Source organism: Miscanthus floridulus, chromosome 7, assembly GCF_019320115.1.
Source record: "Miscanthus floridulus cultivar M001 chromosome 7, ASM1932011v1, whole genome shotgun sequence".
Taxonomy (NCBI): domain Eukaryota; kingdom Viridiplantae; phylum Streptophyta; class Magnoliopsida; order Poales; family Poaceae; genus Miscanthus; species Miscanthus floridulus.
In genome coordinates this window covers 16,254,216-16,325,157 of record NC_089586.1, presented here as the reverse complement: position 1 = coordinate 16,325,157, position 70,942 = coordinate 16,254,216, and the positions used below count along the sequence as shown (strand labels likewise).

The following is a 70,942-nucleotide window of genomic DNA, read 5'->3' as shown; positions in this document are numbered from 1 at the left end:
GCTAGACGGCTGCCTCATGATCTTCGGAGGATCAACGGCCAATGACTCCAAACGTCGTTAGAAGGTCGCATGCCGCCAAGTCTACATGGCCCAGCTAGCCACACCCCTTTTTCTTCGATGGTCGGAGTCCGCCATAACCATCGATCAGACCGACCATCCAGACACCATCCCACACCCGAGAAGGTATCCGCTTGTCGTCGACCCAATCATTGGCCCAAAGCGCCTCACCAAAGTTCTGATGGATGGAGGCAACAGCCTCAACATCATGTGCGTAAAGACGCTCGATGTAATGGGCGTCGACCGAACGCACCTCCACCCAATCCGAGCGCCTTTCCATGGCGTCGTCCCTGGAAAGCAGGCCATGCCACTCGGACAGATCGATCTTCTCATTACCTTTGGGGATCAGTTCAATTACAGGACTGAGACCCTCACCTTCGAGGTAGTAGGGTTCCCCGGAACCTTCCATGCCATCCTAGGACGTCCATGCTACGCGAAGTTCATGGCCATCCCCAACTACACATACCTCAAGCTGAAGATGCCAGACCCACACGGGGTCATCACCATTGGCACCTCCTTCCAGCGGGCCTACAAGTGCGAGGTCGAGTGCTGTGGCCACGCCATAGCAATCGTCGTATCTGGGGAACTCGTTGCCCTCAGGGAGGAGGTCGCCAAAGAAGCACCCGACGCGAAGAAATCAACCGGGTCGTTCGAATCGGTAGAGGGCTCCAAGGAGGTCCCCATAGACCCCAGCAGCTCCGAGGGTAAAATGGTACGCATTGGTACCGCACTCTCCTCTGAATAGGAAAGTACACTAGTCGACTTCTTCCGCGGCAACAAAGACATCTTTGCATGGAAACCCTCGGATATGCTAGGCATCCCGAGGCCGTTCTCCCAACGAACCTCGACTATGGAGCGCCAAGAATCAGAGCATACAACGAATAGGGAGCCGAGGCATCCCACCAAGACGCCATGGACCAACTAGACGAAGCCCGCGACATTGCCCTCTTCCGTTCGGCCAAGTACCAGTAGGCGTTGCGACTGTACCACAGCCGACGGGTGCGGGACCGAGCCTTCAACATCGGGGACCTTGTCCTCTGCCTCGTGTAGAGCAACAAGGACCACCACAAGCTCTCCCCACCCTAGGAGGGGCCGTATGTCATCGTGGAAGTACTCTGCCCAGGCGCCTACTTGTTCTTATAGTGACATCCGAGGTCTTCAGCTATGTTATGTTGTTTTTACATCTGAGGTCTTCACCAACGCCTAGAACATTGAGCAGCTATGTTGTTTTTACCCTTAAATAAATGCAAACTTGTTCTTATCAGTTTTTGTCTTTACAAATCCCCGATCTATAGTGACATCCGACCCCTGCAAATTGCGAGAGGTCGGACCTCACTCGGGGAGCTGATACAAATGATACAAGTACGTTTATCTTGCAAACACTTCCTATGTTACCTTTGCAAACATTCTCTAAGTTTTCCACTCTTCCCGTAACAAGTCCTAAGGGCTAGGATTTCGGGAACAAATTCTGAGTACAACTGGTAGGACTGTGGGAAATCCACGCCCCAGCGGCTACGACCTCCTTGCTCACTAGCGTGATCAGAACTGTTTCACCCACACTCCTAGCCTTTACAACCTGAGCCATGGGAAGGGTCAGAGGGCACCGAAACCTCTTCTACAAAGAGAGGAAGCTAAAAAGACTATTTGCCGTAACAAAAGATAAAAATTTGTTCATTATTCATTCTTTGCACAAATTCACCACTTACAAAGTGATTTCATCACGAAAATGACTAATGTACTCTTAAATTCAAAGGACTGTTCACTCGAGGGCTCCCCCACAAACTTATTCAATTACAGTCTCTGACCAGCCCTACTACGAGTATAGCTATGGTCGCCATGCCACGCTCCCCAGCAGCGATGCCCTATTGTTCCATGGGATCCTCGAAGGCACCGACCTCTACAAACGTCGAACACCACATCGGCGACTATGGTGCCTTCCGCCGGGGCGCCCGGGGACTACGCCATCGTCATCAGCCATGACCCTAACAACGGTGCCCCCACCAGGGCATCTAGGGACTACGCCATCATCATCAGCCGTGACCCTGATGACGGTGCCCCCACCAGGGCATCTAGGGACTACGCCATCGTTATCAGCCACGACCCTGACGACGGCGCCCCCTCCAGGGCGTCCAGGGACTATGCCATCGTCATCAGCCGCGACCCTAACAATGGTGCCCCTGCTAGGGTGACCAGGGACTATGCCATCGTCATCAGTCGTGACCCTAACAATGGCGCCCCCTCCAGGGCATCCAGGGACTACGCCATCGTCATCAGCCGCAACCCTAACAACGATGTCTAGGCAGGGGTGTCTCCCACCAAGGAAAGGCCATAATGGACGATGGCAAGGCCAACGATGCTTGGTACCCTCTAGTGCTCCTCCTCCTTCGGCAGCAGTGGCCCCTTCTCAGCAAAGGCGGCTTGCACCATCTCATCTACGTTGGATGACCCCTAGCTTGACATCGCGCTCTGGATTCACCGGTGGATCTATGAGCTTTTCTCTCCCTGGCATTACCCTCTCTCACTTAGGACCCACCATGATGCACGAACTCATTCGGTGGAAAGGGAGGAGAAGAGATAGCGGCTCTGAAGCAGGCGAAGGGGCGGGGCGAGAACTCCCCTCCCCCTCCCTATTTAAGGGAGAGGCATAGCAACTGGGGAAAGGCAAAAGGTTGGGAGGAAAAACTCTCTGCCTTCCCCTATTCATTACAGGTGAGAGATCAATGCTGATGGGAATCTGAGGGGACGCGCCTAGACCGACGGGACGCACTCTGACTGACAAGACGTTGCTTGGGAGTGGCTCGCCACTAATGCACGTTGGGCGTGGGAACCAGGGGACACCCGCGTGCAGATGACTCTCTGCTTCTCTAGGCAGGACCATGGAATGACCCGATGGGGGAGGTCCCATCGGGCCTCCTAGGTCAATCGAACGGCCTAGGCAAAATGACGAATGAACGGCCACAGAAAGATAAGCACCTCTGTTTCCTTGCTTTGCGCATTAATTTCATTACCAAGTTTCCAACCCCAGCAACGGCAGGGGCATGGGCATCGCTCGAGGGTTGCCGAGAGTGTCTACTTGTTTAGACATCCTACTCGCCCCCCTTACGTTTAAAACTGGAAGCACAGCGTGTGGGTATAAAACTTTGAGTACAACTAGACGAACTATCAGACCCTACGCCCCGACGGCTACGGTGTTTTTGTTCACCAGCATAATCGAATTCATAGTTCCCCACACCACAAGCTTCGGCTCCTAACTTCCCAAGAGGGGTTTGGGGGAGCCCTCCTGCAGAATCTCCTTTGAGGAGAAACTGTTAGGTTACTTAAAAATCAATCAAACGACTCGGATCTCCACCGAGAGACAAACAAAAAATGGCAGTGTTTATGCAGGTTACGCCGACCTCATCGTAGACGGCGGACCTGAACCCTGCACGGACAAATTTGATCAAAGCTTCCCATCGCTCACACCACTAGGGTAACATTATCGACCCCCCACTTTTGTTTCAATTAAATTATACGCTAAATCCATACATCCAAACATTGCATGTGCAAATCCCTGCATCCCAACGCTTCATGTCGCGTCACGAAGTGGCAACTGCCTCATTCAATATGAGCGGCGACCGACCGAGGTTCGAAGGCTGGCCCGTGAAGGGCTTGAGGCCGCCTCACGTCAAATAGAGCCAGGGGAGAAAAAACAGAGATGAGCCCCAGCGGCCTTGCCCAACCCCGCTTAGAAGCGGACAGGGACATCTCAACCTTTCTCATTTGATTCTAACCCCAAGCCAAACCCACAGAATCTCCGTCGAGGAGAGGCCAATGGGCCACCTAAGCCTATCGAATGGCTCGGGCATCTGCCGGGAGGTGGGTTAAGAAGTAGTGAAATGCCACATGAGGGCTCTACCGACCCCGTCAGCGAATGATGGACCCAGATTTCACACGAACATACCCGTTAGCGAGCTCATTGAGCATGACACTCGAGCCATCAAGGCAAGTATCGTCAACTCAGCCCCTCTGGTTGTGGAAACCGAGGACGGGGTAACGCACGAAACACGGCCATCCCCTATCAGACCCTAAGGGGCTTAGGGGCTCAAGCTACTCGATCCAAGATCAAGAGACTGAGGTTCGAAGGCTGACCTGCGAAGGGTCCAGGGCCGCCCCGCGTCGAACAAGAGCTAGGGGAGAAAATGCAGATGAGCCTCAGCGGCCTTTCCCCAACCTGCATTGAGGTAGATAGGGTCATCTCAACCTTCTAGTTCAATCCAGCCCCTAGCCGAGCCCATAGAAACCCCATTGAGGGGGAATCTATTGGAAGGCGGGGCATGGAGCAATAGAATGCCACCTGAGGGCTTTGCCAACTCTATCGCAAAGTGACAGGATTAGATTCTACCCGAACATCCCCGTTAGCAAGCTAATGAAGCATGTCACTCGAGCCATCGAGGCAAGTGACATCGCCTTAACCCCTCTAGCTGCGAAAAGCTGCGGATGGGGCGACAGTCACAAGACGAATCGACCCTTGACCGAATCCCTACCATGCGTGGGGGCTCGGGGAAGGCTGGACCAGCGATAAGACCAAACGCATGGTCACGCAGCGATCGCCAAAATCCTAAGTAAGGGGTACGAGCAAATACAAACGTAAGTTCATTTCCCTCGCTTCAGTCTCTAGTAACATCCGACCCCAGTAACCGCAAGGGGTCGGATCTCACTCGGGGGCTGATAAAGGTACGGGTACCTCCTTTCTTTTTTCGAAAAAGTCATTACATCAGACCTCTTCCTCGCATCAAGACTGGCGGCAAGGTTCGGGGGAACATATTGGCAAGACCGCAAAAGGCCCATGCCCAGACGACTACGGTAATTTTGCTCACCAGCATAATCAAAATTTCCCCTAAACACCTCGGGCCCTACGGTCTTAACAAATGGAAGGGTCGATCGCGTAAATCTTTTTTCATCGCAAAAAGGGAAGAAGGTAAGATCAAAACAATCAAAACAAAATTGCAAAACAAAGCCATGAATCTATTTTCAGACACAAAAGAACCGACACTTGTTCACATATTATGGATAAATGTTTATCGAACTGATTCAACTAACTACTTCCACGGAGGGAGAACCGTTTCTTTCAGCCTATTCGCCAGGTTCCGCGCAAGGGGAGTCACTGCCTTCTCCATCTCGTCTAGCTCAGCATCTTCATAGACAGGCGTGAAGCCTTGGCTCATTACCTCCAAGTTGATCTCCCGATCATAATGAGAATGGGCAATGGCGAAGGCCTGGGTAATCCCGGCGTGAAAGGCGTCCTCCTCAAGTTGGCCGACCCACACCATGATACCCACGACATGAGCCGCAAGCGAGCTAGTTCCCTCTGGCTACACCACCCTTAGGGCGTCGATGACCACCCCGACAGTGGCTTGTAGAAGGTCGTGCTCGTCACTCTCGGTCTGAAGGATCCCTCGCACTTCGGCGAGCTCCTTGCCTAGCCTAGCCGAGACACTCTCAGCGTCCAACCTCTAGCTCACCGCGGCTCCGAGATCCGCCCGGAGAGAGTTGACCACCTAACGCGCCTCATCGCACTCTCGAATGGCCCGGTCCTGCTCCTCGCGGGCCGTGCCATGCTCCGAGCAAAGTCTTTCTTCGGTTTGGCATAGCTCGTCCTGCTCCCCATGCAACCAGGTGATCACCTCAACGTCCCAGTCCACCCTCTGCTGCAGGGCCGTGGACCTATCCTCCGCCTTCCGCCTGAGATTCTGCTCCATCTCTAGCTCAGCCAGGACCTCGACGGCCCGCTCACTGGCTGTGGCATCCTTCTGGAGCAACTTGTCCTGCTCCTTTCGGATCCTGGCGGCCGCCACCTCATCCATCTTCACCCTCGCCAACAAGTCTTCGAACATCCCATGGATCTCCGCGTCCCGACGCGCCTCGGCCTCCCACTGTTGGGCGGCAGCAAGCTACGCGCCCACATCTCCCCGCAGCGAGGCCTCCTCAGTAAGGCAGTCCCATTCCACCTTTTGCTCATGGAGGAACCAGGACTTGTTCCGGCTATGAGCAATGATACACTGAAAAGAAGACCGGTATCAAAAACACGAAAACACAAAAATACATGAAGAAAGAAGAAAATGAGGGAGAAGATCAAGCAAATACCCGGCCAGTAGGAATGAGGATTTCGCACAGGGCACCACTGGCCTGGCTCAAGGCATCCATCATAGCCAAGAACCTGGTGTCAAGATTTTCCCGCTCCAAGCTATCGGCAGCATCGTCAAGCGAGAAAAAAGCCGATGTTGGGTCCTCGGCGGCCATCCACTGGAGCGGCGGCTCCCCCCGTGTGGGGGAGCAGCTGCCCCCCTGACAATAGGGCTAGCGGTGACCTCCTATAGGTCCTCTCCACCACCGCCACGATGCCCGGAGACCCTCCAGTCGTGTCCTCCTCCGTTCGGCCCGTCTCGGGCACCGCAGCCTGGGTCGCCTGTGGCGCGGATTGCGCCGCCCCTCAGACGCCACCATGGCTGCGTCTGACTGCGCCTGGCTCATTGGGGTTGGGGACCCTCCGTCTACGTCCTCCTCTGCCCGGCCCGCGTCAGGCGCCGTCGCTTGGGCCGTCGGAGGCACGGATTGCGCCGCCCCCTCAGACACCACCATGACCGCGTCTGGCTGCTCCTGGCTTGGCACGGTCGCAGCCACCTCCACCAGCGACACCAGACCCCCGGCTGGCGGTGCCGCACCTGCCACAGAAGACACCACCCGCTCGGCGACCACCGAGGGCGTAGGTGCCACCACGGGCGCCACCGGATCGACCGACGAGGCCACAACATCAGCGCCGCTCCTGCCTAAAATAGGGGCAATGTCGGGCAGCGCCGTCCATCCCGCCTGAAGGGTAAGGCTCTTCTTGGGCGCCAGCCCCAGAGAGTGGCCCCATCGCAAGAATCTGCAAGAGGAAAAAAGCATAAGGTCAAAACAGAAAAATAAAAGGGGGAAAACATGGGAGTTAGTGGCCTACTCTGACGCCTTTGCGCGGCAGGAATGTTTTGGGGATGAACCCCTAGACCCCAGCCCTGACTCATCTGGGCGGGACCGCTTCGAGCCTGCCCCCTGCTTCCGAGCAGGGGGCTCGTCTCCCTCGTCTCCAAGGGCGCGGCAACGAACCCGCCCGCCCTTGTCAGCTCATGGAGCGTGGCAGCAGAACTGCCCCCCTCCATCAGCACCATGGGGGCGGCGGGCGACCCGTCTCCCCCATCCAATGATCCTCCAGAGGCACCCTGGATAGGGCGGCAGATTCTCTGGCTCCCATCAGCCTCGAGGACTCATTTCCCTCCATGTGGAAGGGGAGGGGTCCCTGCATGGGTCGGTGGGCGACTGTCAGCATATCTTCATCCTCCAGGATGTCCCAATCCACGCCAGCGGCTACCTCGTCATCGTCATCGTCGTTGCCACTATCTATCTCCTCTCCTCAATCGCATGCTTGCTGCTTCCGTAGCCGCTCCTTCTTCTAGAGCTCCCTCGTCCTTTTGTCTCAGGCAGCCACGATACGATTCATGGCCGCCAGGATCCGGTCCTTCTGCAGCGGAGCTAGGCTATCCGTGAGGAAAAGACTCCTCGGCTGGTCCTGCTATCCCGAGGTCAGTGTCAAAGGGTCAGAAGTTCAAGTAAAGAAAAAGACATGGGAAAGGAGAACTTATGAAATCGATGAACCCTGGTTCCAGACGCATCGGAGGATGTCCTAGCACCGGATACACAAAGTCAAGGACAACGCCATCAGTGTCCTTCAAAGGCTCCATCGCCTCCTTGATCCGCTACACCACTTCAGTAGGAGGGAGCGCTCTGTTAGCGAGCATCGTCCCTTCAAGCAATGCCCTGGGCGCCATCAGGTACAGGGGGAGCGCGTGGCTCATCAGCGGCGCTACCCTCCATGCGTGGTAGGCGCCGATGATCCCCAACCCCTTCACGCCCCTATCCTTCAGAATTTGGAGGGCGACGAGGTGGTCCTTGATCCTCTTCTTATCTTTGTCCGGGACACCCCACCTCCACGACCCCGGAGCCTATTCAATGAGGCACCCGGTGTACACCGGCAAGAGGGTGGTCATGTCATTCTTGACGTAGAACCACTGCGAGTGCCACCCCTTGTTGGAGGTCGACAAGCGCATCAATGGGTAGTTGGTCGCCCGGTTGTTGCGCAGATGAATGCTGGCACAACCTATCAGCGTGCTCAGCTCCTGCTTCCTGACCCGCTTCTCCGATAGACTGACGACGAAGAAGTGTCGCCATAGATCGAAGTGGGGACTAATCCTCAGGAACCCCTCACACAGGGCAACGAATGCCACAATATGCTAGATCCCATTAGGATTAAGATGCTGCAACTCCACCTGGTAGTAATCCAATAGCCCCCGAAGAAACGTATGGGCGGGGACGACGAGTCCCCGCTCATGGAAGAGAGCAAAGGACATGACATATCCCTCGGGCGGTGATGGCTCGTCCTCATCACCAAGCAGCAGCCACTCCGTGAAGGTGGATAACGTGCGAAGGAGGCCGTGGCAGACGAGGCCCTCCAGGCGCTGAGAGGTAATGTTGGATCTGCACCACGGCTCCATTGAAACGACAGCTACGATGCGGATGCAAGCTCGATGGCGTGGAAAACGTTGTTCACCGAAAAAATGTTGTTCATAGTGGAAAACACTATTCACTATGGAAACACTGTTCATCCGCAGCAACACGCCGTGCACAGGCAGCGTTTTTACCTTTAAGCAAGCTAGTTAGCCACTAACCTTACGACGCGTCGCTATCGCGCCTTCGTGTCTCCTGCCTTTAAAAGGATACACCGAGCCGCCGAGACATTCTGTTCTGCTGCTCACTTGCTTATCTCAAATCAAGTTTCTCTATTCTTGCCCGTGAAAGCTGCGTCTATCGATTTCTCCTGAGCTGTAATAATCAGCTGAGGTAGCTAGTCTGCAATTGATCTTCTCATTCTCTAATGTTTCCTTGACCTGTGGTCTCCTCCCCCATTAATTCCTTGACCTGCATGAATGAACCATCACCCCACCACCAAGCACATTTAGCCCAAAGCACACTCCAATCCTGATGTGCTCATTAAGTCCAAAGACCACTCAAAGTCCATCATTTAAATTAATTCACTCATGACCAAAGACCCACTCCAAGTCCATCACGTGAAATCCAATTCACATGACCAGCTAGCCAAATGCTAGCTCCACCTCCAGCCCCGCATCTCCTGCCTATAAAGGACACGTCGAGCCCGTCGAGCCATCCCACTCCGCCACTCACCATCTTACTCTCTAAATTGAGTTCCTCTGTTCTTGCTTGGGAAGGCTACGCTCTGCCGATCTCCCTCTTCGAGCTGTAATCGACCAAGGTAGCTAACCTGCAAGGATTCCTTCATTCTCCTTCTTCATTATTTCTAGACTCACAGTCACATGCTGGTCAACAAGTCCAATAGCATGATTAGCCTCCTCCGATAATATCATTTTCTTCATCTTTAGAGCTCATTTGAATTTATTTATTTATGGTGAAATAAATTTTGTTAGATTCCTAAATTCATGATCTATCTGTTAGTGTAATTAGTTTGTATGGTTCTGCAATGTTTTAGGGTTACTTATTAATTCTGGGTTGCTTGTTAGTATTATGGTTATTTAGAGAATGAATTTTTTTGTGATGCATTGGTAGAAGTGCTAGCCCTAAAATTCTTTTACAGTAGGTTCATTGTATTATTATGTGCTCACTGTAATTTTTGTGGCCTTAGAATAGGTTGATAAATATGGTAGCTAGTGCACCTTGTTTTATCATATATATAGTAAATTGATATTAACAATAAGGATGCCTTTAGTTGCTAAGGTAATACATGAAATGTTTCATACCTGTTTAGTGGGGAATAATAGGTAACTTTGCATATTAGTCATTAGAGTTAGCTTAGTAGCCAGATAGATGTATTCTTATTTTAAGAGTTGTTGTTGCCGTATTACTAAGCGTTGCATCATCATTTCATGCATGTAGATAACGAGTTGGTAGAGTTCGTGACTGTGGGCGAGCAGGAGTACGACGAAGTTGTCGAAGAGTACGAGGAGGAGATCCTCATGCAGGAGGATGTTCGGAGCCGCTCGTCACTGACTTTGCTGACACCGTGCCCACTGAAGGCAAGCCCCGGTGCATAACCCCTATTTTGCTACAGTTTAAATTATATTTGTGCATTAAGTTTTAAGGGGTTGAATGAAACCCACTTGCATACATATTTTTATCCTATGAGTCTTACTAGTATGACAGGATCGTGTAGAATGCTATGCTATAGGACTCCGGTAGAAGTCGAGTGATTGCCTGTCACTCGTGAGAGATAGGAAATATATTACTGTATTATTATCACTTGGAAAATATAAATGGTGGAAAGGAAAAATGGTGACCGGGCAGGGATATGGTTTGGGTATTGGTGGGTGTAAGAGGTTGTGTCGCCGTGGATGTGGGGCATGGCTTGGTTACACTGTTTTCCTTGTCCGTGTCGATTAAGAACCGGTTGTTGCATAAGGCTCTAGGCAAGTCATAGACTTATTATCCTGAGCACATACTTGGGTATGGGCGCTTGGAAGACTTGTTGCTCTCTTGTCGTGGATCCGGCTCTTTCTGGACTGACTGTCAGGGTTTGTTTTTGGTGGAGGAGGTCCTTGCACTGCCCTGAGTCTGGGACTCAGGGGCGGGGGCTTGGAGTCCCAGTTTGGATGGGGACCTGGACACCTGGGACAGGAGGGTGATGGGTTGGTCCTGCTTGTGCCTTGGGTACAAGCGGGGCGTGTGTTTTTAGGGTACCCAGCTGGGGGCATTGATTCACGAATAGCCGAGAAATCCAGTATGGCTCGTTTGTGGCTTAGCACCATAGTAAGAACTGAAGATAAAAGATGGAAGATGGAAAAAGCAACTCTGATTGCATACCACCTGCTTGAAAGTAGCACAGGTGCTTACATAGAATGGTTAGTTAATGAACCAATGCGGCAGTTTATTAAAAATCGAATATAAGGACACGTGCTTAGTAATGCTTCCTGCAAATGCAATCAACCCACAAGCCAGACAGCCTTGCATATCCTTGGAGTCTTCTCTTTTCTCCTATAGGGTAAGTCTTGCTGAGTACAATTGAGTACTCAGAGTTTTATTCCCCCTATTGCAGGTGACAGGTGGAGGCTTAAGCTGACACTTGTGTGTGGATTCCTCCTGGTGGGCTCAGAGAGGATTTCCTTTACGCTGCGATCGTAATGTTTATTTATAACTCTCACCAAATGTTTTATAAATGAAAGCTTTATAATCTATTGTCATACCTTATATACCAATGCTTCATCATGCCATGAATACCTGTTTATTTCTGCTATAACTCTGTTCACATGTTTATATTCCGCTGTTCAATTAAAATGTTCATAACTCTGATAATATGATTACATTCCGCTGTTATAATAATAAATATTGTACTCTGATGTTGTATTAAGAATGATGTAAGCTTTATTCTCTCATTTATGATCCTGATGGCAAAAATGTGAATTTTCGGGTTCTCCCATGGGGTGTGCCCGATAGAACTGAGTAATTTAGTGTCCTCCCTTGAGTGCTTAGTGTCTAATTGAAGACGAGCACTCCTGGGAGGCATTAGATTAGGCGGTTCTGCTATAGCGAGGTGGGGCAGCAGCGCGACGGCCAGCAGCTGCACGACGACGATAGCAGCCCACTAGGCCGGCTGAAAGGTCCTTGTTTGGTTTTGGTAATTGAGTGACAACCTAGGTGGACTAATTGTGTTTATGTGAGATACACAGGTGATTAGTCCATAGGTACATGTGTGTGAGCAACATATGCCATGAAGGTGAAAATGGCTTGGAGATGTTGCAAAGCTCACACATGTGATGATGAAGGAGCTCATTGCACATGAGACATGACATTGAGTCATGTGATCAAGGTGGAGAAGATCAAGACAAGACTTGGCTTGATGGACCGGTTGCAAGCGTGAAGGGCAAGTCGAAGGCTTTGGAGTGATGGACCGCGTGGCGGTGAAGCTTGAGCAAGACTTGGCGCCGATGGACGATTGCAACGGTGAAGAGCAAGTGAAGTCAAGATCGATGAACCAATATGATCACGTGATGATATGAAGTGGATCATATCATTGTTGATCATGTTGGTGCATGTGTTGCATCAACATTGGAGGAGATGGAATGGAATGCGCAAGGCAAAGGTATAACCTAGGGCATTTCATTTCACTGGTCATAGGTGTGTAGAGAAGTTTATGACCGGGTTTAGGATAGATGGCTGTACTATTAAGAGGAGCAAACTTGTTTGCATATCGGTCATCTAGTGCCACTCGAGTGATCTAACTTTGCATCGTCGCTAGGATCGAGTGGCGTGGCAAGTTGAGTGGCTAATCCTTTGAAAAATGATTGTGAAAATGCTAACACACATACACATGATGGTGTACACTTGGTGGTGTTGGCACATTTGCAAAGGAGAAGAAGTTGGTGATGAAAACGAGTGAGTCACGCTGGTTACAAGAGTGACCGGACACGTCTGGTATTTGGCGACGTACTCAGCGACCGGACGCGTCCGGTCGCCACACCGGACACATCCGGTGTGAATCAGAAAAGGCAGTGATCAGTAGTGCAGTCGATCGGACATTGGCAGCGTCCAGTCCGGTGTGACCGGACGTGTCCGATCGTCAGTGGGTGCTTACTGTACTCGACCAGACACTGAGGCTCAGCGTCCGGTCAGTTTCTAACAGTCGCGTCCGGTCGGCCCTGGGGGCTTACTAGACTCGACCGGACGTAGCGGCTGAGCGTCCGGTCGTTTTAGACTATGCGTCCGGTCATCGTGTTAGAGAGCCATTGGAGGCAACGGTCGGACACGTGGCGGTCAGGTAGCTACCGGACACATCCAGTATAGCAACCGGACGCGTCTAGTATTCACGATCGGTGCGTCCGGTGCTGCGTCCGGTCGACCCGAAAAACGCCTAGTGAAGGGGTAATGACTCTATTTGTTCATGGGGTTATAAATAGAAGCCGTGGTCAGCCTTTGGCCGGGAGCTTGGAAGCGGAGCACCTCAGGGGACTTTGTGTCCATGATTGAGAGTGCTTAGGAGCCCTCCATCTCACACATACTTGATAGTGATCATTCGATTGTGTGAGTGAGCGATTCTAGTGCGATTGCATCATGAGGTTTCATCGAGTGGCACTAGGTGATCGAGTTGCAAGCCGGTGGTGCTTGTTACTCTTGGAGGTTGCCACCTCCTAGATGGCTTGGAGGTGGTCTCCATCAAAGCCCGTAAGAAGCTTGTGCGGTGCTCCGGAGAAGAGCTTGTGAGGGGCATTGTGCTCGCCCCGCGGGAGTCGCGAAGAGCAACTTTAGTAAAGTGTGTCATTGAGCTACCCTCACTCAAGGGGTAGGTTCTTGCGGTGCCCGACGTGCGGGCTTAGCGGGTGATGCTAATTAGCCGCCGAACCACCAAGTGAGCGGTCGACACAACGGGGACTAGCGTGTTGGCAAACATGTGAACCTCGGGAGAAAAATCATCGTGTCAACCTTGTTCTTCCCGTTGGTTTGCATCCCCATTACACAAGCTTGCAATTACTTTTATACATATTAAGCTTGTGTAGTTGCTCTTGTAATTAGTTAGCTTGTGTAGCTTACTAGTTACCTTCTTGCTTGTGTAGCATAGAAGTAGCTCCCTTGCGTGGCTAATTTGGTTTGTGTTACCTTGTTAGTCACATTACTTAGTTTGTGTAGCTAAGTAATTGCGCTCTCTAATTTGGCATTGGTTGCCTTATTATTGAGCATTGCTAGTGAGCTTAGGTGGCTTTGTGCTTTTGCTTACTAGCATGTGTAGGAGCTCCCTTGTTGCTTAAAGTACTAGTGGCATAGGTTTGTGTGACCTTGCTCCTAGAATTGGTTATGAGAGCTCTAAGCTAGCCCAGCACCTTTGTTGCCTAATTAGTATCTTTGGAAGGTGCTAGAGAATATAGATAGAGGGGTGTAGTCTTGGCTAGACTGATAGTTCTTAATTCTACACTTATTTCGGTTAGCCGACGTGATTAATTTTAAAAAGGACTATTCACCCCCCCTCTAGTCGCCATCTTGACCCTTTCAAGTGGTATCGGAGCCCGGTCTCTCATTTGTGGTCTTCAGTGACCCGAGAGGATGGCGTCTAAAGGGCTAGATGTTTGTGAGACACATTTTTTATGGCACAAACTTTGCACTTTGGAAAAATCACATGCTTGATCATTTTCGTGCAAAGGGACCTAAATTTTGGTGGGTTGTCACTAGTGGTCTCACCCGTGTCTTGGATCATAGAACTCTAACCAAAGCTCAAAGAATCATCTATGAATTTGATGCACATGCTTGTTGTTTTCTATTGGATGCTTTACATTTTGATTTGATGAAGCAAGTAAACTACAAGGGGACCGCTCGTGAGATATGGGAGTCCATCAAGGAAACCTTTGGTGATTCCTCCACATGGGATGATGGCAAATTCAAGAAGGAGGATGAGCCTAAAAAGGAGGTGCATGAGTGTGTTGAGCATAACCACAATTTGGTGATTGTGAAAGATTGCTCCACCTCATGGTCAAGTGATGATGATGATCGATCAACTACAAGTTTACTTGACAAGGTTGATGATGGTGCCACAAGTGTTGCAAGTGACAATGCTACCCCATGCACACTTGATGGTGATGATGGTTCATGCTCAAGCCATGATGATGCTACTACAAGCCCATCCACTACACCACATTGTCTCATGTCACAAGGTGACACCAAGGTATCAAATGATGATGTGGTTGATCATGTTGATTCATATGATGGGCTTGTTAGTAGACTTGCTAGCATGACCATGTCTTTAGAAAATGAGAAAGCTAAAACATTAAAATTAGAAAATGAAAACTCATTTCTAAAGAACACTTGTAAAGAACATAAGAAATTACATAATGCTTATAAATCTTCACTTGATGAGCTAAAATTGAATCATGAGACACTACTTGCATCTCATGATGAATTATTAGAACAACATGCTTCTCTCATTAAAGTGTTTACAAAGAAACTTAAAAATAATGAGAGCTCATCACATGGATCAAATGATAAATTGCAAATTATTGCTAATCCTTGTGATGTAGGGAAGAAGCATGTATCCACCTCTTGTGATGATTTATTAGAAATGCCATGCTCTTCACATATAGATGCTTGTTCTACTTCTATGTCTTGTGAGACTAACCTTTTGAAGGAGAACATTGAGCTCAAAAGTGAAGTGAAAAAATTGAGCAATAAGTTAGAGAGGTGCTACAACTCAAAAGTCACCTTTGAGCACATATTGAAGACTCAAAGAAACTATGGTGACAAGTGTGGCCTTGGCTTCAAGAAGAAGATGACAAAGGGCGAAAGAAAGAGAGAAAGGAAGATGAAGAAGCTACAACAAAGAAAGCTCTCTCATACCATGTGCTACCGGTGTCATGAAGCGGGACACCTTGCAAATGGTTGCCCAAACATTGAGAAGCTCAAGAATATAAAAGAAGAAGAGAGGCTAAAGCATGTCAAGTGCTTCAAGTGCCGCACTTGGGGTCATCTTACCTCAATGTGCCCAACCAAGCAATTGGTGAAGTCACAAGTGAAGCCTCAACCAAAGCCACAAGTTGAGCAAGAGAAGACACCCCAAGTTCAAATCAAGATCAACCATGAAGATGGTGGTGATTTGATGATAAAGAAGAAGAAAACAAGAAGGGGTGGAAAGGCAAGGCATCCAATGCAAACTCAAGATGCCAAGATAATGAGCAAGAATGAAGATGAAAAGAAAGATTATGCTCATATCAAATGCTTCAAGTGTGGAAGTATGGGACACTTTGCCTCTAAGTGTCCTACCAAGCTTGAGAAGAAGGCTCAAGCAATTCATGAGAGGCAAGGCAATGAGAAGCACCACATGAGCAAAGAAGAGAAGGCTCAAGCAAAGAGAAAGTGCTACTCATGCCGAGAAAGGGGACACATGGCACATTCATGTCCCCTAGGTAACACTCCTAAGCCTATTTAAATTGATGATGATTCTATGCTTAGGAAGAATGGCAATGGTACCTCATTGGTTGCAATTGCAAAACATCCTGCTATTCATAGTAAGGCTATGCCTAAGTATGTTGCTCCTAACTTGAGAGGACCCAAAGTTGTTTGGGTACCATCAAAAAGTGGATGATTGTTTGTAGGTACCATTGGCATTGGAGACTTTATTCAATTGATTTTATATTCATCATCATATGTTGAGTCAAGATATGAAGCTTAGTGCACATCCAAACCCAATGCCAAATGAAAATTGAGTGAAGTCCAAATGTGCTACAACATACAAGTGTCAATTTCAAGTTGTTGGTGATTCATTGGATATATTTGATGACTTGCAAATAATTAAGTTGAAGCTTGCTAGTTGGATGATCATGAGCTAACCAAGGTATATCTCTTGTTGATCATTTCATTTGGGTGCATATGAGTTGATTGAATTGGACAAATATGCAATGTTGCTTGCTATGAGATGATTGAATGGATAATTGCTTAGTAATCAAGTTTGGATTGATTCGTGTTGGATAAATTCATAAGATGACATTTAGTAAGTGATTTAAATGGATATATGTCTTATGGAAGTATTCAAACAAGTTAGTTTCAAGTTTGACTCATACATGATGAAGTATAGCTCAATTATTGAAATCTGTCCTATAATTGAGAATCTGAGCTAGCTGTAATCTTAGCCATGTTTGAGTGATCAAAACTTATTGGATTGGCATAAAAATTGGTGTACATGCTCTAGACTTATGGTATAAGATGATGTACAATTTTCATGAGAATTGGATAAGAAATGCTTCGGTTTTGGAGTGGATCTTGTCAGCTATAGTGCAGAAGTTTTCAGCATGTAGCAGTGGTGGAAGATTTGATATATGGCAGCAATCTAGAAGTCAAATGAAGCTCAAATTTTTACAGCTGCTAGATAACTTAGTAAAGAACACCTCCACCAAATTTAGTGGTATTTGGATTTGTACTTTGGGAGATATGCTTATTTCTTTCAAGGGTACAAAATCTGTCAGAAAAGTGACAAATGTTGGATTGATCTAGAGTCACTTTGATTGAAAGGTCCTCAAGTTAGAAACATGTTTACAAGTGTTTGAGGTACCTAAGTTTGGTTTTGAGATGATCTAGAAGCATGACAAGATATGAGTACAAGGCTATTTGACTGTGGAGTGTATTTTGCATACATTTGGTACTCAAGATGAAGATCAAGATCAAACTCAAGATGAAGTTGAAGGTTAAGTTCTAGTGGCTATTGGAGATCATTTGGTAGAAAGAAAAGAACTTAAACAAGAAGAAAGAAAAGGACTTAAAGAAGGAATCAAGGTTACTCATCAAGTTAAGTCCACCACTTGGATCAATCAATCAAGTTATTTCAAGTGAGTGTCAACAATGGTTCTTGGAGAGAGGTCACTTCTCCCTAGTGTAGGGGCTTGCCGCCTATGTGTAGGTGAACCAAGTGTAGTACTTGGAAGGCTAACATGGAAGTGGTGATCTGAGAAACATTTGAGATGCTTAGTTGAAGCAATCAAAAGGGTTGATCAAGAAAAGCAAGCAACACCCAAAAGAGAGCTAATCATGATATTTCAAGTGGTATTCTCAAATTAATACTCTCATGCAAGCAAAGATGAAAAGATAAAGCAAGTCAACCACAATAAGAAAATGCACTTGATCATAAGTGGTATTCATTTCATATGGGTGAAGAATGAAATTCAACATGGTATCTATTGGTCTTCACCAAGCTTATAATTGAACTTCACATTGCTATTGGAGTAATGAATTGAAATCTATGTGACTATCCTCTACTCCAACATAGCAAAGGTATCATTGTAATGTGCATGATCATTTCATCCCTTACCAGTATGCGATTAGTGCATATAGTACATGCTTCATAGGATCATGCATAACAAATGAAATGTTTAAATTCATAGCCTACCACTATTGTTTGAATGATTACTTGATCTAGTGGTTAGTACATGAATTTGTTCATGAGCTAGTGAACCCAAGTACTTGACTCAATTTGGATTGCTAACAAGTGACAAGTACAACATTGGCAAGATAACCCTTGCAAGAGGTGTGAAGAAGCTTGTCATTGGTTCAAACCGAACTTGAAAGCTTAGGCAAATCATTCTAGTTCAAGTCAATCATAGAAGCTCATGATAGTGATAAGAGTACAAGCACAAGACAACAATGCAAATGGATATCTAGTTTTTCAAATGGTATCTAGACTCAAGTATTTCATCAAGAATATACAAGTAATGTCTAGATCAACTCACAAGTGATATCCTATAAGTGGTACTCATGAAGATAGCAAATGTTCAAGAAATGGTTTTTATTGAAAAATCCAACAAGTGGTTCCATACTAGAAGATTCTTTCAAGTGATATCACATCTACACATAATATCAATCATGCAAGATGATGGTTCCACAAGTGATCCTCAACTTTAAGTGATCATCAAATGAAGAATGCATCCCTCAACTACAAGAGCTCAAGTGTATCAATTGGATGACCCATGCTATCACAAAGGGGAGTTGTCACACAAATTGATAACAAGATCAAAGAATCTAAGTGTGGTATCTCAAGAAGCCCTACACAAGATACAAGTGGTACAAGTTACAAGCGGTATCTACAAATGGTGTCATTCCAACAATCAAGTGATGTCCATCAAAAATACAAGACTCAAGCCTCAACCATCTACCTCAAAATGCATACCCTTGTATCAATGAGAAACTCACCTTTTATGGAAATTGATGACAAAGGGGGAGAGATTGTACAAAGATATGAAAGCGGGGAGAGATAAATTGTGTAAGGGGAGAGATAAGATATGAAAGCTTAAGAGGCTGGACATGAATATGGACAAAGAGGGAGCAACATTGAAGAAAAGAGATGGACCAAAATTCTTGGACAAGAGAAGCACACAAGTAGGGGGAGCAAGCTCATGAACTTGGATTGATTGCATTTGATATGTGCATATTCATGTGCTTGCTTGCATTGCATAAGTTTTCAAATTCAATATGCATGCTTGTGTGGTGTATGCTAGTTGTAGAACTTGAATGATGATTTGATAACTAGCATGCATAGGATGATAGCTAGACACTTGGTATGCTTTACAAGTAATGCTAGTACCTTGATTTTAATGTTGATCTCATGAGGTATCTAGTGCTTTTTATGTCCAAGTGATACCTAGCTAACCATGGTGCTAAGGATGAACTTAAAGGTGCAACTCTGATTGATACACGCTTCAAAGGTTTATTCTATACACCTTAGCATCATTTTGTAGTGATTACTCTCCCACAATTTTAATCTATGCATATGTGCGAGCTTCAAATCAAACATTCTAGCACATATGTAGGGGGAGCTAATACTACCATCTCGGGTTTGTGGTACTTGTCCAAAATTATTTTCACATCGTAAAATTGCTTGGGCAAGCAACATGAATCCAAAAGAGCTTAATTTCCATACCTTTGTAGAGTTGTCATCAATTACCAAAAAGGGGGAGATTGAAAGGTCCTTGTTTGGTTTTGGTAATTGAGTGACAACCTAGGTGGACTAATTGTATTTATGTGAGATACATAGGTGATTAGTCCATAGGTACATGTGTGTGAGCAACATATGCCATGAAGGTGAAAATGGCTTGGAGATGTTGCAAAGCTCACACATGTGATGATGAAGGAGCTCATTGCACATGAGACATGACATTGAGTCATGTGATCAAGGTGGAGAAGATTAAGACAAGACTTGGCTTGATGGACCGGTTGCAAGCGTGAAGGGCAAGTCGAAGGCTTTGGAGTGATGGACCGTGTGGCGGTGAAGCTTGAGCAAGACTTGGCGCCGATGGACGATGGCAACGGTGAAGAGCAAGTGAAGTCAAGATCGATGAACCAATATGATCACGTAATGATATGAAGTGGATCATATCATTGTTGATCATGTTGGTGCATGTGTTGCATCAACATTGGAGGAGATGGAATGGAATGCGCAAGGCAAATGTATAACCTAGGGTATTTTATTTCACCGGTCATAGGTGTGTAGAGAAGTTTATAACCGGGTTTAGGATAGATGGCCATACTATCAAGAGGAGCAAACTTGTTTGCATATCGGTCATCTAGTGCCACTCGAGTGATCTAACTTTGCATCGTCGCTAGGATCGAGTGGCGTGGCAAGTTGAGTGGCTAATCCTTTCAAAAATGATTGTGAAAATGCTAACACACATACACATGATGGTGTACACTTGGTGGTGTTGGCACATTTGCAAAGGAGAAGAAGTTGGTGATGAAAACAAGTGAGTCGCGCTGGTTATAGAGTGACCGGACGTGTCCTGTATGGTGACCAGACACGTCCGGTATTTGGCGGCGTACTCAGCAACCGGACGTGTCCGGTGCGAATCAGAAAAGGCAGTGATCGGCGGTGTAGTCGATCGGATGCTGGCAGCATCCGGTCCGGTGTGACCGGACACGTCCGGTCATCGGTGGGTGCTTACTGTACTCGACCGAACGCTGAGGCTCAGCGTCCGGTCAGTTTCTAACAGTCGCGTCCGGTCAGCCCTGGGGGCTTACTGGACTCAACCGGACGCAGCGGCTGAGCATCCGGTTGTTTTGGACTGTGCGTCCGGTCATCGTGTCAGAGAGCCGTTGGAGGCAATGGTCGGACACATGGTGGTCAGGCAGCTACTGGACACGTCCGGTATAGCAACCGGACGCGTCCGGTATTCGTGATCGGTGCGTCCGGTGCAGCGTCCGGTGCTGCGTCCAGTTGACCCGAAAAACACCCAGTGAAGGGGTAATGGCTCTATTTGTTCATGGGGTTATAAATAGAAGCCATGGTCGGCCTTTGGCCGGGAGCTTGGAAGCGGAGCACCTCAGGGGACTTTGTGTCCATGATTGAGAGTGCTTAGGAGCCCTCTATCTCACACATACTTGATAGTGATCATTCGATTGTGTGAGTGAGCGATTCTAGTGCGATTGCATCGTGAGATTTCATCGAGTGGCACTAGGTGATCGAGTTGCAAGCCGGTGGTGCTTATTACTCTTGGAGGTTGCCACCTCCTAGATGGCTTGGTGGTGGTCTCCGTCAAAGCCCGTAAGAAGCTTGTGCGGTGCTCCGGAGAAGAGCTTGTGAGGGGCATTGTGCTCGCCCCGCGGGAGTCACGAAGAGCAACTTTAGTAAAGCGTGTCATTGAGCTACCCTCACTCAAGGGGTAGGTTCTTGCGGTGCCCGACGTGCGGGCTTAGCGGGTGATGCTAATTAGCCGCCGAACCACCAAGTGAGCGGTCGACACAACGGGGACTAGTGTGTTGGCAAACATGTGAACCTCGGGAGAAAAATCATCGTGTCAACCTTGTTCTTCCCGTTGGTTTGCATCCCCATTACACAAGCTTGCAATTACTTTTATACATATTAAGCTTGTGTAGTTGCTCTTGTAATTAGTTAGCTTGTGTAGCTTACTAGTTACCTTCTTGCTTGTGTAGCATAGAAGTAGCTCCCTTGCGTGGCTAATTTGGTTTGTGTTACCTTGTTAGTCACATTACTTAGTTTGTGTAGCTAAGTAATTGCGCTCTCTAATTTGGCATTGGTTGCCTTGTTATTAAGCATTGCTAGTGAGCTTAGGTGGCTTTGTGCTTTTGCTTACTAGCATGTGTAGGAGCTCCCTTGTTGCTTAAAGTACTAGTGGCATAGGTTTGTGTGACCTTGCTCCTAGAATTGGTTAGGAGAGCTCTAAGCTAGCCCAGCACCTTTGTTGCCTAATTAGTATCTTTGGAAGGTGCTAGAGAATATAGATAGAGGGGTGTAGTCTTGGCTAGACCGATAGTTCTTAATTCTGCACTTGTTTCGGTTAGCCGACGCGATTAATTTTAAAAAGGACTATTCACCCCCCCTCTAGTCGCCATCTCGACCCTTTCACCGGCCATAGCCAACCCACAGCCGTACTGGCCGACAGGGCATTGGCACCACGGCGCGCGGAACATCGCCAGCCACACGACGCCAAGTGGGCGCGCGAGGTGACCGTGCGCACAGGCCAGGCACATGACATGCACGAATTTTAAAGCGAAGCAAAGGGTGCCGATCATCTCAACCAAAGTTCAACCAATCCTACTAACCTAAAGTTGACACTACCAGCTAGCTAGCGGAGCAATCGTCATGACCCGAGAGCAACCAGAGAGGGAGATAAAATGATGCCAACTTGGGTTCATCGCTGGAGTGCCGGTTCACGAACAGAGCGCCAACAACATGGTTTACAGCGTGTTCCAACGAAGTTTGGGCAATTTTTATGAGAGCAACATGACATCCAACACAACTTCGACCTATGTCATGCTCAAGCACTCACTTTGATGCAATCAACAATACCAAAACATGCAGCTAGTGTTTAAACATTTTTGTTAGAAATTAAATGTCAAAATATCATTGTCTTACTACTTTTCTATACTTAGAAAAGTTAAGGATTTTAGTTGGGGCTAACTAACCATTAACTCTTTTGTCATAATTTTTAATAGGTTTAAACCTTGTTACTTCAACCAACAAGTATTTCACACAATAGTCCATACCTTATACTAACCCATAGGAGCAAAACATTAGTTACCAATTTTGGATTCAATTTTTGAGCTCCCAAAACACTAGTTACCAATATTTATTTTCCAAAAGTTAAAGTTGCATTTCCATCTACTAAACTTGTACTTCAATTTTTATTTAAGTGCTAAATACAAGTTATGTTTTATTTTTGTTCATAGAAATTGTTTTTCGTGACAAACAATTAAAACGACTTATCCCATGTTTCTCGTTAGGATTTTCATTAGCACTTTTATGCACCAAGTGAGTTAACTTGGATATTTATTTGAGTCCACAAAAGTGAGTCACATAGAATTCACTTATCATTTCACGTGCAGTATAAATTTTTAAAACCCGAAAACTTGTTAGGCTAATCTCTCTCGGACCTAAATCTCGGTGCTAAGCAAGCTCGTAACACCAGGGGTGTTACAAAGCCTACAAGTGATCATCAAATACCTTCCCACTATACCTCTTCTTGAAATTTTGTACTATCTTATACATACACTTTCTATGTTCAACATTTGGAAAAACTTCACTAACCCCATTCATGACTGCCTGGCCACAATCAGTGCAGAATGTCAGGCCCTCTGGGGTGCCTATTGTTTCCTTCAACCTCTCCATGAACCACACCCAATTCTCATTGGTTTCTGAGTCAATTACACCAACAGCTACTGGATACATCCAGTTGTGCCCATCTACTGCACAAGCAATGCGCAACTGCCCCTAAGCCTTCTAGTTAAAAATGTGCTATCTACTGCAAGATATGGTCTACAACCTCTAAGAAATCCATCAACACATGGTTTCAGTGCAAAAAATAGCCTATTGAACCTGATCTTATTGTTGATGGTGTGATTATTAATGACAAGAAATGATCTAGGACTTGATTCTTCTAACTGGGCCTTAAGCCTATACATGTTATCAAAACTTTTGTCCCAAGGCCCATAAATCTTATCCATGGCAAGATTTTTACCTTTGTACACTCTCTTGTAGGGCACCACAATTTTGTGTGCACCTTCAACCTCCTTTGCAGTTCTGTTGCACCTAGAGTTCCATCTTCCTTCAGCCAATCAATCACCTGACTACACACCCAGAACTGTGTTACTCCTACACAGATTCCTTGCCTCCTAGTGCTCTAACACTCATGAGGGTAGGGGTTCCTTTTCACCTGCAAAACAGTCAAGTAATGCAAGAAAAATAGGGTGCAATCAATGAAACCAATGTACTAACACATTACCTTAATAGTGTGTCCATCCCTAAGAGTTGAGGCATGAAGTCTCCACCTACAGCCCCCACTCTGTTGTGAGCAGTTCACCCTATACCTCCCTACATCACTCTTCTCAATGTCATAGTTGAACTCATGTTTAACATCATGAGTAGCTAAAGCAATCTTAAAAGCATCCATGTCTGAATACACTATGCCTACTGACATAGGAGGGTCCTTCTTGTCATAATCAACATCAGGCATATGTCCAGGCTCCCTATCTTTAACCATATCATCTATGTCTTCTACTTCATCATCAGACGATTCATCAGCAACAGAACTCTCATCTTCCCTTTCTTTACTCCCACCTTAGCCATAAGGATTGGGAGGAGGTGGGGATGTTGGGGACTAAGGTTAATATACAACCATTTCTCATCAACACCCACATGCTCATTCATTGGGTTTGGGTTAGCCAGGTATTCAGGTTCAATAGATTGAGTGCGTGTGGCATGGCTTGGTTCTACTAAGCTTGGATAAGCAATTGAAAGGGTGAATGGGGTTCAACAGAGTTCACAGTGCTACCAAGATCCCAATTAGGAATCATAGGGGGATCACTACTTGGGCCATGATATGCAACAGTCAACAAGCAGCATTTGGAAGCCTTATGTTTTGCAAACATTTCAACCAAATCTTGGTCAGTGTAGACTTGGATGTTCACTTTACTATCCATGCAGAAATAAAACAATCTCACTATGTCACTGTAGTCATGAGGATACTTGTCGACAACTTTAGCAACCAGGTCTGTGAAGTTGGTGCGGTCAACATCCACCACTTTGTTCAACGAAAACCACCGCACACATGAATTGGGAGCAACAATCCGGATTTCTAAGTTAAAGCTACTTTCTGCGTCCATCCTATAGATGAACAAGGAGCACGCAATCAACACTACAAACATGGGGCACAAGTGTAGGGCACTAAATAGCAATACATCAATCAAAAATAGCCAAATTGAGACAGTCAAGGTGACCTAAGACCATGAAACCAAAGGGGGGAAGTAGTGAACTCACCCGTCCAGAAGCCAATCTGGTTGCTTGCCCACGCCCTTGTTCCCCACCATGCGACACCTATCCTCTAGATCCATGGTCAAATCCATGCTCCACTACCCCATGCGCTGCCACAAGCACGAGGGATTTGTCGTCTTCTCTCTTAGCTACCGCTACAGCCTCCGCCGCCGGATCTGCCACCATTAGGGTTTCGCCGCCGCTAGGGTTATGGAACGAGAGAGAGGAGTTGAGCGAGAAGAGAGAGTGAGAGACTGAGGGAGATGCCGGTCAATATTGGTCAACACAACCTCCACATATGCTTGTGACTGAAAGGGCAACATGGACATTTTTCCTGCCTGGTCCCACATGTAAGAGGAGGCTTTTCCCTGTGTGCCATTATGAAAGATGCTACATTCCTACATGCCACAAAAAAGTTCACATGGACCCTGGTGCCATGACGCTAAACTTTCTTGCCTTCACACCATTTCGTCCGCCTTCTGTCAGGTTTCCACCGTTTGGCAACCCTGACATATGGGCCCGACCAGTGATAATGTCCAGAATACCCTTCTCTATACGAGTGTCTACAATGTGGGTGTTTTCTCTCTCTTCCTTATCCCTTCCTCCATGCCTTTCTCCTTCGTTGTGAGCAAGCGGCCGGTGTGGGCGAGCTCGCGCGGCGCGAACGAGCGGCGGCCGGTCAGCGAGCATGCGGACGCATGCGGCGGCGCGGGTGAGCGCGTGGCTACCGGCGGGGCGAGCTCGTGTGGCGTGAACGAGCGCACGGCTATTGGCGGCGTGGGCAAGCGCGTGGCTGCTGGCGGGGCGAGCTCGCGTGGCGCGAACGAGCGCACGGCTATTGGCGGCGTGGGCAAGCGTGTGGCTGCTGGCGGGGCGAGCTCGCGTGGCACGAACGAGTGGCGGGAGCTCCGACGGGTGTCCACACGCATGCTAGGCCATGGAGCTCCGCCGCGCAAGTTCGTCAGGCGACTACGACCATCGATTGGCGGCCACGAGCTCCGATGAGTGAGTCCGTCAGGCGGCCGCGAGCTCCTCCGATGTGAGTTCATCAGGCACCTAAGCTCCGTCGGGTAGCTGGGAGCTCCGTCGAGCGGCTGCGCGTGGGGAGGCAAGCGTCGAGCAACCATGGCCGGAGTTCCACGATGTTGAGCGGCTGCGCGCGGGGAGGCGTCGAGGCCGCTGCCGAAGCTCCGCAGGCAGCGGCACCGTCGGACGGCCGCGCGCGACCCGATCAAACGCGTCGAGGTGGGGCGAACATGGCGAGCCGGGACAGGGCGGCTGCGAGCCCCTATACCTTTCTGACAAACGCCGGTTCGGTGATGGCGACGATGGCGCCTGAGGCCGCCGCCTGCTTGGTCGATGCGGCCGTCGCTCAACATCATCACGGAGCAGCGGATCTGTTGAGAAGAGGATGGAAACCAGCGACGAGCTCCCAACGCGGTGTCTGTCGTTTCTTGCTGTATTGATGCGCGTGAAGACGTGCGTGGGGAGGGATTGGGAGAGATGGGGGCATTTTGTACATTTTCCCTGGTCGGGCCCACATGTCGGGGCTAGTAAACGGTGGAAATCTAACAGAAGATGGACGGAATGGCGTGGAGGACAAAAAAGTTTAGCGTCATGGCCCCAGGGTTCGTGTGAACTTTTTAGTGGCATATAGAAATGGAGCATCTTTCATAATGGCACACAAGGAAAAGCCTCATGTAAGAGCTGTCAAACGGTCAAAACCTAAAAGAATGGGGACGGAATGGCGTGTTGGATAAAAGAGTTTAATATCATGGCACCCTGTTTGAATTTTTTAGTAGCATGTAGGAACGTAGGATCTTTCATAATGGCACACTGGGAAAAGGCTCAACTTTAATGCTTGGTTTCAGTTTATGGCCATCTTTGCGCCACCGGTGCTTTTACCAATCTTATTGTTCTTGTATTGGCACGCCTTGGTTCCAATGTAACTCAGTTTAGCCCAAATTGGTCACATTGTGCTGCCTTGTGTGTTGATTTCTGCTGATTCCAGTTTTCTGCTGGCTGCTGTTTTTGAGGGGGGGAAAGATCAATGGAGGCAACGTTAGCATTCTCCCAGGACCCCCTAGGACATCCCACCAATTTCGATCATTTGTGAGGCAAAGGTTGTGGGTCTACCCCTAACCGTTGATCCTAGTCTTGCTGCTGGCTCGGCACCCACCTTACGGTCTGCTTTTGGGTAAGTTCTTGCTCCTCTTCTCAGCAATATGGCTTTTTGTAGAGGCAACGGGAGGGAGAGGATCCCCACCTGGTTTACTTTCATTCAGTTCAAAAGAACCTATTATGTGTTTTACAATATTTGATCTCTGCAATATGTATTTTATGTCTTAAAAAATGTCTCTTTAGAACAGTTCGTATGGGTGGGGATGCTGCCAAAGGCAACCCCGAGTTGTTGCATGAAAATAAAGATGGTTGATTCACTATTGGTTGTATAGTAGCAACAGCTATCGTGTTTCCAACCAGATCGGGGTTGTTATCCTCAGGAGTATATCTAACTTGATTTCTAGTTTGATATTCTCAGTTTAAAAAAAAAAGGTTTCCTATTCTATGTACCCGTTTTATGTGAGTCTGCTGCAACTGTGTAATGTCAATCTCTGATAATGTATGTCTCAATATGTTATTAATTGAGCGCAATCTGTTTTATTTAATTCCATTTCATTTATTTATATTTGGTTTGAATCATCTGGGAGATTATATAATTTCTCTTTTTTTTTGGTGGTTGGGTACATAGAATCACTCCATGGTGTCAACCCAATCCTCCACGACATTGCCAGAACTGCATAGCCCCGTTCGCTGGTCTGAAACTTGGCTGAAACTGGCTGAAAAAACACTGTTCCGGCTGAATTGTTGTGAGAGAAAAACACTGTTCCGGCTGAAAAAAGAAGCCGAACAAGCCGAATATGGGGTAAGCCGAACAGTATGTTGTCATCAACTCCTTGTCAACAAGTTACTTATTGTCTTGATTGCTTCTAGTATATTCTAAATTCTTGCCGTTAATAAACTTGCAGGTTATTGAATGGCTTGAATATGCCCCCACCTTCCTTTCAGGCTCTGAGTTTGAAAATGCCTGCTCATTTGTTGATGGATACTTGGCCTCCCGGACCTTTCTGGTTGGTTATGGCCTGACAATTGCTGACATTGCAATTTGGTCAAATCTTGCTGGTAACTTGTGGGTTTTGATCACCATTCATCTTTCAGACTGGTTCCAGGCGTTGTAATGTTTAGCTTGTTGCGTCTTTTTTCTTCAGGGATTGGTCAACGGTGGGACAGTCTAAGGAAATCAGAGAAATACCAAAATCTCGTCCGCTGGTTCAACAGCATAGATGCAGAACACAGAGACAGACTGAACGAAGTTGTGTCTGCTTATGTTGGGAAACAAGGAATCGGAAAATCTCCTGCACCAAGCCTCAAGGAAAAGGTACATGATTCTATAGATCCATCAGCTCCAGAAGTCGATCTCCCGGGTGCAAAAGTTGGGCAAGTATGCCTTCGTTTAGCCGCAGAACCTAGCGGGTACTTCCATATTGGTCATGCAAAGGCTGCACTACTGAACAAGTACTTTGCTGAAAGATAAGGGTGCCTGATAGTTCGACCCCTCAAAAGAAAGCAATGAGTTGAGAACATTCTGAAAGATATTCAGACATTGGGGATCAAATATGATTATGTCACATACACATCTGATTATTTTCCAAAGCTAATGGAAATGGCTGAAAGTTTGATTAAGCAGGGCAAAGCATATGTTGATGACACACCTATGGTTCAAATGAAGAAAGATAGGAAGGCTCGTATTGAATCAAGGTGCAGAAATAATACAGTGGAGGAAAATCTTGTTAGCCCCTGAATCTCTGGCACGGGTGAGTCGACCACTCACCACCGTTGCCGACCACGCACTGTCGTTGCCGACCACACACTATAGCTAGAGGTAGAAGAAGTGTCGGTGTTTCGGACCGGGGGGTCGTCAACCAACCAGTGAATTTGTTCTGCGTGTTCCCAATCCCGGATGGTGATGCAAAGAGACACAAGGTTTATACTGGTTCGGGCAATCGGTGCCCTACGTCCAGTCTGAGAGATCGATCTTGTATTCCTTGCACCGAGGTGCTTGTAGTAGGGGGTTACAAGCTAGGTGAGAGAGGGAGCTGGTCCCAGGTCTCGGCGAGGTGTCGTATGGGTCACTTGAGACGCTGCTCTCAGGCCACTGGGAAATGTGTGTTACAAGGCGTTCTTCTCCGTTCGTCCCCCTCTAAGTGGCCCAAGTCCTCTTCTTTTATAGCTGAAGGGAGGACAAGGACAGTACATGTGTTAACTATGCGGCGTCGTGCCAACAGGGGCGGCATGTCCGAGCCCTGTGGCCTGTTCCTGTGGCGACGTGGCCGTCGGAGTGGTCCGTCCTTGGAGCACTGGGGCGGCGTGCTAGTCCCATCCGATCCTGTGCGTCGTGAAAGCCCTGGAACTGCCTCGGAGTGGGTGCGGCGGTGGACGTGCAAACCACTGTGGACGGACTGTGCGCGAGGCCGAGGCTTGATCGGCGCCGAGGCCGCACCGCAGTGGGGGGGTCTCGGCGGGCACGAACCCCAAGATAGCCGAGACCTTGGTGTATAGTGCCGAGGCCTCGAGTGGGCGGCTGATCTGGTGCGTCGGCTTGGAGGTGGTGATGACCCGGGCCAAGTTGTCCGTGCGACGTTGTTTCCGAGGCGGGGATCGCGGGACACAGTGTAGTGTGGGCGCTGATCGTGGGCACAGCGTTAGGACACAGTGGCCGGTAATCCCCGCCGTGCCCTGTCCCAGCCGGTATGGCGCTGATGCGACCTCGGGTCCCGTCGGCCATTCTGTGGCGTCGAGCCATCGTCCGGCTGAGATTGCGGGAGTGGTTGAAGTATTAATGAGACATGACGCACTGTCGGGAGCGTCAGTCGAGGCGGGGGGCGACGGGCTACGGACGAGCCGGCCTCGAGCGACGCGGAGAATGAGGCCTCGCGCGAGACGGAGATCGGACTCCTTGCCGAGGCATGCCGCGAGAGGCCTCGCGCGATACGGAGAATGCACCCCCTGCCGAGGCCTTCCACGGAGAGCCTCGCGCGAGGCGGAGTTCACGTCAGGATGCCGAGACCTCCTGCGCGAGGCTCGAGGCGAGGCGGAGGGCCCGGTGGGCTCGGTCGTGGCGGGTGAGGGGCCCACAGCTTACCTTCTGGCTTTATTTTTTTATGGGACTTTGGCGACCCCTTTGATGTTCGCTCGGGGTACCCCATTCTAAGGTACCCGACAGTAGCCCCTGAGCCTCGGGGGGAGTGCGTGCACTCTCCCTGAGGGTTTGCCGATGCTTGGTTTATACCCGCTCCGTAGGAATTGAGTTTTGTTTTTTGAGGTTCTGGTGGGTGCGCGCGAGCGCACCCGCCGGGTGTAGCCCCCGAGCCCCTGGAGGAGTGGAGTTACTCCTCCAGGGGCTTTTTCATTTTCGCGTTTAAGCGAGTAGTTCTTATCGCATTTGCCGAGCCCATAAGCGCAAGTTCGGGTTGCGGGGGTCTCGACGAGGCAGCAGGAAGAGCCCTCTAGCCTCCGCATGAAGCGAGAGGTTCGTCAGGGGTCCCCCTGACTTTGGGTACGACCCTCACGCTTCTTTTTCGCTCAGAATGAGGGGTGGAATGTGCCAGGCTACCCTCGATGGGCACGAGCGTGGACACTTCCGGTGAGCTGTTATCGGGTGAGTCCGAGTGGAGGCCCGTACCCCGTTCGCTAGGGGACGGCTAGTGGTCCAGAGACGCACTCCAAGAGTACCAGAGGGCTTCTCTAGTGGGTGTCGAGGCCGTTTGCTGGGCCTCGGTGGCTCGGTGCCTCCCTACGGTGGGATCCCATTCGGAGACTTCCCTACCGGTCTCGGACACGACTTAGGACGCCCCGAGCGACTGTTTGCTCGGGCCTCGGCCATTCGTAGGCTCGCCCCAAAGCCGTCCCTGACTCTATTGTCCTAGGGCGGCTGTCGAAACCTCTTGGAGGCCCAGCCTTCGAACCCCTAGACCGTAACGGGCTCGATGCCCTTTATCGTGTTTGTAACGAAACCTCTAGCGCGGATTTAGACCGTTTGTCTTTGTCTTGGGTGTCCTGGCCTTTTCATCTGACCCTCACATATCCTTTTCGTTCGGACGGAGGGTTTGTTTGCCAAGCCCATTCTGGTCTCGGCAAGGTTGCAGGAAGAGCCCCTAGCCTCTACGTGAGAGGGCCGTCGGGAGTTCCCCTAGCTTTTTATACGCCCCTCGCGCGTGAGGGTTTGTTTGCCGAGGCCCCTTTGGGCGTGAGCCCGGGTCGTGGGGTCTCGGCATATTTGCAGGAAGAGCCCCCTAGCCTCTACACAGGGTGAGAGGGCCGTCAGGAGCTCCCCTATCTTTTTGTACGACCCTCACGCTTCCTTTTCGCTCAGAAGGAGGGGTGGAATGTGCCTCGCTACCCTCGATGGGCACGAGCGGTGGCACTTCCAGTGAGCTGTTATCGGGTAGTCCGAGTGGAGGCCCGAACCCCGTTCGCTAGGGGACGGCTAGCGGTCCAGAGACACACTCCAAGAGTACCAGAGGATTTCTCTAGTGGGTGCCGAGGCCGTTCGCTGGGCCTCGGTGGCTCGGTGCCTCCCTACGGTGGGATCCCATTCGAAGACTTTCCTGCCGGTCTTGGACACAACTTTGGGCATCCCAAGCGTTTCGCTTGCTTGGGCCTCGGCCCAGTATAGGCTCGCCCGCGGTTGTCCCTGACTCTGTTATCCTAGGGCGGCTGTCGAAACCCTTTGGGGCCCAGCCTTCAAACCCCTGGATTGTAATAGGCTCAGAGCCTGGTTCCTTCATACGAAAGGAATAGGCCGCGGGGAATATCTTCCCTATTGGCTCGGCAACAGGTGGCGCGCCTTTTGAGGCAGTTTCATGGGGAGGCAAAACGACGCCTGCTGCCGTAGTGGCCGAGCGTGACATGGTGGATGGGACGTAACTATCCTCGCATTTAATGCGGGAGATGTGGGCGCGTGGGCCGGCGAAATCGGCTCGTGGTTAACTGCGCCAGACGGGGGGGAAAACCTCCCCGATTTCGTCGCCCGTTCATTTCGCCTCCTCCCTGCATAAATACTCGAAGAGTCTCGCCCCTCCTCGTCTTACCTTGCCTGCATTAGCACTGCCTCCGTCGAGCCGTCGCTAGAGCAGCGGGTGCCGGGAAGAAGAGGAGAGAAAAGCGAGCCTAGGGAGAAAGCAAGAAAAAAGCGAGAGCGTGGGAGGGAGAGAAAAAACTCACCGCCGCACCCGATTCCTCCATCGCACCCATGGCTAGCGACATCGTCGTTGTCAGGGCGGACTCCTGGGATCCGTCGGATGTCACCGAGGAGATGCTTCAGTCGCTTGTCGACGGTGGACTCCTTCGCCCGGTGACAGACCCCACCAGGCCAGAGTGGATTGCTCCGTACGGCGAGCCAAAGCCGAGGCCTCATGACGGCTACGTCGTGAGCTTCGTCTCCTTTCACGAGCGTGGCTTCCGCGTCCCAGCGGATCGGTTCATGCGGGCGCTCCCGCACTACTACGGCGTGGAGCTCCACAACTTCAATCCCAACTCCATCGCTCAGGCGGCTATCTTTGTTGCCATCTGCGAGGGGTATTTGGGGATTGCTCCCCATTGGGAGTTGTGGCTCCACCTATTCTGGGCGGGGCACACTACCAAGCCGACGGGTACGTTGGGTAAGAGGAAGGCGACGAGGGCCGGCAGCTGCACTCTCCAGGTGTGCCAGGACCGCCAGCACCTCTACATCCCGGCCCAGCTCCCGTCCTCCAACCGACAGTGGTACACGAACTGGTTCTACCTTCGTAATGATGACGGAGGACTTCCCCCTTACACTGGGCGGATTGTGGGGAGCTGCCCGGAGAGATGGAAGTACGGCGTCCCGAAGGACGACCAGCCCAAGCTGGAGCCGCTCCTGGAGGGGCTGGCGAGGCTGCGGGGCCATGGCCTCACCATGGCTGTGGTCGTGGCCACCTTCCACCGCCGGAGGGTGCTACCGCTGATGGCTCGGCGGCGGTGGCTGTTTGAGATGAAGCCGGGTGAACCCATAGAGGGCATCCGGATGTCCTCCTCCACCCTTTCCGACGAGGAAATTCTTCGTCGGGTGGGGGAGATGGTAGAGGCAAAGCTGAAGGGCAGCAACTTGACCCCCTTCGTGATGCGACCATCGTGGGGGTTCCTTTCACTGGTAAGTCATGTGCCGTTGTAGCCTCTAAGCCTCCTTAGTCTCCCCTTACCCCTTGTTCCCTTATGCGCGTTTGTCGTTCCTTTAGGGGATGAGGGACGTGCGCTCCTCTCCGCCGCCCATTCCCGAGGACACGAGGCGGCGGGCGATCAACCGGGCACACGCCGACGCGCAGAAGAAACGGAAGGACGCCAAGGCGGCAAAGCGCACGAGGCAAATCCTTGTGCGCGAAGGGCTGGATCAGCGCCGCCGTCAACAAAGGAAAGATGGCCTCCTGTTGGAGGAATCCCTGTCGCCATCGCTGTCGACGGAGGCCTCGGACGGGGATGACGAGGGCGAGGGGGGGGGGCGAGGTCCCCTGGACCACCTCCCTGACGTAGTGGAGGTGGTGCCTGGGGCGCTGGCAAGCAGCCCGGCACCCCCGGGAGGGGGAGGAGAAGCGGACCCGGGGCCGGCGGTTGCCCGCTCCGAGGCCGAGGCCGACACGCCTGAGGCGTGGGCGTTAGGCAAACGCGCCGTCAGCCCGGTAGGCTCGGTGGCCATGGTGGAGCAGGTGGCGGTGGAGGCGACGCCACCACCCCTACAGAGGACCGAAGGGGTGGCGGGGTCCGCTGAGGACCGACCGGCGCCGATGGATATGGAGGCAACGCCTCTATCGCCGCCTCCGCCGTTGCGGACGAGGTTTGTCGTGGCGAAGCGGTTGCCGCCCCGTTCAAGGTAAGTGTATTTTTGGCAGGGTCATAGTGCCTTCTGTTCGCTTTTTTGGTCTCGCGCTGACCCTGTAGGTTAATTTTCCTTAGTCGGAAGTGGCCTGTGGACGACCTTCCCTTGGCGCCCCTTAAGGCGCTTAAGGTGAGCCCTGGCTCCTCTGCCCACTGGGTGGCGGAGGCACAAGCCGCTATCCAACGCGGCGCGGCGTCGGCGAGGGTCGACCAAAAAGAGCCGGCCGCCCAAGGAGGGGCTGCCAAGGTGGCCCCTACACAGATGAGGGAGGGAGCGCTTCCGTCCCGTGGGGGCGAGGCTCACGAGTCGGATGGGGCCGACGTGCCCTTGGTTGCCGAGGCCCCCGGGGTCTCCGAGGCTGAGGCGATGGAGGACAGGGCACCCAAGACCGCCGAGACCGCAGTGGCCGTGGCCGGTGTTTCTGCGTCCTCCAAGGCCTCGATGGCGGAGGTTGGAGCCCCCAAGGCCGTTGAGGCCATAATTGCAGAGGCCGGAGCCCCCAAGATCACCAAGGCCGTCGTAATGGCGGCGGGGCCGTCCGTTCAGGAGGCGGAGATGAAGGCGGCGGAGGCCTCGGTGTCACCCTTGGTTCAGGGGTCGCCGTTGTTGCGAGAGAGTGCCCGGGAGGTGGAGGTCTATCCGATCTCCTCCGACAATACTTCCCTAAACCCTAAACCCTAAACCCTAAACCCTAAACCCTAAACCCTAAACCCTAAACCCTAAACCCTAAACCGCTCCGACAATACTTCCCGGGCGCCGGTCTTGGACGAGGGAAACTCGGCCCTTGTGCGGGCGCGACCCGAGCCTCGCGGGTGGGATCACCCGCGGGTACTGTGGCGGAGCCGGGACGACCCTGAGGGGGAGCCTCTGTTTGCCCTTGAGGACGCAGCTGAGGGCGGGCGCTGGGGCACCTTCGAGCAATACCGCTAGCTGGCGGAGCGGTCGCTGCAGACGGCGCTGTCCGTGGTGGCCGATGAACTACCCGGAGTCACCCAGGAGCTCGAGACCCGATCCCTTGGGAAGTCGGTCTTTCTCCGGTGGGAGAGGGGCATCTGGGACCAGCTTCAGTGGTAGAAGGGCCTTCTTGCCGATGCTAATGAGCTCCTATCGGCGCAAAGCGCGGAGGTGGAGGACCTCCGCCTTCGCTGTGCCGACACGAAGGTCGAGGCGGCCACGACCCAGACTCAGCTCGCCCCTCTGGCGGCGCGGGTCAAGGAGTTGGAGGAGGAGCTTACCCGTGCGGTCAGCGATCGGGATGCCTTTAGGTCCTAGGCCGAAGAAGCAACGGCCTCGGGCAAGGCCCTCGCCGGGCAGCTGGGGGCAGATGAGAGTGCGCACCAGTTGACAAAAGGCGCTCTGAACGAGGCCCTTGCTGTGGTTGAGGCCTCACAAATCGAGGCTGTGGTTTGGAAGGGGACGGTCGAGGGTGAGTTTCAGTCCCCTTGTTTTGTTTCCTTTTCCTTATGTTCGCTCCCTAACTTCCTTGTATGACACAGAGCTAGGAAGTGAAGCTTCCAGGGCGGCCGAGGCTTCTCGGGTCGAGGCCCAGCGGTTGAAGGAGAAGGCCAAGGCCCTGCGCTGGAAGGAGAAAGCCGAGGCCTATCAGGTCGAGACCCGACGCTGGGAGCAGAAGGCCAAGGGTGAGTTCCGTGGGCTTCCATCCCTAACTTAGGTTGTTTTTTCCCTCGCTCGACCTCATTCCATTTTCCGCGGTGCAGAGTCAGAGGTGGAGATCACTAGGGCCGCCGAGGCTTCCAGCACGGTGCAGACGGTGCTCGTGGTCGAGATCGGGGAGCACGAGGCACTGAAACGTGCTGCCCTTTCCACCTGCAAGGCCTTGGAGGTTGAAGGGGTTCAGTCAGGTAGCTCCCTGGGGAGCCATCTGATCGCGCTGAGCAACCAGATGAGCGCTACACACGGGTGTCAAGCGTGCGCTGGCCATCATCTCTTCTCACTACGTCGGTGTCGACCTCCCGGCCATCAGTGATGGGTATGTCCTGCCTGATGATGACGAGGAGGTGGACACGGTGGTCACGAAGCTGATGGAGGCGGCGGAAGGCCCTGGCACGGCGCTGGCGACGCTCTTCGAAGAGGAGGTGGTTCCTCCCCTACCATCTGCCGGTGCTGAAGGCCCTGAGCCTTGATCTGGGCCCCGAGGGCTATGTAAAAATAGAGTAGGGGTTATTTTTGTATCATAACGCTTGTGGCCGTCGAGGCCTTTATTTTTGAAGTATTTGTGTTTCTTAGTTGTTTTTCTTATGTTTCCGAGCCTCTGCCCTCTGTTGCTCCTGATCAGATTTCGTTTGCAAAACACCCCCTTGGGGCCTAAGCCGTCCCTTGAGCGAGAGGTAGTGAGGGAGTGCCGTAGCCCGAAGGCGTAGGCCATCTCGCGACTCTACCGGCCTCTTGCTTAGGAAATAGACCTTGGTCCGAGGAGTTTTTACAACTGATTCGTCAGAGCCTGCTAGAGTCTTGGCGTAGGAATTTTTGTGAAAAACAACTAAAGAATGGTGCGTGGGACCTAAGGGGGAGTCCCCCATCTAGCCCCCAAGGGAGGCTTGGTTCTGCCGAGGCAGAGCCGAGTCTCCCTTATCGTGTTACGGTATTGCCGAGACCTACGATGGGCTCGAGGGGTTGACCTGGGGGGGAGTCCCCCATCTAGCCCCCGAGGGAGGCTTGGTTCTGCCGAGGTAGAGCCGAGTCTCCCTTGTCGTGTTATTGTACTGCCGAGACCTACGATGGGCTCGGGGGGTTTCTCGAAAAATTAGACCAACTAAAGAACGCTTTGTAATTGTATTTCGAGAAATGACCTATACAATGCTTGGAAATTTAGGGATAAAAGCGACGTAGCTATTCTATGTTCCAAGCGTTGGTGAAGACTTCGCCCTTCTCGTTGGCCAGCTTGTAAGTCCCGGGCTTCAGTACTTGGGCGATGATGTACGGTCCTTCCCATGGTAGGGTCAGCTTGTGGCGACCCTTGTTGCTCTGTGCTAGCCTCAACACTAGGTCGCCTACCTTCAAGTCTCGGCCTCGGACGTGTCGGGCCTGATAGCGCCGTAGGCTCTGCTGGTATTTGGCCGAGTGTAGTAGCACGACGTCTCGGGCTTCCTCCAGTTGATCAAGGGCGTCCTCTCGGGTGGTGCGGTTACTTTGTTCGTTATAGGCTTGTAGCCTCGGCGAACCATATTCCAAATCGGTAGCGAGGATGGCCTCGGCCCCATAGACCAGGAAGAAAGGTGTGAACCCTGTGGCTTGGCTTGGAGTGTTCCCTAGGCTCCAGATGACCGACGGGAGTTCGGCGAGCCATTTCTTGCCAAACTTTTTCAACCAGTTGTGAATCCTTGGCTTGAGGCCTTGTAGGATCATGCCGTTGGCACGCTCTACTTGGCCGTTGGTCCTTGGGTGTCCTACGGCCGACCAGGCCACATGAATGTGGTGGTCGTCGCAAAATGTCAGGAACTTTTTGCCGGTGAACTGCGTCCCGTTGTCGGTGATGATGGTGTTGGGGACCCCAAACCTGTGGATAATGTCAGTGAAGAACAGCACCGCCTGCTCGGATTTGATTCGATTGATCAGACGAGCCTCGATCCATTTGGAGAACTTGTTGATTGATACCAGTAGATGGGTGTAGCCCCCAGGGGCCTTTTGCAGAGGCCCGACCATGTTGAGCCCCCACACGGCGAACGGCCATGTGATGGGGATGGTTTGCAGGGCTAGGGCCGGGAGATGTGTCTTCCGAGCATAGTACTGGCATCCTTCGCAGGAGCGTACTAGCTTGGTAGCGTCGGCAACCGCTGTCGGCCAGTAGAACCCTTGGCGGAAAGCGTTCCCTATGAGCGTCCAAGGCGCCGCATGGTGCCCGCAGGCGCCTGCATGTAAGTCCCAAAGCAGGGCTTGGCCCGCCTCGGCACTGATACATCATTGGAGGACACCTGAGGGACTTCGCCTGTACAATTCGTCATTGTAGAGGACGTAAGCCTTGGCTCGGCGCGCGAGCCATCGGGCTTCGGTCCTATCGCTAGGAAGTTCCCCCCGATCGAGCCAATCGAGGAACGGGATTCGCCAATCCGCATCCTGGTCGGTCTGCGGAGGCTTAGCGCTGACTTCCATGACTTCGGGCTCGGTTGAGGGGGTCTCGGTAGTAGAGGGGGTGTCGAGCCTGGCCGTGGTTTCCACAGACGGGCCCTCCTCTGTTACCAGGGTGTAGTCAATGGAAGGTTTGTGGAGGTCTCTGGCAAAGACGTTCAGGGGGACCGGGGCCCGTGCTGAGGCCATCTTTGCTAGTTTGTCGGCGGCCTCATTGTACTTCCACATGACGTGGTTTAGTTCGAGGCCGTCGAACTTGTCTTCTAGGCGACGTACCAATTTGCAGTAAGCCTCCATTTTGGGGTCGAGGCAATTTGACTCCTTCATCACTTGATCTACGACGAGCTGCGAGTCGCCCCAGACGTCGAGACGCTGTGCGCCAAGTTCGATGGCAACTTGTAAGCCGTTGATGAGGGCCTCATACTCGGCCATGTTGTTGGAGGCAGCGAAGTGGAGCCGCACCATGTAGCGCATGTGTACTCTGAGGGGTGAGATGAAGAGCAGACCCGCGCCTGCCCCGGTCTTCATCAGGGATCCGTCGAAGTACATGGTCCAGCACTCCATCTGAATTTGAGCAGGTGGCAGTTGGGTGTCTGTCCACTCAGCCACAAAATCGGCCAAGACCTGAGACTTGATTGCTTTCTGAGCCACAAAAGTCAAGGTTTCCCCCATAAGCTCGACGGCCCACTTGGCTATCCTGCCCGAGGCCTCCCGGTTTGAACTATCTCCCCCAGGGGAAAAGATGATACCACAGTCACTGGGTGAGACTCAAAGTAGTGACGCAGTTTGTGCCAGGCCAGGACCACGGCGTAGACCAGCTTCTAGATGTGGGGGTAGCGTGCTTTGGTCTCGGAGAGCACCTCGCCGATGAAATAAACAGGTTGTTGGGTGGGCAGAGTATGCCCCTCTTCCTGCCTCTCTACCACTACGGCAGCGCTAACCACTTGGGTCGTTGCGGCGACGTAGAGTAAGAGGGCCTCATCCCTAGCCGGGGGTACCAGGACGGGAGGATTTGTGAGCTACCTCTTGAGTCTGTCGAGGGCTTCTTCGGCCTCGGGGGTCCAGGAAAAATGCTCGGATTTTCTCAAGAGTCGGTATAGAGGCAAACCTTTTTTGCCGAGGCGCGAGATGAAGCGACTCAGGGCCGCAAGGCATCCCGTGACCCTCTGTACTCCCTTGAGGTCTCTGATTGGTCCTATGCTGGTTATGGCCGAGACCTTCTCTGGGTTGGCTTCAATGCCGTGTTCCGAGACTATGAATCCCAAGAGCATGCCTCGGGGGACCCCGAACACACACTTCTCGGGATTGAGCTTGATGCCCTTCTCTCTAAGGCATTTGAAGGTTATCCTCAAGTCGTCGACGAGACCCTCGGCCTTTCTGGTCTTGACCACGATGTCGTCTACGTAGGCCTCGATGGTCCACCCAATGTTGTCGCCAAAGACCTGGGTCATGCACCGCTGGTACGTGGCACCTGCGTTTCTGAGGCTGAAGGGCATCGTCACGTAGCAGTACATGCCAAATGGTGTGATGAAAGAAGTCACGAGCTGGTCGGACTCTTTCATCTTGATTTGATGGTAACCAGAATACACATCAAGGAAAGACAGGGTCTCGCACCCTGTAGTGGAATCAACGATTTGATCGATTCGAGGTAATAGGAAGGGGACCTTTGGACAGGCTTTGTTCAAACTGGTGTAGTCTACACACATCCTCCATTTCCCATTTTTCTTCTTGACTAACACGGGGTTAGCCAACCACTCTGGGTGGGACGCTTCCTTGATGAACCTGGCCGCCAAGAGTTTCTGTACCTCCTCTCCGATGGCCCTGCGCTTTTCCTCGTCGAAGCGGCGTAGGCGTTGCCTCGCCAGTCTAGACCCGGCCCGGATGTCCAGGGCATGCTCGGCGACCTCCCTCGGTATGCCCGGCATGTCCGAGGGACTCCATGCGAATATGTCAGCATTCGCACGGAGGAAGTCGACGAGCACGGCTTCCTATTTGATGTCGAGGGTGGCGCTGATCCTCAGCACTCGGTCGTCGGGGCAGGCGGGGTCGACCGAGATGAGTTTGATGGCCTCCGCGGGCTCAAACGCCCCTGTGCGACGCTTGGAGTCAGGCGCCTCGCCACTGAGTTGGTCGAGGTGGGCTATGAGGGTCTCGGCCTCCGCAAGAGCCTTGGTGTACTCGATGCACTCGACGTCGTAGTCATATGCATGTTCGTACGTGGACTCAATCGTGATGATACCGCTGGGGCCTGGCATCTTGAGCTTGAGGTAGGTATAGTTGGGGACTACCATGAACATGGCGTAGCACGGCCACCCTAGGATGGCGTGGTAGGCTCCCCCGAACCCGACTACCTCAAATGTAAGGACTTCCTTGCGGTAGTTGGAGGGGGTGCCGAAGCAGACGGGAAGGTCGATGCGCCCGATTGGTCGCGTGCGCTTCCCTAGCACGATGCCGTGGAAGGGTGCGACGTCGCCCTGGAGCCTCGACCGGTCGATCTCCAAGAGCTCCAGGGTGTTGGCGTAGAGGATATTGAGGCCGCTGCCTCCGTCCATCAACACCTTGGAGAGTCGAGTGTTGCCGATGATCGGGTCGACAACCAGTGGGTATTGCCCAGGATTCGGAACATGGTCAGGGTGGTCGTCTCGATCAAAGGTGATCGCCTCCCGAGACCAGTCGAGGTACTAGGGGGTGGCCACTTTGATCGAGAAGACCTCTCGGCGTTCCCTCTTGCATTGTCGCGTCGTAAGGCACGCCGAGGGTCCGCCGAAGATCATGAAGGCGTTGCGTACCTCGGGGAAACCGTCGTCCTTGTCCTCGTCCCGATTGCTGGCGCCCTTCTGCTTGGTGTCGTCATCGGGGAGCCTGAGCCTAGCGTAGTAATGCCGCAGCATGGAGCAATCCTCAAGAGCGTGCTTGACCGGGCCCTGGTGGTAAGGGCAGGGTTTCTTGAGCATGTCGTCGAAAGGCCTAGGGCCTTTGAAGCCTCGAGGGTTGTTGCGTTCTGCGGCCACGACCAAATAAAGCCTCTAGGACCTCCTGCTTCCCCAGGTGCCCCTTTTTCTTTCTCTTAGGGAGGTGGGAGGCTGAGGCCTCAGGGGCCTCGTCCCTCCGCTTACCCTTGGTGTCGCTGTCGGGGAAGATGGCTCCAACAACCTCTTCACCCGAGGCGAAGCTGGTGGCAATGTCGAGGAGCGTGGCAGCAGAGCGCGGCACATTCTGCCCTAACTCTCGAACCAGGTCTCGACAGGTAGTGCTGGAGAGGAAAGCCTGGACGATCTCTGAGTCGCCGACGCTGGGCAACTTGGTGCACTGTTTGGAGAAGCGTTGGATGAAGTCTCGGAGAGACTCATCCGACTTCTGGCGGCAGCTCTTAAGATCCTAGGAGTTCCTAGGGCGCACGTATGTGCCCTAGAAGTTCCCGACGAAGATCCTAACCAAGTCGCGCCAGTCGTGGATTTGTGAGGGAGGGAGGTGCTCGAGCCAGGCTCGCGCTGAGTCCGACAAGAGCAAGGGGAGGTTGCGGATGATGAGCAGGTCATCGTCCGCGCCACCTAGCTGGCAGGCCAGGCGGTAATTGGCAAGCCAGAGTTCAGGGTTAGTCTCACCACTGTACTTCGCGAGATTGGCTGGTTGCTGAAACCGGGCGGGGAAAAGAGTAGCGCGGATGGCACTGCTGAAGACCCGAGGGCCTGGCGGTTCAGGGGAAGGACTGCGGTCCTCCCCGCCATCGTAGCGACCACCTCGGTGTGGGTGGTAGCTCCGAGCGGGCCCCTCGTTGTTGTGGTGTCGTCGCCTGCTGACCACCTCATGGTCTCCCTGTACCTCGCGTCGATTGCCAAGGCGGTCCAGAAGCACGGGGACCCTGTGGGCTATCGGCGCTCGGTCGGGCTCAGGACGAGCCGAGGCTTCCCTGTCCTGTCAAGGCGGTGCCGTGGGCAGGTTCGAGGTGCCCCCGTGCCGTCGGGAGGCGGAACTCTCGGCCTGCTGAACCGCGGCGGTCTCTAGGAGATCCCGGAGCTCGCCGCGGACCCGCCGCCCCTCCGTGGTAGAAGGCTTAGGCATTGCGTGGACTAGCATTGCCGCAGCCGTGACATTCTGGCTAGCACGATTGAAGACTAGGGGTTGCTCACTCCCTTCGTCGTCATGGATGCGGTGATGCACATCGCGGGCCCTCCGTCGGGCTCCCCCGCCTTCGCCGCGACCTCGCTGTTCTTGTTCAAGAGAGTCTCGAAGCTGCTGCAGAAGGAGTTGGTCTTGTTCGACCTTGGCCTAGAGCTCACAGAGCTGTTCTAGGTCTGGGTGCTGAGGTCGCGCAAGAGCGACATTCTCATTTCGTGCGGCCCGTAGGACAGTGCATGGAGGTGTGGCGGCGCCCGCACCTGGGCGAAGCGGGGAACGGCTACCTGCCCCCTCGTCCTCTTCGCCCACCCTCGGCATCCCGAGCCCGACATGAAAACACTCGCGAGTGGGGTCATAGGTGCCTTCGTCATCGGAGTCGGAGTAGCCGAAGCAGTAGTCGCTTGTGGCCAAGAACTGGCGCAAAGCCCCAGGGTCGTGGAGTCTGGAGAAATCCACTCCGGGCCATGATTCGTCCTCATCCGAGGAGTCGGCGTGGGTGCTTAGGTTGAGAGCGAAGCGCTGGCGGCGTTCTGAGGGATCCTCGTGAGCGGCAGTGTAAGCGTAGGTGTAAGAGGCGGCGGCATTTCTCAACCCGAAGGGGTATGGGGATGGTGCCGTTGCCAGACTCTGCTTCGCCGGGATCGGTTCTTCAGGGAGTGGTGAGGCGGAGCTCAATGACTGGGCATCGCCATGTGCCACCGGCGATTTTCCTTTGTCTAAGCTCAGGCTAGACAGGTCCCCAGCCAGGGACCCTGTGCCAACAGCTGGTCGTAGGATATCGGCGGGGAGCGGCGTGCCGCCTCGGATTTGCGTAGCGTCGAGGTGGTCATGCTCGCGTCGTGCCTGGCGAGCGCGGTGGGAGCGGCCGCCCGGGTGCCGCCTGCGCCTGGGCTGCCGGTGCGTGACTTCATCGTCGGTTGGTGGGGCTCGAGGGGTGAGGAGTACCATGTCGTACTCATGCCCTAGAGACATGAACTCTAGGCTCCCAAACCAAACCAACATGCCGAGACGCAGTGGTCGTACGGGATCTGCCATCCAGAACTTGCTGGGATGACGAAACTGACACACAGAGGCCCCTACCTGGCGCGCCAACTGTCGGTGTTTCACACCGGGGGGTCCTCAACCAACCAGTGAATTTGTTCTGCGTGTTCCCAATCCCAGATGGTGATGCAAAGAGACACAAGGTTTATACTGGTTCGGGCAATCGGTGTCCTACGTCCAGTCTGAGAGATCAATCTTGTATTCCTTGCACCGAGGTGCTTGTAGTAGGGGGTTACAAGCTAGGTGAGAGAGGGAGCTAGTCCTAGGTCTCGGCGAGGTGTCGTATGGGTCACTTGAGACGCTGCTCTCAGGCCACTGGGAAATGTGTGTTACAAGGCGTTCTTCTCCGTTCATCCCCCTCTAAGTGGCCCAAGTCCTCTCCTTTTATAGCTGAAGGGAGGACAAGGACAGTACATGTGTTAACTATGCGGCATCATGCCAACAGGGGCGGCATGTCCGAGCCCTGTGGCCTGTTCCTGTGGCGGCGTGGCCGTCAGAGTGGTCCGTCCTTGGAGCACTGGGGCGGCGTGCTAGTCCCATCTGATCCTGTGCGTCGTGAAAGCCCTGGGACTGCCTCGGAGTGGGTGAGGCGGTGGATGTGCAAACCACTGTGGATGGACTGTGCGCGAGGCCGAGGCTTGATCGGCATCGAGGCTGCACCGCGGTGGGGGGGTCTCGGCGGGCACGAACCCCAAGATAGCCGAGACCTTGGTGTATAGTGCCGAGGCCTCGAGTGGGCGGCTGATCTGGTGCGTCGGCTTGGAGGCGATGATGACTCGGGCCAAGTTGTCCATGCGACGTTGTTTCCGAGGCGGGGATCGCGGGACACAGTGTAGTGTGGGCGCTGATCGTGGGCACAGCGTTAGGACACAGTGGCCGGTAATCCCTGCCGTGCCCTGTCCCAGCCGGTATGGCGCTGATGCGACCTCGGGTCCCGTTGGCCATTCTATGGCGTCGAGCCATCGTCCGGCTGAGATTGCTGGAGTGGTTGAAGTATTAATGAGACATGACACGCTGTCGGGAGCGTCGGTTGAGGCGGGGGCGATGGGCTGCGGATGAGCCGGCCTCGAGCGACGCGGAGAATGAGGCCTCGCGCGAGACGGAGATCGGACTCCTTGCCGAGGCATGCCGCGAGAGGCCTCGCGCGATACAGAGAATGCACCCCCTACCGAGGCCTTCCGCGGAGAGCCTCGCGTGAGGCGGAGTTCGCGTCAGGATGCCAAGACCTCCTGCGCGAGGCTCGAGGCGAGGCGGAGGGCCCGGTGGGCTCGGTCGTGGCAGGTGAGGGGCCCACGGCTTACCTTCTGGCTTTATTTTTTGATGGGACTTTGGCGACCCCTTTGATGTTCGCTCGGAGTACCCCGTTCTAAGGTACTCGACAAGAAGGAAGAAAGAACATAGCACACACACAACACAAGCACCAGGGTTGGTCGGAGCTCTGCAGAGGAGATGGCAAACTAAACTCGTTCTCTTTACTGAGTTGCAGTGGCAAACTATATATACAACTCTACCCATCTAATCCTAGTACACAGACATGTTAGGCTGTCATGCTGCTATAGTGACTAGATGTGATAGCAGGGCTGACTTTGGCGCCTGCCCCTACTGTGGCTACAGTGCGGCAGGAGAGCCATTCGGCGCCTACCCCTGCAGCTGCTACAGTGCAACAACAAGGAGCCCTTTTCGACGCCACCTGTCCCTGTCGACAACAGATTACTTAACAATTCTTCCCCTAATCCTGCTGCTAACCCTTGACCCCCCTCCATGTCAATCATCTTCAGCTCCATGAGCCGATGATGGCCGAGCGGCTTTGTGAGGACGTCCGTGAGTTGCCTACCAGTTTCAACGAACTCGATGACGATCTGCCCTCCATCGATACAGTCCCTAAGAAAGTGGAACTTGACGTCGATGTGCTTGCTCTGGTCGTGGAGAACCGGATTCTTCGTGAGGACGATGGCGGGCTGGTTGTCCACCATCAGTGCTAGTGGGTGAGCTTCCACACCGGTCAGCTCGTCTAGCAGCCGGCGCAGCCACACAGCTTGACATGCCGCTGTGGCCACCGCCACGTACTCTGCCTCACACGTGGACAGAGTTACCACCTTCTGTTTCAGTGACAACCATGAGATTAGAGCCGACCCTAGGAAGACGAGCACGCCAGAGGTGCTCCACCATCCGTCGATGTCCCCCGCCATGTCTGCATCGCTGAACACAGTGACCTGCAGCCTACTTCCACCGATCTTTGGGAAGATGATCCCCTGATCCACCGTCCCCTTGACGTAGCACAGCAGCCGTTTCATCGTAGTCCAGTGATCCTCTCGAGGATCCTCCAAGAAGCGGCTGCCGTAGCCCACGGCGAACGCAATGTCCGACCTCATGTGGACTAGGTAGCGCAGAACACCGACGATGCTCTGGTAGAGTGTTGCATCTACCTTCACCGCAGTACTGGCATTCGTTAGCTTCAGCTGCTCCTCTATCGGAATCACGCACGGCTTGCACTCAGCCATGCCGCTCCGCTTCAATAGCTTCGAGGCGTATGCGCTCTGACCAAGCGTGAGCACTTCCTTCCCCTGTTTCACCTCGATGCCGAGGTCGTAGGAGAGCGCGCCAAGATCGCTTATTAAAAAACAAGCCGTCATCTCGCGCTTGAAGTTGTCGATGTCCTCCGCACGTGCATCGGTGATGATCAAGTCATCCACATACATGCCGACGATGAGCTCCTCCTTCCCCCATCGCCGCGTGTAGAGCGCGTGCTCAGTTGTGCATCGCATGAACCCAAGTTCACCCAGCGTGGCGTCAAGCTTGGCGTTCCACGCCCATGGGGCCTACCGTAGCCTGTAGAGCGCCTTGCGTAATCGAAGCACCCTATGCTCTGCTCTCTTGACGGTGAAACCCAGAGGTTGCCTAACGAAGACCATCTCCGCCAGCTCGCCATTGAGGAAGGATGATTTTACGTCCAGGTGATGGACGCGCCAGTCCTTTGCTGCTGCCAAAGCCAGAAGCAGTCAGACAGACTCCATGCGCACTACCGGTGCAAATACTTCCTCAAAGTCGATGCCCTCATGCTGGACAAAGCCTCGGGCGACAAGGTGTGCCTTGTGCTTGATAATGGCGCTGTACTCGTCCCGCTTGACCTTGTACACCCACTTCAGGCCGATCGTATGACATCCTAGAGGTGGATCGACGAGCTCTCAAGTCTCGTTTTCCTTGATTGCCTTCATCTCCTCTAGCTTCCCCCATGCCTAGACTATTCTAGTCCCAGGCCGCCTTCTCATCGAACACGACGTCGCGTGAGACAAGCACCTTGCCTCTGCGTGGGTCGTAGAGCTGGTACGCCTTGGTACCTTCCATGTAGCCTAGGAGCACCATTGGTGTGCTCCTGTCCTCTAGCTTGGTGAGGACCGGCTTCATCTTCCTAACATGGCCGATGCAGCCAAATGTCTAGAGGAAAGACATGCTTGGCTTGCGCTCATACCAAGCTTCGAACGGCGTCTTGCCCTTCAGGGCCTTAGTGGGTGCGCGGTTGAGGATGAACACTACTGTGGTCCCTGCCTCACCCCAGAACATTGTCAGCATGCCCTTGGCCTTCATCATGGATCGAGCCATGCCGACCACCGTCTGGTTCCACTACTCTACCACGCCATTCTTCTATGGTGAGTACGGCGCGGTGTGGTGTCGCACCACACCCTGATCCACGTAGTATGCAGCGAACTCCATCGAAGTGAATTTGCCGCCATGATCAATCCTTAGCACGTGCAGCTTCTTGCCGCTCTCCGCCTTCGCGTGTGCCTTGAACTTCTTGATCACCTCCACCGCCTCATCCTTGCTCATCAGGAGTTGCAGCCACATATAACGACTGCAGTCATCCATGAGCAGGAGGAAGTACCGCTGACCACCATTTGTGGCTGGCGTGATTGGCCCGTAGAGATCGCCCTAGATGAGCTCGAGAGCATCCACCGTGCGATACTTGGCCGCCTTTAGGAACGACAACCTCCTCTGCTTCCTGGCCAGGCAGTTGTCACATAACTCACCTGCGTGCTTGATGTGAGGCAGCCCTCGGATCATCTTCTCTAGCCGACCGAGCGCGTCAAAGCTAAGATGGCTGAACCGAGCATGCCACAGCCATGGCTCCTCGTTGTGTCATGTTGCCAGGCACACCGGCTGCTCCACCTTCAAGTCGAGCAGGTACAGCTAGTTCTAGGACCTCTTCACCTTGGCAAGAAGGCGCTGCTCTCGATCCCTAATCCTGAGGACGCCGTCCTTGATCAGTACCTCCCTGTCGCGCTCATCCAACTAGGCAATGTTGATGATGCTTGATTGTAGCTGCGAGATGTAATATACATCCATTAGCGCGCGATGCTCGCCATTCTGGCACCTGAAGATGATGGTGTCGCACCCTCAGATCGCCACCCGTGAGCCATCATTGAACTTCACCATGCCGGTCACGTTGCCATCGAGCTCGGAGAAGGCTTCCTTGGAGCCCATCATGTGGTTGCTGGCGTCGGAGTCCAGGTACCACCGCTGCTCCTGTCCGCCGGCCACACGTCTGAGGTGGACTTGGGTGCACGGTTCGTTGAGGTGGACAGCCTTTAGAACCTTATCGTGCCCTTCCACCACTGTCATCTCTCGCTTCTCCTCGGCCTCAACGTCATGTAGTGCACAGAACATCATCATTAGGAGAGTGGCCTCATCATCATCATCAGCCTACGCTAGATGAGCCTCAGCCTTCTTCTCCTGCTTGCGATTTGGGCACTCCTTTGCCCAATGGCTCGTTTTCTCGCAGCGTCGACAAGCGTTGGGGTCAACCTTCTTCTTCTTCTTCTCCAATGAAGCCTTGCCGTGACGCTTGCCATCGCCACCGTGGATGGAGGAGGCTTCCCCGGAGTTCCTCCGGGCAGCCCACTCCTTCTCTGTCAGCAGTAGCTTGCCACTGTCCTTCGTTGTTGTGGCCTACTCCATGCGCTCATCCACCGCCTGTAGACGACCTGTCACATAATCAATGGTGAGGGTAGATAAGTCTAGCATTGTCTATATGGAGAGAGCAATCTGGATGTACTTTGCCGGCATGGAGTGGAGGTACTTGGAGACCGCCTCTTCTTCATCGATGGTGATGCCGTGGCTCCTCAGCTTGCTGATGAGCGTCTACAGGCAGAGGGAGAAATCCTCCACCGATTCACCATCCTTAAACTTGAGGTTGGTGTACTCCTACTTTAGTAGCTGGGTCGTCGCCTTCTTTGCGTGGTCGGAACTGACGTGCATCGCCGCAATGGCCTACCACGCCTCCTTAGCAGAGCTCTTCGCTAACAACGACTTCTTGTACTCCACTGGCACAGCAGCAAGGATAGCCTCCAACACTGACATGTTGTCTTCTTCATTGTTGGTGCCCTTATCAACAACATTCCAGAGCCGTCAGGCTCTGAGCTTGACCTTCATGGTCACCGACCACTCGCATAGTTGGTGCAAGTCAGCATCGGCCAACTAGTGCTGCTGACCTCCTGCACCATGCGCACAACAACCGCCTATCGTGGCTGGGCAGCCACAGCAGCACCGCTACTGTTGCCCATCTCTAAACCGTCCATCATCGCCAGCGGTTAGTCCGGCGACGGCGCTTGTATGGCTCCGATACCACTTGTTAGCCCCTGGATCTCCAGCACAGGTGAGTCGACCACTCACCACCGTTGCCGACCATGCACTATCATTGCTAACCACACACTATGGCTAGAGATAGAAGAAGGGAGAGAGAACAGAGCACACACACACCGCACAAGCACCAGCGTTGACCGAAGCTCTATAGAGGAGATGGCAAGCTGAACTCGCTCTCTTTACTGAGTTGTAGTGGCAAACTATATATACAACTCTACTCATCTAATTCTAGTATACAGACATGTTAGGCTGCCATGCTGCTATAGTGACTAGATGTGACAGCAGAGCTGACTTTGGCGCCTGCCCCTGCTGTGGCTACAGTACAGCAAGAGAGCCATTCGGCGCCTGCCCCTCCAGCTACTACAGTGCAACAGTAGGGAGCCCTTTTCGGCGCCGCATGTCCTTGCTATGCGTTCACACAAGGGGAGTAGCAGATTACTTAACAAATCTGTCATTATGGAAAGATATGGTTAATGGAACTGAAAGGGGCATGCAGTGCTATGTGAGGGGTAAACTTGACATGCAGGATCCTAACAAGACACTTAGGGACCCTACTTACTACCGCTGTAATATTGATCGTCACCATCGTGTTGGTTCAAAGTACAAGGTCTATCCAACATATGACTTTGCTTGCCCATTTTTTGATGCATTGGAAGGAGTGACACATGCTCTTCGTTCCCATGAATACCATGACAGGAAAGGCACAATATTATCGAATTCTTCAAGACATGGGGTTAAGGAGAGTAGAAAATTTTGAATTTAGTTGATTAAATATGGTTTACACTCTTCTCAGCAAGCGAAACCTTCTTTGGTTTGTACAAAACAAGAAGGTCGAAGGTTGGACCGACCCTCGGTTTCCAACTATTCAAGGCATAGTATGTAAGGGGTTAAAGGTTGAGAAGTAGATACAATTTATACTCTAGCAGGTACAGTAATATGCTCATGCTTTATGTTCCCATGTCGCTATATGGGGATCCCTCTCTCCATTTATAGGGTCAGAAGGGTGGATGAGCAAAGGTTGGTGGACTCAGTTGCTTCTAGGATTCCACAATGGAAGGGGAAATTATTGAACGTGGCTGGGAGGATAGCCTTGGTCAAGGTGACACTTTCGATGATTCCAGTCCACATGGCTATCGCGTTGTGTCTCTCGCCGAGGGCATTTGAGCAAATTGACAAGCGACGTCGTGCCTTCATTTGGTGTGGCGAGTAGACAGTTAGTGCGGGGAAATGTAAGGTGGCCTGGAAAACTGTGTGCAGACCACGCGACCTCGGGGGACTGGGCGCCGTTGATCTTTGGCGTGCGGGTGTCGCGCTGAGAGCTCGCTGGGAGTGGAAATGTCGGGTGGACCGCAACCTGTGTTGGAGCAGCCTGCACAAGAGCAAGGAGAAGATGGTGATCGCGGTTTTCAAGGCGGCGACGGTGTCTAACCTTGGCTCAGGAGAATCAACTTATTTATGGACAGACAATTAGCTTGATGGCACAAGCATTGAATCGTTGGCACCGGCACTCTTTTGGGCCGTGTCTGCCAGACGATGAAGGGCGTTTGTCAGTGAGGCTCTTCCGGGCAATGCATGGGTGCGCCATATCATAGGAGCGCACACGGTTCAGGTGATCAATGACTTCATGCTAGTATGGCAACGAGTGCAGCAGGTTCAGTTGGCGCCTGGTACTCTAGATATCTTTCGGTGGAGGTTCACGGCTGATGGTGCCTACTCCTCGGCGTCGGCTTATGGTGCTATGTTTATTGGTTCATCAAGGCCGCTTGGGGCTAAGGAGATTTAGAAAACCTTGGCACCACCGAAAGTTCGCCTCTTCTTTTGGTTGGTGATGCATGGGAGATGCTGGACTGCGGAACTACGGTTTCGCCACGGTCTTCCGGATTCAATTATTTGTGTTAATTGTGACCAGTTTCTGGAAAGTATGGACCACATCATATTGGGTTGCGTTTATAGCAGGGAGGTTTGGAGCATGCTGCTATCTAGGCTCCATCTTCAGGAGGTGGTGCTCGTGCATGAGGAGGATGTGATGGTCTGGTGGCTGCGTAACAGGAAGCTCGTTGCCAAGCAGGTGCACAAAGGCTTTGACTCACTCTTCTTCCTCGTCGGCTAAAGGCTATGGAAGGAGAGGAATGCACGGAACATTCAATGGAATTTCAATAGACGTGGGGGGTCTGGTGTCTGCGATTTTAGGCAAGGCAGAGGAGTGGTGTTTAGCAGGTTTCAAGCACCTGTTGTCTTTGCTTTCCCTGCTGTAGCTACGATAGTCGTTCTGTCGTTTGTTTCTTAGAGAGTAAATCACATTCGCTTGCTGCCCTTGGGCCATCGTGCTTTGTCAATGGATTACCATTGCCTTTGCTGTAATGACCTTTGAACTATCTACCCCTGCTTAATGAATCCCATGCAAAGTGCACGTTCGAGAAAAATATGTTTATTTAATCCTGATTTTGTATCTATTTTATTTGTTAAAGGGTGCTTCAAAAAATGTAAATCTTATGGAGTGGGATAAACTCTGGACAATCAACAAGAAAATAATTGATCCAGTATGTGCAAGGCATCTGTGCTAAAAGAGCAGCATGTCATCTTTACTCTTACTAATGGTCCAGAGAAGCCATTTGTTCGAATTTTACCAAGGCATAAGAATGTGACGGTGCTGGAAAGAAGGCTACAACCTTCACCAACAGAATTTGGCTAGATTATGGTGATGCAACAACCATTAACAAGGGTGAGGAAGTAACCCTAATGGATTGGGGGAATGCTATCATTTGTTAGATAATCTACTGCTTTCTTGTGTGAACACACAGCAAGGGAAGGCAACGCCAAAAAGGCTCCCTGTTGTGGTACTGTAGCACTGTAGAGGCAGGCGTCGAACAACTCACCTACCGCTCTGTAGCCACATGCAGGGATAGGCGCAGAAGTTAGTCCTGTTGTGTTATCTAGCCACTGTTGCAGCAGGACAGTTGTACTAGGACTAGATGGATAGAGTTCTATAAATAGTTTGCCACCGCAACTCAGTAAAGAGAGTTCAGATTTACCATCTCCTATATAGGGCTCCGGCCAACGCTGGTGCTTGTACTGTGTGTATGCTCTGTTCTCCTTCTTCTTCTACCTCTAGCCATAGTGTGTGTGGTCGGACAATGCTTGTTCGTGGTCGGCATAGCTAGTGGGTGCTCGGCAACACTAACGAGTGCTCGGCAAGACTGGTGAGTGGTCAACTCACCAGAGCCGGTGATCCTATGGGCTAACATCGTTAAAGAGATCAAGATGGACAGTGGAGTAATTACTAAATTAGTTGGAGAACTATGTCTTGAGGGCTCTGTGAAGACAACAAAATTGAAGATCACATGGCTAGCATATGTAGAGGAGCTAGTCCCCCTCACATTGGTTGAATGTGATTATCTTATCAACAAGAAAAAGGTAATTTCTGCTTTCTCAACCCGTTGCTTTTATATGTTCTGTACTGGCACTGTGATGCTCAAAGATATACATTTCGTGCATGATTGTCCATGTTTCATGACTGGTTTGTACAACATTATATATGAGACATTGACAAGTTATAACGTGATTTCTCTATTGTCTTATACAATGAAGACTGAACTGAATCAAATCGCATGTTGATTTTCCATGGAATTTTGTTTTCTATAGATATGCAGCAAAACTGCATTTTTGTTCACAAGTTCCTTTCCCCTCAATTCCTGCTTAATGTTGGAGTAATGCTGCAAGAAAATTTATGTTGATTGAGATGAATGCATTGTCTGCCTCCAGATTAAAGACTTAGGAAGAAGATTCCTTGTTAAATTTTTGGATCGTTTGTTATGTTTTTATTAGTTAGACAGACTCCCTGTTCTTTGACGAACTAATGTTGATTTTGGTGGCATCTGCCAGCTAAAGAAGGAAGGTTTAAACAAGAAAGGTGATGACTTCAAAGATCATCTCAACCCTTGCATTCGACGAGACACCCCAGTGCTTGGAGACGCGAGCATGAGGAACCTCAAGCAGGGGCGGAGCCAGCCCTGTTCTTGCAAATTGATGCTCATATGTGAACTTAAGTCATGACGTAGTACTTATGACATCAGTGGAATTTTGGCTGGATCCGCTACTGACCTCAAGCGTGGAGAGATCATACAGATCGAGAGGAAAGGATACTACTGCTGCAATGCCCCGTTTATGAGGCCGTCGAAACCGGTGGTCCTTTTTGCAACCCCAGATGGTCAAGCAGGCCTCGCTGAACCAGGCAGCAGCATGACCACTGGTGGCGGCACATGGAATTCCTGAGTGAGATAGAAAGACTCTTTTGCTTCGGATATTTAACATGTTTTATCTAAAGAATTAATAATAACTGAATGTATATATTATCGTGGACGGGTATATGTTGCTGTGATGAGTAAAAGTGTTCACCCCAAGGTTAGAACTTAGGAGTAGGATGACTGAGTTGGAGTTTTTTTTCCCTCGAACAAGTGGGAAAACTGTGTATGATTGTGTTTTTTGGAGGGGGTCTTGTTGAACATGTTTCTTCTGAAACTTTGTCTCGTCTGTGGTCGCTTGGCTCGTCCCCATACCCGCCAAATATTGAAGTCGAAGTTTTTGTAGTCTGAAATGAAATCTTCGGGTGCTTCTCAAGTTGCTAGAGCTGATCGCCACGATCCCCACTTTAAAATGGCAAATAACGAATGAGAGCTGTGAATCAGGCCTGAAAGCCGTCGTTGTTGTAAGGTCCTGTTAGATCAGCTAGAGTTTATTGAATACTACCAAAACAAGCTCTGTCTAATCCAAACAAATCAATTTATAGTCTACTTCATACTTTACACTAGTCCATTTTCGACTATCCAATCACTACTATTAGTTCACTCTTTCTAGTTATTACTACATCTTATAAGAAGTTTAGCCGATCTAAATGGGCTCTAAATTGATGCTTGGATATAAATGAGAGATTGGAAACAAGATAAATGATTCAATTCTTTTATTGATCTTATTTGTTACATATAATATACGGAAAATTTGCTGCGGGACACTCCACTTATGTGAAATTTGCTGTGGGACACTGGAATATTTTTTCTTTGCTGTGGGACACTAATTTCTTTGTTGTAGCACACCGCCCAGTGTGCCTAGAGCAAAGAAAAAAAGTATAGTGTCCCACAGTAATTTCACAAAATGTTAGTGTCCTGTACCAAAATCTCCCTATAATATACATAGTGAAATAGTGAATGGACACGAGAAACTAAGCTTAGCGTGTTTGTTCCCACAATCTCTAGGATTTCTTCCGTCCTAAATTATAAGTTGTTTTAGCTTTGTTTGTCTGTTCTCACAATCTCTACTACTCCCTCTGCTTTAAATTGTAAATCGTTTTAGCTTTCCTTATCTTTTCCCACAATCTCCAGTACTCCCTATGTTTGAAATTTTAATTCGTTTTAGCTTTGCTTTTAATCAAACTTCTGTAGTTTTTGACTGAGTTTATTGAAAATGTATAAACATCTATAACATCAAACTAGATTCATTAGGTACAACATGGCATATATTTCGATGGTGTATCTGTTTGACATTGTAGAATATTAGGGCAGCTCCAACAACCGTTCTAAGAGATAGCTCATAAATTATTTTATTCAATAAGGAGTGAGAATGATAAACTAGCCTTTTATAAAGAGCTAAGCTCATAAACTTTGGTATGATCAATGTGTCCATGCTTACACTTTTTCCATACTAGCATGTTATAGGTTACTTCATTTTTTTAGCATATATATAAGCTAGAAAGTTGATTTTATCGTTGAGGGTACCTTATATATGGTTAAATCCATTTTTTTAACCTTCAACTTGCGGCGGCCTGATTTTTAACATGAACTATGAAATCGGGTACCGGATGCTCTCCAATTTTTTTAAAACAAGCAAATTTGGTCCTCTAGGTGGTTTAATATTTTCTAAAAATAATTAAATCTAGCTTAATAGTTTGTATTAAATCAGATAATTATGAAACCAGTATCATTTTTTCTAATAGGAAAATATAAAACCAACTTTGAAATCGGCTAGAGGATCAAATTAGTTCGGTTTCAACGGTGAGGGTGTCCAGTCCCGTTTGTACTTCATGATTGAAAATCAGACTAACCTGCAGGTTCAAAAAAGTAGTTTCTATATACCTTGTTAAAGTCTAACTTTGATTTACGAAAAAATTAAGACGATTTATAATTTGAAACAAAGCGAGTACTCCCTCTGTTCTAAATTATAAGTCACTTTAACTTTTTTTTTTGTATATCCATTCAAAATGACTTATAATTTGGAATGGAGGGAGTACTAAATTGTAGGATAAAATCTTCCAAATTGACGTGTATATCCAATCCATCGATAGATTTCCTAGATTGATGATAACCGGATCCATGCAGTAGTAGAAGCAGCAGTACAAGTCTGCATCATCAGATTCAGATGAACGCCATCACATTATGAGATGTTGTTAATTACATAAGCAGCAGAACAGAAGCATGTTCTGTCAGAACAAAATTGGAACGGCGCAGCTGCGACTTTGCCAGAAATAGCTAGTGGGGAGAGGACGACACCTCACGACGGGGAGCTTGCAATCTCCTGAGACAGGCAGGCAGGCCCGCCATGCATGCGTCACCCGAGCAGCTTTGCAATCGTCAGCCACCCTTCTTCTTCCTCCCTCCTCCCCCGCCTTCTCTCCGCCCTCCTCCGCAATCTCCTGGTCGAGGCCGCCGTACGTGTCCGAGGTAATGAACTCGTCGCATCGATCTGGCTGCGATGTATATATTAATAGCTTCCTGTTCCGTTTGATAGTAAATGAAATTTCCTCGTTCATCTTTCCACCATGCGCATGCATGCGTACATTATGTTGTTTGGAATAATTCCTGAATAATCAGCACGTTGTTCTTGGACATCGGATAGAAGTCCTGCAATCGAATCGTTCAAGAAACTTCTGGCTTCGAGTTCTTGTCCGTCTCTCTAGCTAGGAACGAACTTATGAACACATATTGATTGATTGATTGATCACTCAATATGTATCTTGATCTCGCCGCGCGCCATTAATGGACGTGTGTTGATGATGAATCGCTCAGGCCGGTGGTGCTAGCAGGAGGGAGGCGCTCGGCCCGTCCATAGCAGCCGCGGCCGCCGCCGCAAGACGACAGCGCGCGAGGACGCCACGCCACCAGAGACTCCAAATAAATAAATGTCCTCCGCCGCAGCCGTGGTGCCCGGGGCCGCTGCCGCGACGGACGGCGGCGCCGAGGGCGCGGTAGCAGCGCTGTCGGCGTCGCGCACGTCGTCGCTGCGCCACCGCGCGATGAGCGCGTCGTCGAAGCTTCTCCGGAGCTCTCTGAGCCGCAAATCGATGGGCCGGCGCAGCAGCAAGGTGATGTCGGTGTCGATCGAGGACGTGCGCGACGCGGAGGAGATGAAGCAGGTGGACGCGTTTCGGCAGACGCTGGTGCTGGAGGAGCTCCTCCCCGCCCGGCACGACGACTACCACATGATGCTCCGGTTCCTCCGCGCGCGCAAGTTCGACATCGACAAGTCGAAGCAGATGTGGTCGGACATGCTGCAGTGGCGCAAGGAGTTCGGCGCCGACACCATCATCGACGACTTCGTGTTCGAGGAGATGGACCAGGTGCTGGAGCACTACCCGCAGGGCCACCACGGCGTGGACAAGGACGGCCGGCCCGTGTACATGGAGAAGCTCGGGCAGATCGACACCACCAAGCTGCTGCAGGTCACCAGCATGGACCGCTACGTGCAGTACCACGTGAGGGAGTTCGAGCGCGCCTTCGCCGTCAAGTTCCCCGCTTGCTCCATCTCCGCCAAGAAGCACATCGACCAGAGCACCACCATCCTCGACGTCTCCGGCGTGGTCAGTCCGAGTTCTCTGCCGTCCAATATAATCCTCCACCACCACACTACACCATCCATTGCTTGCTGCTTGCTGCTTGCTGCTTGCTGCTTGCTTCTTCTCATCCATGGCTTCTGCTGTCTCCAGGGCTACAAGAACTTCAACAAGGCCGCGAGGGACCTCATCGGACGCCTCCAGAAGATCGACGGAGACAACTACCCTGAGGTACAGTGCATCTCTTGTTCGATCGTTCAATGATTTTATATATATAACAAAAACTTGTTCGTCCAAGCAACTGCAACTGCAATATTGTGGTACATACTCTGTCTCTGTGCAGACGCTGTGCCGGATGTTCATCATCAACGCAGGGCAGGGGTTCAGGCTCCTCTGGAACACTGTCAAGTCATTCCTGGACCCAAAGACCACAGCCAAGATCCATGTAACCAACGGATCGCCTCATCGCAAACCTTGGTTTTCACGCACTTGATCAGGGGTTGCATTTGCAACCACATGTCATCATGGCCATGGCGTTTTATAACCCCTGCTCTGCTCTGATGGTGCAGGTCCTTGGCAACAAGTACCAGAGCAAGCTCCTGGAAGTGATTGATGCCAGGTTTGCTGAACAGACTGAACTCGCTCGCTGCTAAAGTTTCTGCCGCAGCCTTTAGTTTACACTTTACACCTCTCCCACTTGCAAATGGCTTGTGTTGCTGAGTTCAGCAAACAGACCAGCATGATGCACATATCACAGTTTTTTTGACGAAAATGCACATATCACAGTAATAGGCTCACTTGTGTTGCTGTGCTTGACTCTTGTGAAGTTGTGATATGTGTGCAGCGAATTGCCTGAGTTCCTCGGCGGCACTTGCAACTGCGAAGGCGGCTGTATGCGCTCCGACAAAGGGCCATGGAAGGACCCTGAAATCCTCAAGGTCCTATACTATTTTGCTGGATAAATGCACCTGATCTATCACCTGTCTAGAATTCTTAGCGCATTCATGCACTGCCTAGTTCTGAAACTACCTTGAAGTTGGAAAAAAAAAACAACCAGTAGACAGTAGTCTGAACATTGCTTATTTTGTACTCCCTCTGTAAAAAAAAAAAGAGTCATTCCCGCTTCCTAAAAAGTCAGCAACTTTTAACTTTGACCAAATATATTTAACAAAATATTAATATTTATGGTACATAATTAGTATCATTAGGTAGATCGTTGAATATACTTTCATAATAAACTTATTTGGAGATATAAATATTACACGTATTTTCTACAAACCTAGTCAAAATTGAGAAGGTTTGACCAGCATGATTCACGTAGCGACTCTATTTTTTAGACGGAGAGAGCACAGTATATGATGCTGTTTTATGTGGTTCTTTCAGATGGTCCAATGCGGCATGGGGAGATGCGGGATGAACAGCGCGGACCCTCGTGACGCCGACGAGAAGCTCATCACCGAGGACGAAATAGTGCCCGTTCCCAAGGTGGTTGTCATTGCACCAATTCACATGATCCGCGCAGGACGTTGTGGATTGCTGATTGACACCGCTTTGCTTTTTTTTCGTGTGTGCGCGTTTTCCGATCTACTGCAGAAGCAAGACTCCATGCGTCGCAGCGCCGTGGATTCTCCCAAGGTGGCGCGCGAGAAGATTGAGCACCCGCAGATGTCTCCCCTCCATGAGATGAAAACCGCCAACGACAGGGCTCTTCCCGCCAAGGATAGTTTCGACGGCGGCCTGTTCACGGGCGTGGACAAGGGGGGCATGGACTTCAACTGGAGCGGCGAGGTGAGCGAGGAGAAGCTGCAGATCGCGCGGGACATGTACGCGCAGCTGCCGGACGCGTACAAGCAGGGGCATGACGCGGGGGACCGGCAGGTGGTGTCGGGGTTCATGGCGCTCGTGATGGGCGTGGTGGCCATGTTCCGGGTGGGCAAGATCGCGCCGAAGCGGGCCATGGACGCCGCCATGGGCATCGCCACCATGGAGGCCATGGCCAAGAAGACGCGGCAGATGCAGATGCAGCAGCAGCTGGGCGGGCCCGACACCGTGGTGGTGTCGGCGGCGCAGTACCAGGCGCTGGTAAAGCGCCTGGACGACCTGGAAGGGAAGGTGGCGGCGCTGGCGGCCAAGCCGCCCGAGGTGCCGCCCGAGCTGGAGGAGTCGCTCAAGGCCGCCGCCGCCCGCGTCGAGGCCCTCGAGACGGAGCTCGACGCCACCAAGAAGCTCCTGGAGACGTCGAATGGCCAGCAGGAGGAGGTCCTGGCGTACATCGAGAAGAAGAAGAAGAAACGAGGGATGGTAAGTGATGCTCTTGCTTTGCTTGCTATCCAGTCCAGTCCAGTGTGTGTGTTTTTCTGATCTTGGCGTTGGCGGGCAGCGCCATGCCTGCCACGTACTCTGCGATTTGTCTGAGCTGATTTCATTAAAGTTTTGCCTCCAACAGCAGAACCCGTTCCGCTGGTGACGCCCCAGGGAAGAAGGCAAGGAAGAAGGGCGATGGCGCGGTGTATGATCCAGTGACCAGGCGGGCCTGGGCAGTGGATTGGAGCCCAATATGCATCCTCGTGTTCGTGTTCGTGTCCGTGTGACTTTGTTACCTGTGTGTGTCTGTCTGTGTTCCCCTCGTCGTACACTTATATACGGAGTATATAATACAAGAAATAGAATGGATATATAGTACAGTGAAAAAATTACACAAGAAACAGGGGACCTGTTCCTGAATATATGATCCCTCAGACATTGCAGGCAGCACATAAAAAAAAGATGTGTACTTTCTCCTTCCCAAAAAAGATGTACAAGCTTAAAAATTTTCACTTGTCGAGAAACGTGATTTGCACTTATTTTAAAGCGGGGGAAGTATATCACGTAGCTTTCTCTTTGGAATGCACAATTTCTAAAAACCCATGTAAAAAATAGAATAGTGTTGACACTCAAATTTGGCTCTGGCCAATTTTAAGAGGCCCATGATTAGCTTTGGCTCAATCTAAGAAAAAATATATAAAGCGATAACATAATAATACCACATTGGTTTTCCAACCAGATAAGACCACCCATACTCCCTATAAAATAGGGGATACATAGCCGATTGAGGGATCCAACAATCCAATCATCTTTTTACATGTATAATATATACTATAACTTCTATATGTCATCTTCCAACCCTACGTTGTTGTTCATCACATGATCCGACGACTAAGGATGGGCCCTAGGTTTCCCAGCCGACCTAGGGCAATCTGGTAACGTCCTTGCCTCCGTGGGTCCTTCGCTTCGACGGTTCCTTTGCTAGTTTGCTCGAAAACTAGCCGTGTTCTTCGTCACACAAGCAAGAATGACCCTTTGCTAGTTTGCTCGTAAACCAGACGTTCTTCGTCACGTAAGCGCAATACCTATCATTTGATGGTTTGCTCGTAAACCTCTCCGTTCTTCACCACGTAAATGTGGTCTCGCTGTGCTCTTCGGCCCAGACGATCTAGCCCTAGCTGGTGTGTGATTCAGGATCAATCCGGCGTCAACAAATAGAATGCTCTAACATTTTGTATCCTATATGGATTAAGAAAATAAAAGAAATTGCAAAATTGAGGGGGCCTTTGAAATGCAGGAATCGTATATCCAAGAAAACATAAAATTCCTGTACTGAAGCCTGAACATTTGGATGGAGCGAGAATAAAACACTGAAATTTGATGAGGGAGAGTGACCCTAAGAAAACTTTCAATGATGTTCATTCTCTTGGTAAAATTCCTCTAAATTTTTCTATGAAACAAACCATTCCATTGGAATTTCATAGGACTTGTAGGAACCCAATATAAAATTTTCCTATAAGATTTCAATCCTCTATAATTCCTCCATTTTTTTCCTTCGAACGAGCAGGAGCCTAAGCCACTAGCTGTCCTGCTATGACAAGCAAATAAATTGTATCTTGACTGGGCTATAATAACAAGCAAATGCAGACAAGAAACAGGGGGCCACTCGCTGTCCTGCTGTAATAACAAGCAAATAAATTGTATCTTGACTGGACTATAATAACAAGCAAACGCAGCCAAGAAACAGGCGATCGTGATTTGCCTCCATCACACCAACACTCTTCCAGCACAAGCCATGTCCCTGCTAGAGGCAACAGCTGGCCTGGTCAATAATTCACACAAAAGTCAGAACTGTCAATCACCGAGGTAATCAGGCCACTGCTTTACGATACGCATCAGCTAACCGTCCACCCACCATATCATCGGCCCGGCTAACCAACCAACCAACCAATTATGCTGCAACGAACAACCAGACTGCGAGACCGGAGGCAGCAGAGCTCAGGATGAAAAAAAAAATTTATTTATGTCAGAGTTTTCTCGATTTACAACGGAAACCTGTTGATTCACATGTGTCAGAAAAATGAAGGGATCGCTGGTTACATCTCAGACGCCATCTTTGGCATCTCCTCTCAGGAAGCAGCTGGACAAGGACAATTATCTCCCTCCTTGTCCTAGTAGCAAAACATTGTTTTCTTTTTTCTCTGCAACAGGAAGCAAGACCATTAGAGACTGAAAAGATGTCACAGGGATTATAACACGGATAGGATAACATCATGATATAGCGCTACGAACCTGAGCCTTGGCAATCTCCTTGCTGTCAATGTACGCCAGCAGTTCCTCTTGCCTGATAAGAGCCTCGTGCAAAGCCTAGAGAAATTTCACAAATGCATATGGTAAGCAGCTGGCCGATGAAACTGCTGAAGCTAATCAAACCACAAATAATCCTAAGTAAACTTTATATACAGGCACATGATGAGCTTTAGAGTAGTATGTTGGTATACAAAAGCAAGAAGCAAACCCATGTGCTACTATTGTGCAATTAATTAATAAAAGATTACCTTCTTTGTTACAATTAGTTCGGCTTCCAATGCATCCACACGACGCACGGCAGCGTTAAGCAACTCTTCTTTCTCGCAAGGCATTTCAGAAGGCTTTTCTTGAAGCATCTGAACCTTCTCTTCAAGCTCTCCCAGCCTTTGCAAGACTGCGGCGAATAGGTCAGCTTCAGCAAAACCAGGGATCGGCGAAGGAGGACGGAATTCCTCTTTCTGGTTGGAGTCTGGGTACAATGTAGAGTAGCTTTCTTCTGACCCGCCTTTATATGGCAATCTCCTTGTGGCAAGATCTTTGACTGATCGGACCAACATTACAATAGCCATAAGACAAGCCATCAGAGTTGCAGTGATCTTATCCCAGGAGCCATCAGATGGCTTGGACGCAGTTTTCAAAGAAGAGTCTGCATCTAACAAAATATCAAATGTCAGGTACTAGCAAAAACCCAAACAGTTCTTTGAGACGACAAATTAGATTGACAAGAACAAACCTTGGGGCACGAATGGTGTCTTTCGTGGTTGCTCTCTCTTCCATGTAGCATCCACAGCCTTGTCAACAACAGGTACATCATATTCAGGGAGACGAGTAGAAAAGCTTGTAGCCCTGACCATTTTGACCTAATAAAGAGACAAAGACAACATTAATTCCACCTGGCATAATCCATAGCCGTGACAAAGGGCAATGGAGAATGGGTTTTAGGTTGCAGTTCTAGTGACATAGACTGGCATTTGCTAGAAAATATGCGAAAAGATCAACTACTAACCTCTTCACGAACTGGGGTCAACTTAGGATGTGGTATGTAACTTCTGAGAGCTTTGGGGGAGATAGCATCGTCAGCTTCTGAGCCAGACTCAGCAGTTGATGTGTCACTCCCTCGCATCTGTCGTTCCACATTAAAGCTTGGTTTTAACAAAGCAGCAAATTACTGAACTTCTGGTTGAGAAAATTCTGGAAAATAAATCAATGAAAATTGATTCAAAACTTACTGCGTGGTGCTTCGGTTTGGCATAAGTAATAAATTTTTCCTCGCCATTGGAAATAGTTACAATTTGACGAGCACATTGAACCTCGCCACTTTGGACTATCTGGTATCAGTACAATAGGTAACAAATAATAAATATATGAGAATGAGAAAGTTATACTGTGTAGTTAGCAAAGAACAAATACTAGGAGGATCGATAACACTCTCTAATGATACATGCCTTAAGTATGTTTGGGTCCTTCCATGGTCCCTTTTCAGCCTTAAGGCAGCCTCCATATTCAGGACAGGTACAAGTGCCACCAAGGAATTCCGGCAATTCACTGAGCATTTTTTTTACAAATGAAACAATAATCATAAGTGACCAATTAAGAAAACAAATTCCCTGAGAGTAGATTGAAAATCACTTACCTAGCGTCAATTATTTCAAGCAGCTTACTTTGGTATTTGTTCCCAAGAACCTTAAAAACATAAGAATATCTTAGACATTAAGCAATGTTATCAAGCAAAAAAATAGTTCTGTAGTCTGCGCCTCAGTGGAAACTTAAACTTACATGTATCTTGGCGGTAGTTTTGGGATCAAGGAAGGACTTCACAGTGTTCCATAGTAGCCGGAAGCCCGGACCAGCATTGACAATAAACATTTGGTATAGAGTCTGGAGATGCAACAAATTAACCCAATATATTTCAACAACTATATTTCAAGCAAGAAAAAAAACAGCAACAAAGAGTGTAAAAAAGAATTGAGGATCATACCTCTGGGTAGTTATCATTGTCAATTTTCTGAAGTCGCTGAATTAATTCGCGTGCAGTTTTGCTGAAATTCTTCAACCCCTATAAAGCATAGATATCAAATTAGCTCTCATCAACTGTCAAGTTTCATGAAGAGAAGCATCATGAAAGACCAAATCTTCAGTGACATACCACGCCCTGGACATCTAGAATTGTCGTGCTGGAATCAATGTGCCTTTTTGCAGCAAGAGAGCAAGCTGGAAATTTAATCAAGAAGCTCCTCTCAAACTCCTTCACATGGTATCGCACATATCGATCCATCGTTGTGACATTCATAAGTTTGCTAGGGTCAACCTTTCCAAGCCTTTCAATATAAACGGGTCTTCCCTCTTTGTCAACTCCATGATAACCATGAGGATAATATTGCAAAACAGTGTCCAACTCAGTGTATTCGAAGTCCTATGGAAAATATAAAATAATTTCAGGTTGTTGCTTTAAGACAGGAGCCATATAAGCCAAACAAAATTAAAAACTGTCTTATGACTAAGCTCAGCCACTAACCTCCACAATCGTATCAGTGCCATACTCCCTCCGCCACTGAAGCATATCAATCCACATTTGCTTTGCTTTGTCAATATCAAATTTCCTTGCTTTCAAAAATCTAAAGACCAGATTTAGTTAGGTTGACCTGTGCACTTGTGTTTTGGAAAAATGAGAACTAACGCATCAAGATAAATAAAAGGCACATCATAATTTACTGGATATATACCTCAGCATCATATGATAGTCATCATGTCTTGCAGGCAACAGCTCATCCAAGAGTAGTGCTTGTCTAAATGCCTCAACAGCTCGCAGCTCCTCTAGATCGCGCACATCTTCAATAGACACAGAAAGAACCCGACTACCACTCTTCCTCCTGTTCTTTTTTAATGAATGTCTAATCTTAGTTGACGCATCTATTGCCTTTTTCTTCAAAGAGCCCATTCTGGTCTTCTTTTCATCTTCAGAGACTTCAAAGTCTGACTTATGGTCTCTACGTTCATCGTGGCTTGAGCACCCCTCAAAACCTGAAAGGTTGCAATGAAAAGAGCTAAATAAATAAAAATAAGCCGTGAAACTGAATTGAAAAGTGTTCCTTGTTCTGCCCACAAAATAAAACTTCCAAGTCAACTTGACAAAAGTTATGATGCTAAGTTACTTCAATAGAAAACTACAGCTCAAGAAAAACCGAACATACAACCTCCAGCTTCTCTGAAGCTCATCATGCTAGCCAGTGAAGCGACAGAACACGACAACTTCCCAACAAAGTGATTATTTGCAGCAATGAATCCAAGCATCCAGCTAAGGTTCCCAACTAAATGGTTCTGTGTTTACAACCTTACTGTTCGCAGTACCACTCAGGCCTCCATTTATTCCAAATTGTATGCAGGTTTCAGCATAAGTCCTATCCATACGTTGAAATTTGTTCAGATTTGCACTGGTTCAGTGCCTGTAACTATTGAACAGGTCAAGACAACATGGCGCTGTCAGATGAGGAACTCAGTTTGAAACCTAGCGGTTGACTACTTGCCTGGGGACAATTCCCACACAAACACAAAGCCGGCCAGAAGATTATTGTAAAACCGACAAATCCGGCTTAGCCAACCTCTCCACTCTCCCTCGTAGGAAGCTACGCGCCCATATGTCTGGCCACAGAAACTCCGACGAGACCTATACGACGCAGCACTGAACCGGTCAAAGCGCATGCGTCTCGCCCTTGCCGAACCACCAGAAATTTCATTGGCCAGACAAGCACGCCGCGTGAGAACCGCAGAAAAGGACCAAGGGCGAACCCGGCGAGCTCGCCAACGCCTCAATCAGCTAGCCGGATTACGAAAAATCAACGGAGGGGGGGAAACCGTATCAACGCCGCAGGTCGAATTCGCCCTACGCGTACGGCCGGCCTATGCGCCCGATCGACGAGAGAACGCGAACGCAGCAGCGGCCCACCGTGAATCCGCGAGAGAAAATCTAGGGGAGGAGAAGCCAAGCCCGTTGAGGTTCAGGGGAGGAGGAGCCTCGGAACTCACATGGCCGCGCGAGGCGATCGAGGTGGCCCGACATGGGCACGTCGTCGACGGGCACCGGATCCCGGTCCTCCGGGCGCGAACGGATCCTCCCGCTCCCTCCTTCCGCCTCCGAATCCTGGAACAGAACCACCTGCATTCATTCCAGCCCGTCAGAAACCCTAAAGGCACCCACTCCGAAGCGAATCCGAAAAACAAAGGGGAGCAAAGGGGTTCGGCGGCCCGCCTGAGATCCCCATCCGCCCGCGCTTCGCACCTCGCTGTTGCGTCGGCGGGCGCCGGCGACGCGGGGGCGCGTGGGAATCCGAGGCGAGGGGGATTTTTTTTTTTGGGGTGGGGTGGCGGCGTGGTGGCGTCGAGGAGGAAGAGGATGCTGGGATGGGGCCTGGGGGTGAGGGCGGGGGCGGAGGCGGAGGAAGAGTGGGTGGCTAGTGGGAGTAACTTTAAAGTAACGGAAAGAAGAGGAGGGGGAGGGAGGGAAGGAGCTGAGGAGGGAGAAAAAGGAGCGAGGACGGAGGAAGGTAGGGGACGAGGTGGGGCAGCGTCCTCCTCCGGAAATTGGGGGAAATTCGGTGCGGGTTATCTTTATTGCTGCTTCCGGCTCGTTTACGTTTTAGCCTCTGGGTTTCCGCAGAATCGGGATTCTACCTCGGCGGCTGCTGCTAATTATGATAATTAGGATAGAAGAAAAGGTCTAAGAAATACAATTTTAGACATTGTTTGGATTACTATAATCTGCATTGCGAATTGAAGTACCCCTCCGTTCCAAATTACAAGTCTCTTTGACTTTTATTTTATTTTTCAACACCAAAAATCTCCAAAAGCAGATGTCATATGGATTATATGATCATCGTAATCGGGTGATTTATAAGAATCTACAACATGAACTAGCATGTTTGATTAAAAATCAGATTAATTTAGCATATTACTCTCTCCATTCTAAAATATAAGCAAGGTATCGAAGGTTTTTAATTTGTCCTTAATTTAGCATAGTATTCTGGATTGCTCAACCCATCCATGCATGCAAACCTTTTAAATTTAATCCACGCATGCCTTTTAAACATCATCTTGCCCAAAATATCTCATGTCACTAGTAACCAAAATCACCGACATCTATACATGCCTTTTAAACATCATCCTGGCTACAATGACTCATGCAACTAGTAACTGAAATCAATGTTAACAACTAAATTAACTAATTAGTAAAAGGTGAGTTAGTATTTTGTTATACTCCTTATTTTATCCTAAAATTGTTTGAATGCCCTTGTATTTCAGGATGGAGAGAGTATTATAATCTCAGTAGATACAAATATGTCCCTTAGTTACATTTTATAATTCACTTTTTCTCGAGGGAAATAGAGCTTTGTTTAATACTTAGGAAACAAGAACTTTATCTTCTTTTGGTTTTCGAGGTAGTTTTTAATATCAACCCCATTTGTACAGAACATTAGAGGTTAAGTCTTGTCAAAAGTTAAATTATATAAGTTTTATTCTTAAAAAAGTTCAATAAGTTTGACCAACTTTATATATCAGTGGTTTGATGATATGCTTTGATTTAGGACAAAAATTAGAACCACCCCATTTTTGGAGCATAAGGATTACTACATTTCATCTTACATGTGAGATGTAAATGTCCAAGGCAAAGCATAGCTTGCAATAAACAGCGTAGAATTTGTACCGTTGGGATTCGTGATCTGGTGTGGACAAATAAGGAACACAAAAGTGCATTTCTTCTCTTTTTCCATGTACGAACAAATGCATTTCAGTAGCAGTGCTAAAACGTAGAATTAAAGCGCAAGCGGTATCCCATAAAGTTTGCAACAGATGCTTGAAACGACGACGGCATGCATTGTCGAGGATACTGCTTAGGCCGGTCTCGTTGAGATGTCACAATATTAATAAAAAAAAAAGAGGATCAAATTCAGTAAAGCATGTTTTATAGAGATGAAACTAATCAATCCGACACATGAAAGACTTGGAAACTGAACATAAAGCCTTCACTGGAACCAGGGCCGGACAAAATACTCACGGCCGTGGTCAGCTCAGCTCAGTTCGTTTTAACTTTTTCACGAGTTGAGCTAGAAGTCTAGCATGCTATTTTAACGAGCCAGCTCGCGAGCTGCTCATGAGCTGAGGTCTATCAACTCACGACCATGAATTCAGAAGATGATGATGTTGACATAGAAGTGTACACCTATTGGTATGTAATCCTTATTTAAGCTGTTTTATACACTGTTCGCCTAAACGGTCGTTTAGCCCGCTTAAACACCGTGTAAACGCTACACAATGGTGCTCCGTTTCCGTTTAATCGTCCGTTTACCCCGTTTAATTGTCCGTTTACCCCGTTTAATTGACTGTTTAGCCCAAATAATGGCTAAACGGTAGGTGACCGACTGTTTACTGTTTAGCGTTTAGGAAAACATTGGTTTTATATGAATTTTAATTTTATAATTGTTGTGGTACTTAAATGTTGATTTTATGGATTGTTTTCCAGGGAGAAGATGATGATGCCGACATTGAATATGTGGACTTTCCTAAGTTTGTGGTGGCAAGCAACTAGTTAGTATGCTGGAACTGCATGATCATATATAGATCAGCTATGTTGTATGGTTGATACTTTTGATAAACCTGATATGTATTAATCATGTATGGTTGCATAATGGTGGACGTCGCCTTCTAAAATTAATGTAGCATAAACATTATAACACATGTGTGTCCTTTTTTTAAGTAGCTCGAGAGCTAAATAAGTAAGCTCGAGTTCAGTAACGAGCCGAACCGAGCTATCATCTAGCTCGTAATATTAACGAGCCTAACGAACCAGCTCGAGCTGGACCAAGCTAAACCGAGCTGTCTCGATATCCGGCCCTTACTGAAGCTGACCTTACAGGTTCACAAAAGGAGGCCGTCATTTGGAAATTCGGGGACGGAATGATGCTTCTTGCGCCCTCTTGGAGTAGTCGTAGCAACCACTGTAGTAATCGCTTTTAAATATGCTATATGCCATAGAGCTTTAATTTAGTCCCTCTACTCCTAAATTATCTATCGTTTTTTTTCGTGTCACAAGTTTAACTCGATTTGTAGAAAATATGTGTAATATTTATATCTCCAAAAAAATTATTAAAAAACTAGATTCAAAAATCTTTCCAATAATACCAATTATGTATCCTAAACATTAATATTTTTTAATATATATTTTGTTAAAATTATTTATTGAAAAACGAAAACGATAGATATTTAGAGGCGGAGGGAGTACCTCCCCTATGTCAACTCAACCAGAAATCCGCACACTATAAAAGCTATAAAAAGCTGTTGGCGTTGGGGGTGAGAAGAACCGGGAACAAGATTCAAGGTGGCCGGCCGGGAAGGCGGTGTAAAGAGAAGAAGGAAGCGCATTCTTTCGAACAACCAAAAGTTTTACTCCATTTTTATAATGAAGAAACAAGGCATGCATGCTTGGGTGCAAAAAGGAAAGGAAGAAATGGCGTGCGGCATGCACTACACCATGCTTTTTGTTTTGTGTGTTTGGCAACGAGGCCGGCTGCTTTTAATTTGCTTGTATCGAACGCGCATTACCAGCAGTTTACTGGTATGGGAAAAAAGGTACGAGAGATTTGCGTGTGTGAAGAAAACACAGAAAGATTCCGTGTGGGTGTATATATCTTCCACATACCGGGATTGTTTTGAATCCCACTAGGATTAGCCTTAGGTTTTACTGTTAGCCTATGATGATTAGTGTATTATGACACGATGATCTGATTTTTAGTCTAGCTAGGACCAAACACACTTACCGTACGACGCAAATTTATTTTTTCCTAGCTAGATTATCGATTCTTTTTTCGGATGAAAATCAGTTAGATATACTTACTCCTTTTATCATAAAATAAATTAATTTTTGAGCTATATATATCTAGATAAAAACTTGTTTAGATATATACTCCTAGATAGGATTTGATTTATTTGAAACGGAGAGAGCAGTAGATTAGATTAGTTTCGTTGTCATACGTATTGGCATGTACGTAGCTCGTGTCCACTCTGTCCGGGATCCGGACGCATGCATCATCCATTCATCCGTGTACGTATACTGCTACCGTCGTACGTACACCTGCACGAGTTGTGTCCTGCGAATCGAACATTCCGCAGGGGGCTACGCGTAAACAAACACACATTCTGTCTGTCCCTCGAACGAATTTTTTGAAAATATCAGCGAGCTTTGACCCGGTGCGCGGGGGCGGGGGCCACCCGGTACCGCCGTTGCACGTGGCGCGCCCGCGGGGTGCGGCTCCCCTTTGCAGCCACCCCCCTGTAGCGGTGCCGGTTTTGCGCCTAGGCCCCTGGCATGTAGGGGCAGGCAGGCAGCGCGCGTAACGAAACGCAGCGCATGATGTGCGCGCGCGCTGGTGCGTCGGCGCTGGCACCGGAGAGGACAGGAGACGACGACGGAAACGGGCGGGCAGAGAAGTGGCAGCCGGCACTGCAGGAGGCTACGCAGTGCCGGCTCGCAGCTGGCCGAGGCACGAGGCCCGGCGACAAGCGAGCTTGGGATTCTCTGCGCCGGGACAGTGCCAGCCAGGCAGTCATAGGGGTCCGCCTGCCGAGACACAGGTGCACTCTTGGGTCTTGTTTAGATGTCATCCAAATTCTAAGTTTTTTTACTCTCTCTTCGTCACATCATTTTTTAGCCGTTTGCGTGGAGTATTAAATATAGGTAAAAAAATAACTAATTACACAGTTTACTCCTTGTTTAGTTGGAACCCAAATTCTAAAAAGTTGCTACAGTACCTGTCACATCAAATGTTTGCGGCCCGTGCATGGAGCATTAAATGTAGACAAAAAGAAAAACTAATTGCACAGTTTGGTGGGAAATTGCGAGACGAACGTTTTGAGCCTAATTAGGGCAGTCCCAATGAAAGAAACTAGTAGTTTCTATAACATAGGATACCGCACCAAAAAAGTACTGCTTTCCAACCCATGGTTTCTATGAGTAATAACTATTTTCTCTTTCTATCTCCCAACTCTATTTTTTCCTCCAATGGGAGTGCGACACGAGCTCCCTAGAAACTGGTGGTTTCTCTCCAATGGCGATTTCATGGTTTCTTGGTGCATTGGGTCAAGAGTAGACCTGGTTTCTTCACGAAGAAACCATTTCTATGATTTTTGCTCTCTTTCTTCATTAATTACGTTGCCATGTCAGCATTTTGCCTACGTGGCAAGTCATTTAATGAGGATAGAAACCATCATCAATGCACCATTGGGACTGCCCTTAGTCCATATTTGAACACTATTTGCCAAATAAAAACGAACGTGCTACAGTAGCCTCAAAATCCAAATTCCTACAACTAAACAAGGGCTTAGTTGGAAATCACGAGATGAATCTTTTGAGCCTAGTTGGTCCACATTTGGATAATATTTGCCAAATAAGACGAAAGTGGTACTATTCATCGGTTTCAAAAAAAATTACAAAGCCCTTGGGGAAATGACGAGGGGTGGTGTGCGTGTGACTGTGACTGTCACCGGGACCGTGTGACGTGACGGGCTCGCAGTGGCAGCGCACGTGACGAGCAGTAAAGCCCTGCCGATTTGCATGCATGAACGAATACGAATGATGAGCGATGAAAACGAATGGGTACTGTATTGGCAGTATTGCATTTTTTTAAGTTAATTGGACGGGTGCCATTATAATTCTCACGTTTATTAGAAATACAATTACTATTTAGCTTACTGTAAGAGTGCCATTATAATTACACTGGAGTCTGAAAAATGCCAGTATGTACACTTGCCG

General features: G+C 49.9%; 2 protein-coding genes and 1 pseudogene across 3 annotated transcripts; 2 read left to right on the top strand and 1 right to left on the bottom strand.

Annotated features, from left to right (window-relative positions):
* Nucleotides 1-25,486: 25,486 nt before the first annotated feature.
* Nucleotides 25,487-52,982, top strand: LOC136465136 (glutamate--tRNA ligase, cytoplasmic-like; annotated as a pseudogene).
* A 2,211-nt stretch (nt 52,983-55,193) lies between these two features.
* On the top strand, nt 55,194-59,736 carry LOC136466603 (phosphatidylinositol/phosphatidylcholine transfer protein SFH12-like). 2 transcript variants are annotated; one of them, XM_066465062.1, is made up of 9 exons: nt 55,194-55,420; nt 55,766-56,556; nt 56,683-56,760; nt 56,873-56,974; nt 57,099-57,148; nt 57,374-57,467; nt 57,913-58,014; nt 58,123-58,830; nt 58,976-59,736. In XM_066465062.1, exons 2-9 carry the CDS (start codon nt 55,879-55,881, stop codon nt 58,994-58,996), a joined length of 1,833 nt encoding a protein of 610 aa, XP_066321159.1. In that variant the 5' UTR covers nt 55,194-55,420; nt 55,766-55,878; the 3' UTR covers nt 58,997-59,736. The 2 variants fall into 2 exon arrangements, with proteins under 2 accessions (XP_066321159.1, XP_066321158.1); XM_066465061.1 differs by having other exon boundaries at nt 57,913-58,830.
* A 1,095-nt stretch (nt 59,737-60,831) lies between these two features.
* On the bottom strand, nt 60,832-65,696 carry LOC136466604 (phosphatidylinositol/phosphatidylcholine transfer protein SFH6-like). Its single transcript, XM_066465063.1, has 15 exons — nt 65,420-65,696; nt 65,167-65,296; nt 63,867-64,164; nt 63,659-63,758; nt 63,290-63,556; nt 63,122-63,199; nt 62,920-63,021; nt 62,777-62,826; nt 62,589-62,688; nt 62,373-62,471; nt 62,150-62,266; nt 61,877-62,003; nt 61,392-61,795; nt 61,126-61,200; nt 60,832-61,034 (listed from the first exon to the last, which is right to left on the bottom strand). The coding sequence occupies exons 2-15, from the start codon at nt 65,198-65,200 to the stop codon at nt 61,005-61,007; spliced, it is 1,881 nt and encodes a 626-aa protein (XP_066321160.1). The 5' UTR covers nt 65,201-65,296; nt 65,420-65,696; the 3' UTR covers nt 60,832-61,004.
* Nucleotides 65,697-70,942: the final 5,246 nt, after the last annotated feature.

Coding starts and splice junctions, on each gene's coding strand:
- LOC136466604 (XM_066465063.1), bottom strand. CDS start 65,200: ATGTCGGGCCACCTCGATCGCCTCGCGCGGCCAT. Junction 61,796..61,876: donor GACACCATTCGTGCCCCAAG/GTTTGTTCTTGT, acceptor ATATTTTGTTAG/ATGCAGACTCTTCTTTGAAA. Junction 61,035..61,125: donor AGGAGATTGCCAAGGCTCAG/GTTCGTAGCGCT, acceptor TTCCTGTTGCAG/AGAAAAAAGAAAACAATGTT.
- LOC136466603 (XM_066465061.1), top strand. CDS start 55,879: ATGTCCTCCGCCGCAGCCGTGGTGCCCGGGGCCGCTGCCGCGACGGAC. Junction 57,468..57,912: donor AGGACCCTGAAATCCTCAAG/GTCCTATACTAT, acceptor TGGTTCTTTCAG/ATGGTCCAATGCGGCATGGG. Junction 58,831..58,975: donor AGAAGAAGAAACGAGGGATG/GTAAGTGATGCT, acceptor TGCCTCCAACAG/CAGAACCCGTTCCGCTGGTG.